We start from the raw sequence: 72,089 nt of genomic DNA on the forward strand, positions 1-72,089 counted from the left end.
ACTTCCTTTTGAGTGCGCCTTAGAGCCTTCAAACACCTTAGGTAGCGTGTTTTCCAAACATGCCTCCTGTTTAATGCGCCTTAGGGCCAACAACCATCTTAGGTAGTGTGTTCTCTAACCCTACCTCCTCTTTTGAGTGGGCTTTCGAGCCCTACTTCCTTTTTAGTGGGTCGTCGAGCCCTCACACCTTAGGTAGTGTGTTTTCCAACCATACCTCCTTTTTAATGTGCTTTCGAGCCTTTACACCTTAGGTAGTGTGTTTTCCAACCTTACCTCCTTTTTAATGTGCTTTCGAGCCTTCACATCTTAGGTAGTGTGTTTTCCAACCATACCTTCTTTTTAATGTGCCTTCGAGCCATCACACCTTAGGTAGCGTGTTTTCCAACCATACCTCCTTTTTAATGTGCTTTCGAGCCTTTACACCTTAGGTAGTGTGTTTTCCAACCCTGCCTCTTCTTTAATGTGCCTTCGAGCCACCACACCTTAGGTAGCGTGTTTTCTAACCATACCTCCTTTTTAATGTGCTTTCGAGCCTTTACACCTTAGGTAGCGTGTTTTCCAACCTGCCTCCTTTTTAATGTGCCTTCGAGCCATCACACCTTAGGTAGTGTGTTTTCCAACCCTGCCTCCTTTTAGTGTGCCTTCGAGCCACCAACCACCTTAGGTAGTGTGTTTTCCAACCCTGTCTCCTTTTGAGTGCGCCTTAGAGCCTTCAAACACCTTAGGTAGCATGTTTTCCAAACCTGCCTCCTTTTTAGTGCCTCTTCGAGCCACCAACCACCTTAGGTAGTGTGTTTTCTAACCATACCTCCTTTTTAGTGCGCCTTAGAGCCTTCAAACACCTTAGGTAGCGTGTTTTCCAAACCTGCCTCCTTTTTAGTGCCTCTTCGAGCCACCAACCACCTTAGGTAGTGTGTTTTCGAACCATACCTCCTTTTGAGTGCGCCTTAGAGCCTTCAACCATCTTAGGTAGTGCGTTTTCCAACTCTACCCCTTTTTAGTGTGCCTTCAAGCCACCAACCACCTTAGGTAGTGTGTTTTCCAACCTTACCTCCTTTTAGTGTGCTTTCGAGCCATCACACCTTAGGTAGCGTGTCTTCCAACCGTACCTCCTTTTTAATGTGCCTTCGAGCCATCACACCTTAGGTAGCGTGTCTTCCAACCGTACCTCCTTTGTAATGTGCCTTCGAGCCATCACACCTTAGGTAGCGTGTCTTCCAACCGTACCTTCTTTTTTATGTGCCTTCGAGCCATCACACCTTAGGTAGCGTGTCTTCCAACCGTACCTCCTTTTTAATGTGCCTTAGAGCCAACAAACACCTTAGGTAGCGTGTTTTCCAACTCTACCTCCCTTTAAGTGCGCCTTAGAGCCATCAACCATCTTAGGTAGTGCGTTGTCCAACCCTGCCTCTTTTTAAGAGCTCCTTCGAGTCCTAACCTTTTAGGTAGTGTGTTTTTCTAACCTTACCTCCTTTCGAGTGCGCTCTCTAACCTTCAAGAGGATTCATCATTCCTCAACAAGATGAGTCAGCCATATCTCATCCTTTTTTTTTTCTTTCTTTACAACGCTTATTATCTAAAGTCTCTTACGAGACTTTCTACCATAAGCATTGTAAAGAGGGGGGCAACTGTCATCACCCAATTTTGGGTGATTCCCCAAAATTCTTTTTTTTTTTTCTTTCAAAATAAAAATAAAAAAAAATAAAATAAAGGCTGACAACGTGGAGAAAGTTGATCAAGAAAAATAGGCAAAATAGGCAGAAATCAATATGCAATTTTCGGAAGAAATTCAAGGCCTTTCGGCGCCCCTTTGTACCCAAAATCGAAAAAATGCAAATTTAAGGTCAAATTAAATGATTATTGGACGAATTTGCATAAAAATTAAGTCCAATAACATAATTAAATTTTTAATAGGCCAATTTGATTTAATCATGGGCCAAATTAAATTTTAATTATGTTTAAAAATTAATTTAGGTCCAAATAAAGGATTTAATTAAGTGCAAGGACTTAATTATACTTTAAATGGGTCAAAATTAATTTTGTTTGGGGCTTAATTGGTGAAAAATTAAGTTTGGGAGCCTAATTTTGGCTTAATTGAGAAGATTGGAATTTTAAGAGACCAAATTTAATTTTTACCAAGTTAATTGATTGAAATCAGGGGTCAAATTGCAAGAAAATTAAAGTTTTGGGGCCAATTAGGGACTTAATTGAAGCAATCCGAGACCAAGGACCAAAATGCAAAACGCGCGCAAGAGGAAGGATTGATGTGAAATCTGGCACTTTGGCGCCAATTTTCATTTAAATGAAACGGCGCGTTTTGGGAAAAACGACGCCGTTTCATGCGTAAAAAAAAAAAAAAAAAAAAGGGCAGGACCAGGCGACGCGTCGCCTGGTCACTGTTCATCTTCTTCCCCACAAAGTTGCCCGAGTAGCAGCTTTCCAGGAGCATTTTCTACCTCGTTTGGCCTCCAAATCCGACAACGCGTGCACCAAAATGTCCACCTAAAACCCCTTTATCCTCGAGAATGGTCCGGTCGGGTCGAAAAACTTTGCAATGGCTCCGTTTATTGGCCCAAAGTGGCCACCTCGTTCAGTCTGCAGTCTTGGATTGCCAAATTTGGCAGTTCGAGGTGCACACTTTGAACCAACGGCGTGGATTCCTCGAGTCGAATCAAGGGCTGAGACTTTTTCCCCGTTGAAGACAAGATTACCCTCTTTCCAGCCCTATAAATAGGATCCAATTTCATGCTCAGAGGATGAGAAAAAACGAGCTCAAAGTTGGCCGAAAACCAGCCTTCTGTATTCATTTTTCCTGCAAACAATCCTTTTTCTGCTTTCTCTCTCCACCGTGGCCTTCAGCCACCACCACCTTCATCACCTGGCTTCTCACCATCATCCCCACCTCCAGTAGCCATAAAACCATCTCACGTGACAGTTGCACCGCTTCTCTCCCTCTCTCCTCTGTAAAAATCTTCTCCTCTGCCACCGTGACTCCAGCAGCGGCGGCGACAGCAGAGCTAGCATCCACCACCTTTCCCAGAAGCTCTCTTCCTTCCCAAAGGCAGCCGGGGTAGCAGTTCTCTCCTCAGCCACACCAACAGCCCCAGCCGTGAGCTTTCCTTCTCCTCTGCAGGACTCGTTTCCTTCTTCTTCCAGCCGTGACCAGTGCACGCCGCCGGCCTCACCACCTCCAGTTGCACCGCGCTCCGCCAGCCAGGCCGCCAACTCCTCCACGCCAGGTAATACTCTCCTCCCCTTCCGCTTCTTCTTCGCCGTCTCTGTTCACTGAGTGAACAGTGGACGTGAATTATAATTCATGTCTACTGTTCACGCATGAACAGTAGACGTGAATTATAATTCATGTCTACTGTTCATGCAGTGTATTATATCCCTTTTTTTTTCCAAAAAAAAATTTCAAAAATTAAAAAAAATCTTAAAAAATCATTTCAAAAATTTGTGATTTTCTTAAATATTTTTCTACCAAGTTTGCTTGATATTGGGTTGTATACTTACATTGTAAGATACAAGTCCGGTATTAAAATACCTGGTTTTCTCCGAAATATTTCAAAAAAAAAAGAAGAAAAATTTCAAAAAAAAATATTTTATTGCATACGGCCAGGTCCTAAATAATTTTCCAAGCATGTTTGTTTTCAAAAAAAAAAATATAAAAATTACATCTTTCTCATGTTTTAAAAATAAAAAAAATGGATATCATAACTAGTTTATGATCATCTGTTAGGGTTTGGCCAAAATGTCAAAAACTTTTATTTCAACTTTTTTTCTAGGATCCAGATGTAGACTTTAATATTTGTGGGGTGTAAAATTACACGATAAAGTACACTCTCGGGTATTAAAGATACAAGGTGTAAATAAAAGCAATTTTAAAATTCAGACTTTAGAATGGTTAGGATTTGACCCAATAAGGTAGAGACTCCCTCATGAAGGGAGATCTGCCTTGAACTTTAGAAAAGACCAACGAATAGAACCTCGACCTAGAAAAATAATCAAACAACAATGCAGCTTACCTTAGGTAGGGTGCACTGGGGGTGATGCGTCTTCCCCTTGCACAACCAGTCCCTTACTCAGAGTCTCGCAGACCATAGGTTCCTAGTGACCATAATACTAGGTGGCGACTCCAAAGAACCAAGCAAAACCAACAATAATAATAATAAAAAAAATCGCCAGCCGACGTCGCGCGGATTTTTTTTGACGTGCGACACCCCTTTTCATTAATATTGGCTAATACATCTCTTGAAAAGAGGGTACAAAATAATAAAAAGAAAAATACATCAATCTTCCTCTTCATTCATATCTCTAGCCACTGGTAGAAAAGCGAGGCCTCGATTCTCAATTTTCTCTAAGAAGGCATCCGTCTCAGCCAAGTTTTGTCGAAAACAAAAGATGTCCCTTCCTACCCTTCGAGCATTGTCTCTAATAATCCACGCGTGAATGGCAGCTTCATCCATTTGCTCATCTACTTTGGCCATCTTCTCTATAAGCAACATGTTGTTACGATTCAAGGTATGGTTGTTGGTGTCGATCTGTTCTTTATGTTTTTCTGAAACCTCCAACTTTTTGGTCAACTGTTTCACCTTTTCTCGTTCTTTGTCAAACTTCACTTTCAGCGTTCTAATTTCAATTTTCTTAGCTGCCAAATCTGCCTTCAAAACCTCCTCTTCATTCCCCTTTCTTTCGAACTCTTGCAATTCAGCTAGGCGACTTTCTATCGTCATATATTTCTTGTTCAACTCATCATACTTCTCAATTCGGTCCAACAACTCTGCTTGAACATGCAAGAATTTGTCCTCGACATTCTCTTGATAGCCGTTGAAGTCGGCTTTCAATGCTTCCAATTCAGAGCTGCTTTGCATCCAATCCAAAATCAGTCTTCCTCTTTCTTTCTCAGATTCTTCTATTACGACCTTTCCTTTGCTCAATTGCAGCTCCAACACCCCTATTTTCGCATCTCTGGATTCGAGCTGTTCGTTTAGAAACACTCTACTTTTATCTCCTTCCATCATCATCCTTTCTAATGTTGCTTTATCTCCCTTACTCTTTCCCAATTCTATTTGGAGCCTTTCTAATTTCTCCATAAGGTCTTCCTCATTACTGACCTTTTTTCTTTTCAATGACCCTTCTTCAATTCGTGAAGGCCCATCTTCAGGACATGGCTTTTTCAGAGCGGCAATCGGGGTCAAATTCCTCCACTTTTCATATCCTTCACTTGAGTTGGGGTCTCTCAAACTTTCTGACTCCTTTTGAATTACAGTTAAATGGCACCAATCTTGTTTGATGGTTTCAAGAACTTCTCTCGCGGATTGATCCTTGAAAAACCCGAAAAATTCAGCAAGTCCCATAGTTCTTGGGATGTGTTGTATGCCACCTAATTGTCTTATCACCATAGCCGGAGCATAGCTGACATAACCTGTGATCCCAATTAAAGGTACCCAGCATTTTTGTCCACAACTTACTATGACATCAACTGATTTAACCCAAGGGGCCTTCCAACTAAAGCTGCTACTAGGTAACTCTTGTAGTTTTTTCATCCAACCCTGATCACCCAGGATTCCCCATTCTTCTTCCTCCACTATCTTCAGGGGTTTTTGGTTAAACCACCAAAAATTATTAAAGATCGGCTTCTTGGTTTCAACATGGCTTACCATCCAGATGTATAATAACTGGGTACAACATCTTACTGCGCCTTTCCCCGTCTTTCTAAAATGGTTGAGGGTCAGCAAAGTCTCAGCTAATATGGCAGTTGTAGGGTTGACATGAGTATTTTCATATTCCACGAATGCAGCAGCAGCTTCTAGACTTATAACCCTTTTTAAGCTTGGAAATAACACGAGACCATAGATCCCCAGAGCGATTAACCTGTCTCTTTCTAGCATTGAGACGTATTGCTCTTTTTTCCTTTCTAATTCAACTTCCAGAAATTTCCACCTTAAACCGCTGCCATTCTTCTCTAAAAATCTGCTCAGATGTGGAATCTTCAATAATTTCGACAACTCAGGAATCACCTTGTCATTTCTCAAAGGAAAATAAACCCGGTGTAGGTGTTTGAAACTCCGTCAACATTCCATACTCCTCTATAGTGGGACACAAATCCACATTTCCAAAGGAAAAGCATCTGTAATCGAGATCCCAAAAATTAATCAAGGCTTTGATTGCTGGGTTCAATACTTCTATCTTTGCAATTTCTAACAATCGCCCATACTTCCCGAAAAATGCTGCCTCATCAATGCCCTGACTATGGCCCAATATTTTGTTCATCTCATATACTACGCAATTCAGGTCTTTGACTACTGGAAGCTTCCTTGCATCATATCTAGAGCAGTTTCCCTCTGATAGTTGTGACAATTCAGAATTCTGCCTATATTCCACAGTAGAAAATTTGGTAATGATGGCCATCTTATCGTTTCAAAAGACCTGAAAACCAAATGCTTTATGGTTTAGGTTGTTTTATGCAAAATGTATTTTGTGGAGCATACACCCTATAGCCGGTTCTAAATCTTTTATGCTTGACGAGGGTAGGTTGGCTATTCAGTTTCTAAAAAGGGTCTCTTGTTGTCCTAGTGATTGCCCTCGTGGAGGCAATATAGGGGCTTGTAGGCAATGAGATGGCACATGTACCAACTATTGTCAATCTAAGCACTCAGCGAAGAGTTGGGGTTTACACAAACTTAAACCTTGACTAACAGTCGTAAGGTAAGCTGTTTGTCCCCCACTTAACTTAAAGTTTGTGCTCTCAAAAATCAAAGCATGTGATGCATGTGACAGTTCTATAAGATGTATGAGACAGTTCTATACAAATGCATGAACAATGTGTAAAAATATTTAAAGCATATAAGCAAATAATAAAAGGAAAGGCATATTAACAATAAACACACGAAAACAAGAACAAATCAGACAAAAAAACAAAGCTTAGTCCACAAGGTCCCCAGTGGAGTCGCCATTCTGTCACGGGTGCGCAACGTCGCGACGATCGTCCACCCTCAAATCGGTATAAGGGGTATATATATCTGGTAAATATAGGAAGACAATGAATTCTTTGTCTCTTAGCAGTGAAAAAATGGAATGGGAGTCGCCACCTAGTATTTTGGTCACTAGGAACCCTAACTGGTCTCAGAGATAGGGCACGGGAACTGGTTGCGTAAAGGGAAGATATTAGCACCCTAAATACGCCCTACCTAAGGTAAGCTGCATTGTTTATTTGTCTGATAAAATTCAAGGTCTCGTTGTGTTTTCTAGTTGTTGGCCCGTCTATGGTTCAAGAAAAGTCCTCCTCAATAAGGAGGTCCTTATCTTATCGGGTAAAACCTAACCGTTCTAACGTCTATGTATGTTGGTTCGTCTATGGTTCAAGAAAAGTCCTCCTCAATAAGGAGGTCCTTATCTTATCGGGTAAAACCTAACCGTTCTAATGTTTATGTATGTTAGTCCGTCTATAGTTCAAGAAAAGTCCTCCTCAATAAGGAGGTCCTTATCTTATCGGGTAAAACCTAACCGTTCTAATATCTAAGTAAAAAAACTATATTTTTAATATCAGGAATACGTTTTATGTATAAATTCGTAATCCCAAATACTAAAAGAAGACAAAAAGATTTTTTTAGAATTTTTGAAATATTGGCCTAGTTCTCATGGCTTGAATAAACTGGTTATTAAAGCCAAAATGCATGCTAATCCATATATCGTTTTGAAATTTCTTTTGTTGTGTGAAAATATGATGTTATAATATTTATATGTATATATTGGAGAGACTAGGCCGTATTTTAAAACAAAACATTTTTCAATTATGTATTTTTTTTTTATGTTTTGACGCAAATCGAGTATTTTAATACTGGGTTGGTATCCTTACGGTATAAAAATACAACCAAATATTAATCCACTTTGATAAAAAATATGCAGAAAAATCAACAATATTTTTAAAGATATTTTTAGAAAATTTTTGAAAGCAAACGACATTTTTTATTTTGAAAATCTTTGATGTTTTGATGAAAACCGGGTATTTTAATACCGGATTTATATCTTTACAGTATAAAAATACAAACCTACATTGATCAAGATACAGTAATAAAATTACATAAAATCACATATTTTTTTGAAGAATTTTTGCAGAATTTTCTTAATTTTTTTCCATATATATATATATATATATATATATAGTATTAAATCGGGTTGGGCCGGGCCGACCCAACTAACTGGGCCGGACTCAGCCCAAAAGTGTTGGGCTGATTTCGGCTCAAAATGGATTGGACCGATCTCGGCCCAAAAAAACTAATATCCCCTTCTGGGCCAGGATCCGCCTGGCCCAGCAACCAAAACGGGCGGGGGGAATTATTTTCTCCCCACCCCTGCATGCAGAACGCTATTCGTTCTGCATGCAGAGAAAGAAAAAATAAAACGCAAGAATGAAGGAGAAGAAGGGTTACCTGGAGGGGGTGGTGCGTCACTGGTCTGTCGGCTTCGCTGGCGGTGCTGCGGTGGAGCCCGGTGGCGGTGTCAAGCGGCGCTGTGGTTCCAACGGCAGCTCCAAGCGGTGCTACTGTCTCCCACGGTACAGCGACGTTCTTCCCGATTCCTTGCTGTGCTTTCATTTTCTACGTTCCCTCGCGGTTTCTAGGTTTCCTTCCTCTCAGTGTTGGGTTTTCGGTGTCTCTCTCCTCTGTTTCGGTTGATTTTCTCTCCTCTTCTCTCTTCGGTTTTTTTTCATTTTTCGGGTTCTCCTCTCTTTCTCTTTCTCCCCCTTTTTCGGGTTCTCCTCTCTTTCTTTTTCTCCCCCCTTGGTGTGTTTTTTGTTCTATATTTATAGGAGCGAAAGGGCGCCTGGGGAGCGGGTTTCGCGGTGGCTAGTCGGCCACCACCCGCGACAGCAATGCGCCGCTCCCTTGCTTTCGGCAGTGTGAGCGGCCGGTCGGCCAATGGCTTCGATCGGTGGTCCAGGGCGTGGGGCTTCGGGTCGGTGAGATGTGTGGTCTAGGGAGAGAGGAAATGCGTTTTTTAAAGAAGAAACAACAAAAGGAAACCATTTTTTCTTTCCTCCCGTGCTGCATGTCCAGGGGAGGAAGAAAGAGGAACAGTGTCGTTCAAAACGACACCGTTCCCTGTTTTTTTTTTTAATTATGAAACGGCGTCGTTTTGGATAAAACGCGCCGTTTCATTTAAAAGTGGCGCCAGAACGCGCCAAGTTTCAAAACAGCCCTTAATCATTTTTTTTCTTCAATTGCATCCCTGTCAATTTCGGTCTCCGCCCCTCTTGTTGGCCGTGTTTTTCACTTTAGTCCTTGGCCTCTGATTTATGCAATTGAGCCCTTAATTGATCAATAAACTTCCAATTTCTTCAATTAGGCCCCTGATTTCTTTAATTGGAGCCCCTATACTTACGCGCCTTTTCCGATTTGGTCCTTGGTTTCGGATTTCTTCAATTAAGTCCCTAATTGGCCCTTAAACTTCAATATTTATGCAATTAAGTCCTGATTTGACCTAATAAATTCCTAAAAAAAATATTTTGGCCCCAGAACTTAAATTTATTCTAATTAAAACCCAAATTGACTTTAAAATCAATTTTTCTTGCAATCAATAAATTCATTTAAAAATCCAATTAAGTCCATAAACATCAAAAATTGGGCTTTTCTCAATAGGGCTCTCCTCCTTCAAGAATATACTGTCAAAAATCCAATCTTTGTATTTTTAACCTCATTGACCAATTTTCCGACCATTTTCTGAGCGCTTCTGCCTCTTGTTATTTTTCTATCCTCCTTTGGCTATATATATATTTTGTGGGGACCCAAAAATGGGTTACAACAAATCATATTTCCCATCTTTATGTCTTCTTGTCTCTTTGATCTTCATGATAAATAAATTTTTAACCTTACTTTTGAAATGCACTTTTAAGGCCTTATTTTTGCTTTTTAGCAAATAGACATAACAATATTTTGTTCAAAATAAGAAAATACCTTTTACCTCATCTAATTTACAAAAACTTTAAGTCACATATATTTGTCTGAATTAATTCTAGATGCTCACTGCTTTTTATCTATGGAATAAAAAGATGCCTTAGTCAATTTAAATTTTACATCGATTTCACACTTGTGGTTTTGACCGATATGAGATTTTGAAAGTGAAACCAAGTTACTAATCATTTTCAATGTTTTATAATTAACATGTCCTAATCTATTATGTTATAAACTCAACCAAATAAACAAAAATATAATCTTTATTAATCTTTTTTTTAGGTGCGATAGTCATAAAATTGAGTTTAAATAGCTCATCACATAACATTTCTTGCCCATAAGCATCCCACTCTTGGAGAAGACAAACTTATCATGGTCAAACCAACATAAACCCATGCTATATAATGAGCTAGAAACTAAATTATTTCAAATATAAAAAGCATTAACTATATTGTTTTGAGTCAAGTCTTTTTCAAAAACCATCCTTAGCACCACCTTTTCATGCCTAGGATCTTGCATGCAAAAGAGTTGCCTAGTCATCTTTCCCAAACCAAGCCTTGTCCTTAACTCTGTGCCTCAAACTTGGTCTAGGTTCGAGTCCGAGGTTCCCAGCAAGGTTGTCAAAATCGCGATTTTGACACGGCACGGAACATGTAAACTCGGATCGTAAAAACGGATCGTAAAATCGTAAGGAATTTTAAAATATATTAAAAAAATTATGTTTCAAATAAAAATTTATGGGTGAATAATAGTTATCCTATACCTTTTAATTTTTGTTACTTTATAAAGTTTAATAGCATAGTTTTTTTGTAAAATTATTATTTTTAATTTTATAAGAAAAAATAAACTATAAAAAAAGTCAAGTTTAATTAAAAAAAAAACACCTCACTAAATTTATAAACAAGAATAACCTGAGTTATTTGACAAACTAGTAAATCACTCTAGCTTAATAGAAAAAAATTATAAATTTAACTTTCCAACCATATTAATATTAAAAAAAAACAAAAATAATTTTTTAAAAAAAGGAAAAATAAAACCTATTTTTCAACTAAAAACAAAAAACTCAACGTGGAAAGTAGCAAATAGCAATTCATGTGAGAAGAAAGAACCACGGTTACCAAGTCAAGAAGAAAGAGCGCAGAAAGTTCATTCAAGGTAAAAAAGAAACTAATACAAAGGACAACAAACCTGGCTTTTCCAGAAATTATTAACTTTTCCATTCAAAGCTAGCCTTTACGTGGCTTTATTCAAGCCTGCCACGCAAGGAAAGTAGGAAAGCATGAAACTTTTACCCTGGTACAGACAAAATGCATTTTCCGTGTAAAATCGTTAAATCGGTAGTGAAATCGTGATTTTATGCGATTTCACCCGATTTTAACGATTTTACCTGATTTTGACCTGATTTTATCCATTTTCGAGTTTTACAAGCGATTTAGCACGTAAAGCCTATATCAACTCGTAAAAACGTACGATTTTACGAGTTGAATCGCGATTTTGACAACCTTGATTCCCAGACTATGTCCCAACCCAAACCCTGACCACCTAGACCAAATCTTGGTCCGAGCCCCAAGCATGATCCACGCATTTTTCAATTTTAGCTATTTAGATCTACTCACATTTGTATCAACGTACTTGATAAAATATAGCGTAATCTCGTCTCCAAAAAGTCGATGCTTGAGTGGAGAAATGCACAAGTTTAAGCATGTAATCAATAGCTACACCAATTGAATTGTTGTATGGCTTGCGCAGGTATTGAGTCCACAGTGGCCATGAGCCTAGATCTGTTTTCCTTACGCAAAGCATAAGCTTCTGGTCCAGTTAATAATTGTAAATTCGTGCAGCTCTTACATCCCGCAAGAAGCCCTGCAAGATCTCAAGTAAAAACATTTGTAATAAATATTGTAAAATTTCCCATCAATTGCCGATCAGCAATTGAAAACAATCTTGCAAGCTTCACTTCAAGTGCTAGTTTTTAGGTTGAAAGGCCATGCTATTTTCTAGGATGGCAAGACGTTCTTGCCTGGTTTGATTTTGCTATTTCTATTTGACTGCTATAGTTTTCAAATGTTCAATATATAGTGCATGCAAAAACTTGGGCACCCATCTATTCAATAAGTAATCTTTCAAGAAATGTTTCCATAAAATTACAAATTAAACGTGTGGTGCCTCACGAGCAGGGTACAATGGCCAGATTTGGTTAATGCCGTTTATGTTCGTTACCTTTTAACTATCTGAGAAAATAGGGAAAATCATTTCGTCATCTAGCCACCATAGTAGCCAAACAAAATTGGATAAATTTCATGCTTCCTTCTACCACTCATTAACCCAACTACATGTGTGAGACAGATTTTGATAAAATGAATGTTACTGTTTTCATGTACCTTCTTCTCAACTACACGAATAAATAAGATACTGGTTCCTTTGTCAAAATTAGCAACCATACACTTGATTAGTACAAATCTGGAGCAGCAACAAATGCAGCAGAGTTTTTGAGTGTCTTCCGTGCACGCCAACAAACAGCATTTGCTGTTTCCGATGTTCCCAACTGTTTAGTGCAAAATGTTAACAGTAAGTAGTATTGAACAATATAAAAAAAATTCATCTAAATCAACAATGAGGTAGCCACACAACAGAATGTGGCTTTTGAAGATAAAGCAGCATGAGGGAATGAGTGAAGTTAGGAGCAATGGCAGAAAGTGGTGCAGTCCCATGTACATTAAGTCAGGCAATAAAAGACAATGAGAATTTGAATTTCCAGTGAAAAATGCAGGAGCTGATTTCCTTTATCAATCCAGCTGCTAGGATATGCTCATAGAGCATTGCCACGTATGCGTTTAATTCAGGAAGTGGGTGGTTTAGAGGAGAATAAAAGAAAGACAAGGTACTTTAAAGAAAGTAAACGTACAACAAGATTACCTTAATCTCCATCGAGTGGTAATTTTGCCACAAGGTCACATCTTGGCCATAAGTTGCGAGTGCAGATTCATATAATTTTCGGGCATTTGCAAGGCAATCCTTATCACCAACAGATGCAAGGTTCACTTCCAACTCGATGCAACATCTGTACAAAGCAAGACCAGGATGGGGTAGTGCGAGAAATCTGCAAATTAAAATCAAGATGCAGGTTTAGCTACTACAAATTAATTAGCAAAGCAGATAGAAAACTAGAGGCAGATTATAGAGTTTGAATCTTTTACCAGAACAATCTTAAACTTACAAATTATTTTGAGAACTGGAAAGGCTTTCTGTATATAGTATGTCACATACTGTTTTCACAGCTTATTGTGACATTGAGCAGGCACTTTACAGACAAGTTTCTTTAACTGTTAATTTAGTAACTTACCGCTTATATGTCTTTCTTGCTTTATGAATTCCATCCTTCTGAAGCATAAAATTTACAATAGCAGAAGAGAGGGAAAATCCATCATCACTACCACCATCTTTGGCTACTGAGATAAGAGACATCTCAACCAGCTTGTCCAGATATTTCTTTTGTTTTGCAAAAAAATTGAGTGCCTGTAGCATGAGATTATATTAAAAATTGGTTTGGACCCTAAAAGAGCTTTATCCTGATAGATTAAAAGGAAGGTTAAAACATTAAAAAGAAAAATAGTAGTTCAACAAAAAGAAACTTAGTTTGAAAACAAAACAATTGCATCATGGCATCAAGAGCTAAGTAGCTTTAATTAACCCATTAGAATATTTGCAGAGACAGTTTTACATGTTATTCAACCAAAAAGAAACAAACCTCAGACACTAAAGGAGGACGACCAGGGGAGGTAGAAAAGAAAATGAAAGGAGAAGTACTGATGTTTTTTCTATACAAGAATATTAATAATTTGTTCTTTTATTTGTAATTTATAAGGCAATAGAGCTCCCCTAATTTTGATCGGGTTTCTGTTTAGGCAAGCATTTTACACAGACAATAACATATTTCTCAACAGACAGCTCTAAATAAAAACTATTAGAAAAGGTAAATCAACTGGGGCTGGAAGCATAAAATTAACATTTTTGAATAATGCCACAAACTTTAATAGCAGGGAATGGGTTAGAGTACAGGAGCATAGAGAGCATACCATTAGCCATAAGTCCTCAGCTTGTGATATTGACACTTTAGTCAATGCACTTCTAAGGAGTCCTAACACATATTGGAAATCATCCTTACTTGGTGCAGAAGTATCATCATTAAAAGATTTTATTTCCATAGAGGCCCTTAAAATCCACAACTTTTCTGAATCTGAGAGTTTTCCGCTGCAAAGCCTGTCTGCAAGTTTTCTGGCTTCATCAAACCTACCAAGTTGCAGGTAAAATGAAACATATTGACAAGCAAGATCCTCAGTCATGTATCCCACCACGTCAGCCTTCTCGTATACCACCAAAAGGTGTGAAATATAATCTTCAGTGGGGCTGGAGACCTTAGAAGGATCATTTTCTCCTCCTTTGGGAGCAATAGCATCCATCAAAAACTTTATATATAAATTAAACATCATTGGAGAAGGCACAAATTGTAAAGCCTCCTCATACACCTACATACAGAAAATCAACCGTGATCATGATAGAGTACTCGGCACATTATCTGAAAAGCAGTCAGATGATATACCTACTTTTCAATTTTTGAAACCAATGACTCGAACACTTGTCAGATATCAAAATTTCACTAGTTCATAAAAATCATACCTGAATTGCCTTTTGAAACTGAGGAAGCGCTAGAGTTACGCTCATCTCTGACATACTCTTAGAATCAGTCATTTCAAGTCTTGCAAGCCAGTCCCAATATTCTGGTTCTCTGGAAAAGTCTCTTTTCATATCACTTAGCATCTCCTTATGCATTTCTTCTGAATGAGTCAAGTCTGTTGCTTCCAGTATCTCTAATAACCTCTTTCTCAAGCCAAAACTAGAAGGTAGAGCTTCAACAGCTCCAGTATAGATTGTCTGAAGAATGAGCAAACCTTTCTCTCGAAACAAATCCACTTTCTTCTCTGACACCTCAGTACCAGCATTTGATCCATCATCATTTCCTCTTTCTTCATCAAGCAACATATCGTAATCACGAACCACATTTTCCTTCTCCTCTCCGAGCGCTACCTTCCGCACCCTTAACTTGTTAAGATATGTCAATTCCATCCGAAGATACTCTACCCAAAGATCCTCTGAATGTGGGCATACCCTCAAACCATTCTGCATAAGAGCACGAGCAGCTGAAACATTCAAGTTATGATCAAATTCCCAAGCTGCAGCATAAATCCAAACTCCAGGCACCTTTGGATGAAACCGAATTAATTGAGCCAAAACCTACAAATGAACAAAGAAAAAAAAGACATGATTTCACTGAAAAAAGAAAAAAATCCATCCCCAATAATGACAATAATTACCAATTAAACGAAATGAACAAATCAAAAACAACAAAACTCCAAAATCATAAACAACTAAGCACCTAAACAAGAGAAAAACCAAGCGGGGATTGTTAATTCTGCAATAGAAGATCCATTAAATGAGACAACGCCTAAAATGATAAGAAAAAAAATCCCTCCTTTATGAATCACAACTAGTGACAGTACCAACCGGCCTCTAAAATCACAAACTTAAAATTTCTAGATAAGAGCAAGATACAACCCAAAATGGTATCTTTATTTCTCCAAAAACAACAACGATAACACACTGAACAACACTAACCAAAGCGTCAAACATACAATTACACATCCAAAGAACCAAAACTCAGATAACCAAACAGAATAAAGCCAAAATGGGGTACCCTTAAATTCACAAAAAAAAAAAAAAAAAACAGTTATTAACACTAAGCAAACCACGACCTCCAAAATAAAAGCTCTCACCTTTTTCATTCTTCCATTCTTTTTATCCTTACAAAACTCCAAATACCTAAACCAAAGATCTAAATCTCCCTTAAACCTCATAACAGCAATTCTATAAATCTCAACAATCCTTGAAATCCCAGCAAAATCAGAAACAGACTTTTTATTTCTCCTCCTCCTCTTATCCCCTTGCTTCTCCAGCTCGCGCGCCACTGATTTCTTTCGTAGTCTACGTAGTGAGTCAAGTTGAGTCTCGTAATCAATATATGCTAAGAAATCTTGCTTTAAAGGACTTGGCCTCTTCAATCTGTACTCAAATTTTCTTCTTTGTTTCACTATCTCTGCTATTTCTTGCCGCGTGAATATGCCTTTACGTTCTAGGTCGTCTAGCTCGTCGACCATCCGTTCGAGCTTGTATTGGACTGTGTCCGCCATGGCTGTTTTCGGGTTTGGTGAGTTCACTACGCGCTGGACAGCGAGAAAAAGGAGGGGTTTTTTGAGAGATTTGTGTTTAGGGTTTAAGAAAGGTAGTTGTCGTAATAAGAGACAACATTTTAAAGTTCAATATGGACTGGGCTGCTAGTTGGGCAAATGATTATAAGGCTGTTTCTAGTTAAGACTTCAAAACCCAATCACATATCTGATCCCGTTTAGGGCCGGGAGATTGTCAAGTCAATCCCTATAATGATAAAAAACTCAAGTCTGTTCTAAAATAATATTGTTTTTTTTTTTAATTAAAAATTATAAAAACAAAGTAATTTATTTTACACAAATTAAAAAATTCATTGGAATTGATAATCAATTGGATTGTAGATTCACTCACTAAGTCACTCATGTTTGGCCGAGTCAACCGAGTTATAATTTAGTCATCGAGCCACCTGAATTTTATCTAGTCAATGTTCAAAATAGTTCAAAAAACATTTGACTTGAAATAGGCTTCAGGTCAATGGATCTCCAAGTTAACTTGCCTAGCCGACTAAAGTTTAATGCTACATTGAAGGTAAGATTCTAAATTAATTTTTAATGTAAAAAAAATATAAGAAACAAAAGCGTTGATGTAATGGATACATTGTTTTATATTTTTTTTTAATTGAGAATTGAAAAGATAGTGTTTACATTTATTAAAATAAATTAAAAAAAATATGAACAAATAAATCAACAAGGATTTGTTAATGCTAATCTTAAATACTCAAGTAGAGAGTTGATCTTCATATTAAAGGCAAAAAATAAATTCACATGCAAATAATTTACTTTAATTATGCCTTTTTATTTTATACTTTTTTGTTTATTTTATCTTAGAGATTAATTCTAGTTTCTAAGAACAAATGGTCTTCATTTTTATAAATCCATCATACAAATATAACTTATATAAAAAATATAAAAGAAAAAAAATAAAAATAAATTACAATAATCTCTTTAAAGTATATAGATTGAAGAAAAATTAAAAACATTAATTACTATTTAAAAAAAATAAAAAATTTAAAAATAACAAAGAGATATTAATTAAAATTAGAAAAAAATATTAAGAAAAAAAGCAAATTACGACTGCATTTAGCCAAGAGTTAAAAAGCCTAGGCACGTATAGGCCTAGATACCCAGGGTTGCGCACCTAGTTTAATCTTTTTTAACAAACGACACATCATTTATTATGGTATATGACTCACTACTAGAAAATTAGAAAACAATAACGGAAACTCTGACATAAAATATTTTGTCTCTATTTATCGATAAAATTCACAACGAAAAATTTTTATCTGTAATTTCTGATGGAAACGACATATTATTGGAAAAATATTGAGAAAAAAAAAAAGCAAGTTGCGACTACATTTAGCCAAGAGTTAAAAAAACCTAGGCACGTATAGGCCTAGATACCCAGGGTTGAGCACCTAGTTTAATTTTTTTTTTAACAAACAACACATCGTTTATTATAGTATATGACTCACTACTAGAAAATTAGAAAACAATAACGGAAACTCTGACATAAAATATTTTGTCTCTATTTATCGATAAAAATCAATGAAAAATTTTTATCAGTAATTTCTGATGGAAACGACGATGGAATAATATATATATATATATATATATATATATATATATATATAGCAATTCTATAGACATGGCTAACATGTCAAATTGCTGATGAAATTTCAATAAATAATTTTAAAATAAATTAAAACCCGACAATTCCTCATCTCTCCTCCCTTTGTTCTTCTTCCTTAAAACAAAAACACATCAGCCCTTCCCATTAACTCTAACAAAATACCTCCCCCACTCATAAATATAGTGTTGAAATCATACCTCTCTTCTACCCATCTCAAGTTTGATTTCTTCTTCTTCGTTTAATAAACTTAGGGTTTTACATTGTTAAATCCTATGTTATGGTTAGGATTTTTAACTGATTTAGGGGTGATTTATTTGCCATTTGGTTTATGTGATTTGGGGTTTTATGGGTTTTGTTGATTTTTGCATGTTGATAAAAAAGAAAGATTTTTTTTTAATTTTAGGTATTGTTTTAAATTATTATTATTTTATTTGGTTTAGTGAAGGTTTTATTTTGTTGATAATTTAAATAGGTTCATGGTGAAAAGACATGAATTAAGTAGAATTTTGAGTTTAATGTGAGGTTGTGAAATGAAATTGAAATGAGAGATTATTGTTTAAATTTTGATTAAAGGTTAAAATGTGAGTTGAAAATTAAACTCAAAACTTTTATTGTAGCAAGCTATGGTTTTATGTTTTTATAAGTGTAAGATCTTTGAGTTTTGTAATGAATGGTGATACATGAATTAATTGTTATTAGTGCTCTCATTTATTGTTGGGATTGTGACTTCTAGGATTATAACTTTTTTATGAATATTCAAAGAAAAAATTATGATGTTTATGAATGTCTAGAAGCATGTGTCTTCTTCTGGTTTAGTATCATTGTGTTAATTATTATTTTTTAGGTATCATGTATTCAAGAAAAAACAAATTCAAGTTCAACAAGAGCGATATTGCTTCATCAAGTAATAGTGTCGATATAATTGTGTTATGAATCTATGTAATGATTATAAAGAGACATAATATATACAAGTTATCGACCAATACGCAACCACTAAAGACAATAGAGCATGCATCATTTTCTTCGATAAAGCATGTTTCAAGCATAATATAAAGGCATGTAATTAATGTTTTGTCACATGATGTTATTTGTTTGTCTTAAGTTATTTTAAGTTTTACATTACATAAAAATAACTTTGATGAATTGAGTTTCAAGGTTACCAATATTAAAGCTGCATGATCGCTCACCTCTATAATGAAGTGGTCGTTCGAATAAACATTGAATGGAGTCAGTTTCATGATCATCCTGAATGAATGTATATAGTAGATGTATAAGGTTAATAATCTCTGATTTGAGTTACAGTCTTTTAGATTTTAAAAACTAATTAATGTATGAAATGAGTTAAAAAAGAATTTTTGTGAGACGAGAGCAACGAGGTGCTTGTCAGGAGAGTGTGGGAAAACCGCGGTGCAACTAGGTAAGTTTAAATCAAATAATGTTATATTATTGTAAATTCATCATCTTTTATTTCCTTATCTTGTTTTTACTTAACAAATTTTTGTATCAGGTTGCGTGATATACGATGCCTGTAAACGAACAATTAGAAAAGTCAACTCTAATGATGTTGAGAAGCGAAAAAGATATAAGTTAAGGCTTGTTATAGAGAGTAATTGAGAATTGTTTTAATAATTTATGGAATAAAAAAGCTTTAAGAAGCGCTTCTGATCCGTTTACATATAACAAAAATAAAGAAATGCATGGTTCAATGAGCAAACACACTAGAGAAGAAAAGAAAGGAGGAAAATTTTTGGATGCGTGCGAACCAACTTTAATGTAGTTATATGAGGACTCATATAAAAAAAGGAGACAAGGGAAAAGAGAAAATAATATAGAAGCAAAAATGTTCATTATAAGTTTTTTTTATAATTAACATTGCCTTAATAATATTTATTTGCATCAATGGTATTATTCAATTTAGGAATTTGATTTATTTATTTTTTTAATTTTATAGGAGCCATTTAACACCAACATGGCTATAAAATTTAGCAAAGCCACTTCCACTCATTCTTTTTATGATCCTCAACTATTGTGAGAGACTATTGCAAGTGATATACTCAATAGGAATTGGGTTTATAGCATGCATATGACATCAATACAAGAAATGAGAAAAGACCAAGTTGTTTTAACTATAGGCATACCATATTCCAGTCCAAAACAATGCATCATAGAACTTTGATAAACTGGTCTAGAATATGGTTCAAGAACAATTGTCTATTGAGATGCAGAATATCAGAGCATAAATGAAAATAGATTTCATGGCAAATCTCAAAGCATAAATGAGAGCATAAATAAAAATAGAACCCTAACAAGAAAATAAGATGTATTGGGCTCAGATGAATGCATACATAGATATACCTTTTCCTCCCTTTCCAGACCTTCTAGTTTAGGACATTTTCCTCCCCCTTCTAGACCTTTTGGTTTAGGATCTTAGGAGTTTTAATGTATTGTTCATATATATATATTTAATTAAAAATTGATTGTGTATGAAATATTATTTATCTTATTTTTGTGAATTATTGAAATGTAATGTGAAATTTGTATAAGTACATTTTATTCTGGTCATACGTTTTTGTTGTGGTTTATTGTGAATTATGGTTGTGGTTTATTGATTTTATAATTGTTGTTGTTGTTTGTTTGATTGATTGATTGTTCAGGTGATAATTATAGGCTAAGGGATTACAACTATAAAAAAAAAAAACACAAATGGAAATAGGAACGAAATTTTTTATCATCAATTTTGATGCCAATGGAGTTTCTGATGGAAAATAGATGGGAAAATTTTATTTTTTGGCATGATTATTTTATAAGCAATTAAAAATACCAATGAAATTTAGCTTAAACGCCAACAGAATATTCTATCAGTATTGTCTAATTTTATGGTAGTGTCTTGTCATCTATAAGACAATTTTCTGGTTACCTATGGTAATTGAAAAATCAAGGTTCAAGTCTTTAAACTTTAAAAATCCATTTTCAACTTGCTTTCATATGAAAATACATTAAAAATCCTAGTAACCTCAATAAACTTATTTTCAACCCAAAACACCTTTTAATCACTCTTAAAAAATAAAAACTAAACAATTTTTTTAAAAAAAATTATGGACCCAAATTTACTTTTTCTATCAAGGTTATAAGGCAACACCATCTCCTTTAAACACTTTTTGTAAAAATAAACTTATTAACATCAGGATTGAATTTTTTTTATAACTAAAATATAATCATTTGAGTAATTTTTCTATCCTCAACTTTTTCCCATAACTTTTCTTACCTTGTTTAATTTTTAGCATGAAAAAAATCGATTTTGATACCGGCAAATTCACAATAAGTTTTTTAGAATTAATTCTTTATAACTAGTTTGCAATCCTGAGAATTGAATTCAATTTAGAAAGGTAATTGAACTCTTGTGTTTAGAACTCTTTTGAGAGTATTGATTTTTCTTATGATTTAGTTTTACATCATTTTTATAAATTGAATTCCAAGGAATTCAATTTATAAGAATTCAATTCATTAAAACAGGTGCAAAACTAAATCCGATGGGAGATCCTCTGGTTTACTAAAGTAATCTCTTCATTTTTCTTAGCCAATTATGAGTGGATGATTGAGTTTTTTGTAACAAAAAGAAATAAACATTATACAAATATTTCTCTATTAAGGACATTTTCAATGCTCAGCAACCTAATTTCAGCTACTCAATCAGATTTATATCAAGCCAAAAACATATATATGAGTGGCCGAATTTTGACATATTTTCAACTTGAAATGGGTCGAAGTCATCCACAAATAAGACTCCATATCCAGGAATTGATGCAATCTAAAGCCAAAGCCAGTCAATATATATATATATATATATATATATATATATATAAAGGAAAAAGAAAAGAGAAGAAAAACAAAGAGAAATCATCTGTGTTTTCTTGCTAATTAAATGACATGATTTTCCCAATCAGCGTCGAGCTTGTACATGCCATGGCAGTTAATTGTTACGATGGGACTAATGAAGGGAGGAAGGAAAGAAACAATATTTTAGATGAAGCCGACAACACTTAGCAGAGGTTGAAACAGCAAAGGTAATCAAAGCAGCTCTCTGAGCAATCATAACAGCAGGAACAGCTGCATCCCCCGTCAAACACAAACACAAACACAAACAATCAATTACATAGATACTCAAAAGAAAATTGGATTTTTTCTTTTGATTCAGAACGGAAAAACAGAAGACAAACCCAATAAAGATAGAGGAAATAATAATAATAATGATACCATTCGTTGACAGCTTTTTCCTGTTCATCATCTTCTCCTGCGTGGTAATCCCTGTCGATGGCCATTGTTGCTGGTGGCTCCATCTCTCTCTCTCTCTAGATTGTTGTTAACTGTTTGCTAACTAAGCAAGGCTCTTTTCTTTTTTGTTCTTTAGAGAAAAGAAGGAATGGGAAGTGAAAGTGAATGACAGGGAAGGGTCGAAGGGATGGGAAAGGAAATAAACAAGTGCCTATGATCACGTGAATGCATTCCTCTCTTTCCATTTCTTTATTTGTTTTAGTGTTTAATAATGAATAAAGATAATTCATCAATAAAAATAAAAGACATTTTTTTTTAATTGTGTCTTTAGTAATAACTCCTTTATTGACTATCCTATCGCTGTGACTTGGATAAAATTAAGTTGAATAAGACAAATAATATTTAAATTGTCAGCATTTTTTTTATAATATTATAAAATTTAATGTAATTGTTCAAACTTGAAAAATCTTAACTTGATTATTTATTTGGTTTAGATTTTAAATTAAATCTTATACAAATTACTTTGATATGATTTTATTTGCTAGGTAGGTTTGAAAAAATAAAACAACTTAATACTAAATAATAAAATTTAAAAAAAAACATGAAATTAAAAAAAAATGAAAAGATAAAAAAGGACAAAAAAACTTTTATTATATAATAAAAATATATATAAACCACAATAAAATTAAATAAAACCTCACCCCTTTAAAAAGTAAAAAACTTATATTAAAAAGATGAAAAGGTGAAAAAAAATAAAAAAAAATTAAAAAAAAGGAACCCAAATAGACAATAACAAAAGCTGTGGATTATAGAAAAAGTCTTTTTATTTTTTAACTTCTTATGCCATTCACCTCTTCTTTTAATTAAAAAAAAAAATATACGTGAATAACATGTTGCTTCAGCTAGCGTTCAAACTCATAATCTCAAACTAACACTCACCACGTGTTAACCACTTAATAAACAGCACAAAACTTGTTATTAAACTACTAAAATAATATATTAACATGGTTAATTATTTATATAAATAGTTGTTTTAGTTGTATTGATGAATACTTAAACCGACATTAATTACTCGTTATAGTTTTATTGATAAAATACATGGCTCAACAGGGATAATAATGTATTGGGCTGGAAATAGTTTTATTATGCACTCGCAATTTAATCAGGGTGAAGGGTTTTTTTTTTTTCAAGTTTTACTAGTCGATCGAATATCCAACTCAATCTGATTTTTTTTCGTTTTTTTATTTTTAATTCTCTCTTTGAAAATTTTTAACCCTTCACAAAATCACATAAGTCAATTTGTGTAAAGAATCTTAATTACAGATAATGTTATTTTTGAAGTCATATTTAAAATATTAATAATAGATACAATTTTAAATGTAAAATTGTATCGTTAAATATCATTGAAGTCGTCAATATTTATAATAACTATATATAAAATTATGCAATTAAATATCATATGTATAAATAATCTATACTAATAGTGATTTTTTGTTATTTATACAGTGAAATGTAGTTAAAAAGTATTAAATATATAAATATATTTTAAAAAAAATTAAAAAGTAAAATATTAGGTAAAGTGCAGATTAGATATCAGAATAATGAATCATACACGACCTAAATGAAAGCAGATGGAGTTTTATGAATTTTTTTTAAGAAAAATAACATAGTTTGGTAAATATTTGAGAGAATAATATAGATTAAAAAAGTAATTAAAAAATAACATAATTTGAATACAAGTACATTTTATATTATTGATTTTTCCAATAATGGTTGTTTAATCATGTTTCAAAAAACATGTCTTTTGTAAATTAATTAATCTTAATAAAAATTAACGCAAAATTTTATGAAGATACAATAATTAAAACATAAGATTCAATGGCAAAAAGAAAGAAAGAAAAAAATAATGTGATGTGATATAAGAGAAAAATAGATAATAAAAAAAAGAGAATTAAAAAGAAAAATAGGTCATCAAAAAAGTCCGAATTAACCTTAAATTAATCCTTTTTTTTCTATGCAATCAAAATCAGGGGGAAAATAATAATATAAAAAATAGACGAGAAGATAAAAATGAAAGAACCAACCGAAAAATAATAATATAAGATACTCATGATTTGCCGGTGATTCTTTCAATCAATCAGCCAATATTTTTTTCTCTTTGTTTAGCAAGCTCATGGATTTGTCATTTACGAATTAATTTGTCGTCAAGAGGGGACGGTTTCTACTGGCATTTTGCCTAAACTATATATATATATATATATATATATATATATATATATATATATATATATACATGGAGAAAGGCACGCCACTCAACTCCTGCTGCTTGTAGATATGCACTCACCTTCGATCCAAACAATTAGACTGAGACACTGTTAGGAATGCCATATTCGGTCATGGATTCCATTCAAGTTGTGCCTTTTATTTTATGACAAAAGACATCTTTTTGTTGGGGATTTAACATTTTATTATTATTATTCAGAAACTCTTGCAGAATGCTCAATTTTAGAAGATTAGTGGAAGCAACATTGATACAGATTCAATAATTGATGAGAGAGGTTTGCTGTTCATTCAAGTGTCACTTTCAACTTAACATGAATTTATTTTATTCTTTGTAGCAAAGATCACCAGACAGGGAGGAAAAAAAAATAAAAAAAGGAGGAGGAATCACGTTCAAGATACCCTGGACTAGGGCATGCTGCTCGAGACGAGCATAATCTTCAATAGACTAAAAGCCTGTAATTAAGTGGTAGGCACATATGCCTAATTCCTAAACATGGTTTATTTTTCAATAATTTGGCATAAAAGCTGCTATACCCAGGGCTAGAGTGATCTTCAGCAAAGTTTTAAGCACAAGTGGGAGGAAGGTGCATAGATCCTGCCAGATGGGTGTCCACTTTAATTCTAAAATAGATAAAAACCCGACGTGAGCAGACAGTGTCATGTAATGGATGGAAGTTGTAAGCCCTTTTCCCTGTACAAAAACGATGCTCTAATGTCATGTTAAGACAGAACTAAACGAGAAAAGGGTGATGTTGCCTGAAAAGTGCTGAACCGGTGGAGGTTTCTGGTGAGATAACAGAGCATCTTTGCCATACAATTGACTACAAAGGATGTCATGCGATGGTAGGTCAATCAGTCAATGTTTGGACCCCTCGGTGTCATGTGAAGGAGGATAGGTAGCTTTAAGTAGGGCCTAGAAAGTCCGCTTTTCTTTATTTGTATGGTGGACCTGAAAAGACGTTAGCCTCTAGTCTTGTAAGAGATAGTAATTTCAAGAGAGAAAGAAAAACGTGTGAGTACAGAAATTAATAAGTTTTGTTAATTTAATAATATGATTATAAAAAAAATTTAAAAGAAAAATAAAAAATGAAATAATCTCATAAAAAAATTTAAAGCTCAATTACTAACAAATTAAATATTAAAAAATCAATTAAAAAAATCAATTTAAAACAAAAAACAAAATACATAATTTGTGTCAACATGTAAAATTTATGGCCTGGTTGTAAGATCCGAATAACTGTATAAAAAAGATGTTGAATAAAACAATGGAGGTCAACTCTTAAGCAAACTAAATGATGAAAGATGAAACTGGAAGAAAAGGGCCAATTAAAAAAATACATCAGAAAAAAAAAATTAAGTCAACTAGGGATAACTCGACTAACTTGCAACCCGGGATATGAGACTAGAATAACCTCATCGAAAAAAAAAGGGAAAAAATCACAAAGTTGAAGACCCAATAATCTAATGTTAAATGATGAAATTGAAAATAAATTAAATAAAAAAAACCTAAAAAAAGGTTCAAAGTCAAATCAGGCTAGTCTATGAAATTCGTGACCCAGGATACTCATTGGAAGACAAACCCAAAAAACAATAACAAAGCAATCTATTAATCTAAAATTTTAAAACAAAACAAACAGCAATCAAAACAATAATGATGAGAATTAAATGAAATAAAACAATGAAAGATAAAATTAAAAAATAAAAAAAATCAAGAAAAGGATAAAAAAAATGAAAATGAAAAGAATGGTACTAAATATGATAAATAAGAAAATTAAAGGAGGTTGAAATTGAAATAAAATTCTAATTTTATAAATTATTTCAAATAAAATAAATAGTAATAAAAATAACAAGGACCAAATCTGAAGGAAAAACAAATTGAAGGGCTGTTTTAAAAAAAATAAAGGGTTAGACACGAAAACCAATGAGAGAAAGAAAAAAAAGATCATTGCCGCTAAATTGAAAGTTTGTTGGCAACACTCGCCTCTTAGGGATGGTGGGTAGTCAAGATGATTTGAATGTCACCCCACAAGCCACCGCTCGTTTAGTAAAGACACCTCGTGTGCCACCTGAATAGGGTGGGCATCTCATTCTTATTGACACATGCAACGCACACGTTAATTATTTTTTAAAATAAAATAATATTTTATATTTATTAAAAATACTTAAACTCCTTTACTTTAACTTAATTATAACAAAAAAAAACTAGGTGAGAAATAAGAAAAAGCCCCTAGATACCAGCATAATAATTTTTTATTTCCAGATAATTAAGCCATTTCAATTTGTTTTTTAAAAAGGAAAAGACTAGGAAGCACCGGTTTAAGTTTTTTGCTTTTAGAGACCATGCTAAGAAAATATAAAAAGATTGATTTATCTCAATTAATCTAATAATAACCAATGAATTATATTGAATAAACAGTATTATTCCTAACATTAAAGCCATTGGTTTTTGTTGAGAAAAAGAAAACAGCTTTATATTGTTTTTAATCATTTTAATGTTAACAATTAACCCAAGTTTACTCATTTTTAATCATTTTGTTTTTCAATTTTAGCCTCCAACATTTTCATGTAGCAAACGGAGATTTCTGTTGTTTACAATGAAGCTGATGACATATGCTTGACAGAAAAGAAGAAATCTGTTCAAGCTGATATCATATTATCATCATTCAGTCCAACAGTTTTCAAGATTCAATACCAAGTTACCAACTACTAAAATATAAAATTTGCAAGAAGATTTTACAGTTGGGGACTGCCCAAGAATCTACTAGGATTATTATGTCTCATGAAATTTCCTTGGAAAATTGACAGGAACACGGTAGATGGATAGTTATAACTTTTCTCTAAAATCTAATGATGTTACATTAAGGCAAGAATAATACCTTAGGAAATATACATACAGTTGAACTTCTGAAATGCTAAAGCTCTAAACTCAATGAATAGTGCACAAAACCTGCTTCTAAAATCCTTGACACAGCCTGTATTTCAGGATGAACAAGCATGTAAAACATCGGGAAGCATTGATGATAACGATAAAGCGAAGAATTTCTACTCAGTAAACTGTGGCCACCGGAAATCTACCAGCATGCACAAGGGACAGCAATAGACCTTTTTCCAATTTAGAGTTTATTGTTAGCTTAGCCTATTAAAAAAAAAAGCAGAGGCTCTTCCAGTTTTGTGTTACCTGAAGCCATGGTTAATTTTAGCGCTACATTTGCTTAAAATGGGCATTGAAGAAGAAGAAGACCTGGCGTGATGTATGATCCAATCCAACTGCAGAGGAACTAGAGTAGGAAGAAACTCAGGAACTGGATGAGGAGAATGATGGAGACCATTTTGCCAGTTAAGTTGGAAGTTTCATGGCGAGGTCGTTGGACAGTCTTGCTGGAGAAAAAGAATAATGCATGTAGCTGGAGCCAGCAGTCATGCAAGAACAGGAAATTACACATTTGAGAATGTATTTAATTCTATGTTCAAGAAATGAAGAGAAGTCTTGCAAGGATATAATGCAGAAACTCAACTATTACCTGTCAGAAGTCGCCTTTCCTTTGGTACCTTTTGAGCTTGGTAATCCTGGTAGATGATCAGACTTGAATTCAGATGCTCTTCGACTTTGGGATATATCCTGCCAATTAATACAATATATAACCCAAATTATTAAATTCTGCTTTGAATCTGAAAATGAAAGGAAAAAATAAAATAAAATTGGGAATGATATTGGTAGCTTACAGTCAATTTTATCCCATTGATTGACTGGATGGTATATGAGACATTGACGTGCTGACAGTTTTTCAACCACCGATGATCTAGTAGCATGGCAGCTGTTGGTCTCTCTGCTGGGTTTCTTCGAAAGCAACAGCGCAAAAAATCCTTGCCCTCAGGTGATAATATTTCAGGTATACCTGGGCTATCCCTCATCACTTTAAACATGGCTGCAGCCTGCATAATAGAAGATAACTTATAATTTTAAATTGACATGAGAAGACTTGAGTCTATTAAGATCACTCAACCATACCCTCAGCGCTCAGTATCAAATCCAGTTAAAAGTTACATAATGTCTGCATCCTTCTTCAGCCATTTCCATGAAATGACTGGAGAAGGTAACCCTAGCATTTCCTCCACCACAATGTCAATGCTCAACCTTCCTTCATCCTATATTATTTTCTTAATTGACATCTATGTTTGGTAAACCAAATTGAAGGTGATTACGACATAAGAAAAAGACATTAAAAAAAATCGTTACTCACCCCCTCATACTCGCTCCAAGGAGGTTTCCCAGTGAACATTTCAATAATAGTACATCCCAAACTCCAAATATCAACAGCAAGAGCAAGGTCGGAGCTAACATCCTTTTGCATTACAGCTTGCATGAGCTGCGAAGAAGGAAATTCTTGTTAGGAAAGGAATCTGACATATCCTATGTATAAACGGCTTACCTTTGTATTATAGGATTGTAGTTAGTAGTAGTTGATATTATAACTGTTAGCAGAATTATAGGAGAAATATACGTATAGGAAAGGGATTCTATGATGACTAGGTATTGTTGTATATATATATGTACACATCAACGATATGTAATTAAGTTCTCCAGTCTGCATTAAAGCAGCGTAATAATCCTTTTTCTCATTGATCCTCTTTACAATTCTGTCAGAATAAAAGATACAAAATAAACGCCATACAGTATTGATGTGCAGGAACATACCTCAGGAGCCATCCAGTAAGGGCTTCCCTTGAGAGAAAGATCAGCTGCTTGTCCAGTAAGCTGAGCAAGAAAGAAGTCCCATTTTTATGAGCCGAGTAAGAGACAGAGCAAATCAAAACTTCAATGGAAATTACAATGATGATTTCACTCTAGCGGGACCCCAGGAGTAGCTATACTAAAGGAATGTTAAACTGTATTCTACTGAAGGTTGCAGAATTTCAAAAACACGAGTGGGAACAAAGTACAGTATGCCAAGAAAATTTATTTGCACAAAAGAAATGAATGTGAACCATCCCCAAATTTTCCCTCCTGCCCCAATTTGGTGGGTACTAATACCCATGACTAAGTGATAACCTTCTACATTTCTAAACACTGCACCAAAGTTTATCGAGGAAAAAGAGGAAAGGAATAAAGAGGGCATGAACGACAGAGAGGAACAAAGTCAACAGTCATATCAGTCTCCACGCTGCTTGCAGGAACAAACTCGTGATAGCATTAAAAGATATCCAAAGATACAATAGTTCAGACACAATGCATACACATTACACAATTTTATGCATGTTTTCATGTGACTAGTATAATTTTGGAGAGAAGAAAAGAAACCAGTACTCACAAGTTTTGCCATTCCAAAGTCCGCAAGCTTCACAACTCCAGATGCATCAACAAGCAAATTAGCCCCTTTTATATCCCTGGATACACGAAGATATGAGATTCTCAGCCACAAACAGACGCAACATAATTCCACAGACCCTTTCCTAAAAGAATTCTTAAAATGTATGCTAACACTTATTTCAAAATATAAAACTGCCCATACTCCTGTACCTGTGTATTGTCTTCATGCTGTGTAAGTAAGCTAGCCCAGAGACGATATGGCGACTAAAATTACTAACAACACTTTCTGTTATGGCTCCACAATGTTCATGTACGTATTTATTGATTGAACCCGGATGAACATACTCCAGATATATATAGAATTTGTCATCAACCTGCACACAAAATTATTTGTTAACTAATTAAGTTCAAAAGGAATTCTATATACAGCATAAAAAACTAAAGAGATACTTATTCTGAATGAAAAAGAAAAAGGAAGAACCTAAAGTAGCCACTGGAATTACTCACTACTTCACTACCATAATACTGCACAATGTTTGGATGCTTCAGCTGGCTAAGAACTTTAATTTCCTGAAACAAATGATAGAAGTAAGAAAAGAAGCTGGGAGCGGAGCGGAATAAAACCTAACATTGTTTATTAGTAATCCTATAAAGCCTAAAAAAAATGTTTCATCTTAATGCATATGAAAAACCAACACAGAAGCATTAGATGTAAAAGTCCTCGTAAGATTAAAAAAAAAAAAAAACCTAGCACAGAATCTTCACAGCATAAAGCTATGGAGATTATGACACATATACTTGAGTGTTTGAGAATGAAGCTACAGGATCAACCTGTTATAGACAAGGTGAATCACCTGTTCTAATTGCTTTATAGACTCGGCAGATTTCGGGTCATCAGGAAACATTTCCACTTCCTTCATTGCACATAATGCCCCAGTTTCCCTGTCAGAAACAAAAGACTGCAATTGGGGTTTACTGCACCAAAATAAGCCAGCACAACAGAGAATAGAATTCATGTACCTATTGCTGGCAACATAAACACTTCCAAATGTACCGCGTCCAATAAGCTTCCCCTTCTGCCACTGACTTTTCATAGATGGGAACTCTGGTTTATGTAGAGCTATAGGCACTGGCACTGATGGCGAAGGGACAGCTGCTCCTGGAGGAAGAGGTAATGGGTGGACCTCAAAATTAGCATTACTTTCACGCCGTGCAGCTGAGCTTTCGATTGATGACCTGGAAGTCAATGGCGATAAAGGTCCAGTTGGGCTTCTGGCTCTCCGGCGGGGACTTATATTTGATGGACTTTGAAGAGGAGAACTGTCATTACTAAAAGCACTGACATCCATGAATGCTGGAGGAGGAAGCCCAGGTGTGTCTAATGTTGCCATCTCTGGTGCAGACCACACTTTGTGTTCTCTAGCAATCATGCGGTAGTAAGGAAACATACCAGCAGTGCTACTCGTTCTTGGTGGGCTATGAACAGGGCTTGCAAATGGACTAGTAGGAGCACTCCTAATAGGAATATTGATCTCGAAGTTGTCTCGAGAACTCTGTGCAGAACTGAAATCTGGACGCACCGTCCTGGATGACCGAGTGTCTAAACGCTCAGCCATTTTCTTCATGTTTCGACCAGCAAAAACACTGTTATAGGACCACATATTAACCAAAAATATTCAATTCAGTGCCTGGAGAACAAATTATCTGCCAAATGAACAATGCATCTCTGATACAGCCATGGCAGAGGTGCATGTAATTGAAGCAGCAAGAATGCCTTGTGCATTAAAAGACTGAAAGTCATCATTCATATATCATCTCCAAAACTGTTGGCAAAATTTCTTTAAATCAAGAAAAACATGCCACATTGTGTACCAGTTTTTCCAGGATGTAGCATCCTACGATCTATGAATAGCATAAAAACATTATTTATCAAAAAAACCCACAATTCATATTCCATTTTGGAGATGAAAAGAACAATCAATTAATCATCGATCAACAAAATACCCTCAAAATACCCTAAAAAAGAAATCCAAATAGCAAAATTACCTAGAAATAGGAGAATTCGAAGGATATAATCCCTCTCCAATCCTATCACCTCTGTCTCTCTCTCTTTCCCTAAAACCATCTCGAATCCTCTCCTTGGGCGAAGGAAACCTCGAATCCCCATCCCCAGAAGGCACCGGCAATGGAAGCGGCAATGGAACAGCAACTGAAGCCGAAGTTGACCTCGAAAGGGCACCTGAATCCACATGATGATCCGGTGGTGCCACCTGTTTTTGATGACCTGGAAGGTCTTGATCGATCAAATGTCCCAGATTCTTTTGCCTTGAAATTCTAGGCCTGTCACGGCAATCATAACCACCACCACCACCTATCCTCAAACCACGAGGATTATTCCAACTAAAACGACTGCCATGACCTCTCCTCGCCGAAGAGAAATTTTCATCCGTGGCCATTGAAGAAGGAGAAGAAAGAAGTTTTATGAAGAGAAAGGGACGGAGATGTTGAGGACGAAGATGTTGAAGACGAAGAAGAAGTGAAGGAAAGGTTATGAATCCAACGCATGGGCCACAATAAATAAATTACTAGTAATACAGCAGAAATAATGTAACAAGAATATTCTGAATCGTCATATTTTTGGTTTTTTTATTGAAGAAGAAGAAGAGGAAATGGTTTTGTTAGAGAGAAAACGAAAGGAGAAGAAATCCAAGGAGGGTGGAGGAGAAGAAGGAACAGGACAGGTCGTTGACACGAAGAAACCATCGCGGTTTAATAATAAATAAATAAATGAATAAATCTGGTTGTGTTTAAACGAAATGGAGGGAATGTGTGAATGCAGTTTGCATTTTAACTGTATTTCCAATTTCTGTTAAATTTCAGGTTAGGTAATTCTGTTGTCTTTTCCCTCCTCAGATTTTGGTGGTAAAATATTAGTTTACTGTTTTACAGCAGTAAAATAAAGGAATTAAATGTTTTCCAACTCATTTTTTTTACATATATTTTTTATGTTAAATTTAGAGTCAGTAAAATTACCAGTAATTATCATAAAAACAAGTTACAGAATTCAAGGTCGAATCCTGATTAGTTCTTGCCATAAAAAAAAAAAATCAATCCTGTTTAGATTTTTATATAACGTTACAGAAAGCAAGTTCTCGTAGCCATCACTTCCTTGATTAAATTCAATTAATTATTTAAGTTTGATTATCTATGAGGATATTTTCAGATTATTCTATGCATTAAATAAAACTAAATTCATTATTTCAATCGGCATTCTATAATATATAGCTTTTAATCGATTTTAAGGGACAAGTTCTATTGAGACCATTAACTATCTAGCTATGTCTAGTATCATATAAATGAAAATGCAGTTCAAAGTTAATAGGATAGCAAAAATATAGACAACAAATCTAATTTAATAAGCTAAAAAGATTATAAATAAGAATTTTATTTTTTATTTTCTGAAAAAATAAATTTACAATAATTATCTTCTCAATAGATTTACAAGACCTTAAACATATCAGGAAAATATCTATCTTTACTAGGAGACAATCTAAAATTCAAAAATATTAAGAAAATTAAATCAGAATCCACAAATAAACAATAAATCAAAAAATATCTGGGAAAAATAACAAAATTGTCTCAGCACAATAATTTATGGGCTTGATTTTAAAAGATCCAACTGTCTAATAAGCAATAAAGTGGTTTTTCACATGAAAATTATCCGTAAAATCACTTAAAAAAATTAAAACCAATTTAACTATCATGTCTTCTATTATTTTTGTTTTAAGGTGTTATTCTAATCTTACACGATTATATCTCTTTTTAAATTAAAATATATTTTATTAATTCATAAAATATTTGTTAAGCTATCAACATAATTTACAATTTCCTATTAAATTTTCATCTACTAATATTAAATCCTCACCCAAACACTCAAAATCTTCGGTTTTTGCAAGGTGCATACCAAATGTCCTTGATGAATTTTGGATGGTTTGTTACTTGTTTGTCCATTAGTGTGTTGTATGTGTAGGCAAATAGAGTTATCCAAAACAAATTTAATTTAGTGAAACCCAGTTGCCAATCTGGAATACCTAGCAGAATCTATAGTGTAGATTTGGATTCGAAGTGCTCAAAGTCAAAACATGGTTGATCTGCCACTTCTCATTGCGTTTTATAGTAATGTTTTAATTCTTCTGAACTAAAGTAGAAAACCACTTATTTTCTGTTCCGACAACCTTATTTTATTACAATATTCAATTGAAGTAAATGCCATGCACGAATCCCAGAGATTCTTTGGGAGGTCAATGGCGGCTACAATTGTCTTAAATAATGTGGAAAGGACGACAGCTAGATAGCAGCCAGTAAAGTATACTGTATTATTATAATTTATTCTACGTTAGGTACGAGATACAAACTGTATTTTAAAAAAAATTTAAATTTTTTTTTTGTTAAAAATTAACTTTTTTTTATATTTTTAATAATTTTGATACTTTGATTTTAAAAATTAATTTTAAAAAATAAAAAATATTATTTTAATACATTTTAGCATAATCACAACCACAATCCCAAACAAACAAACTTTAATATCGGCCTATATACTTGTAATCAATTAAATTCCTATAAAGTTTTATAAATCATGTCCCAAGGGTTTTAAACATTAAATATTTTTTAAATTCTCTTCAAATTGATATTATTTTAGTGCATAAACATGCATATTAAAATCAAATTATTAAAAGAAATTGATTTTATAAACCTGACAGGTTTATGCAACTTCCAAGAACATTTTAAGCTCTCAATTAGGTGCCCAGATTTAATTATTTAATAACGTCGCCCACGATCTTGCAAGACAAAGAAGTTATAATTTATTGTTCTTCTAAATTGTTTCCATTGCTTAAACTCTCTGCAAAGATGGTTTAAGTTAGAAGCATAGCATTACTCGTGGATTAGCGATAATCAAGCCTTTTAACTAGCATTATGCTACGGGTTAAATATTTATTTTATTTATAAAAAATTAAATATGTAGAATTTTTTAAAAAGTGTTTTACATAAAAAGATTTTTTACATATAAATTGAAAAATTTATGCATGCATCTAATTAAATAAATTTAAAACCATTCATGTAAATAAAAAAAAATATTAACAATAAATAAAAACAAAATTAAAAAAAATAAGAGACAAATATAGATCAAGATATTTAATCTTGCAACACGAGTCATTTATCCGGTTGTGTTCAATGGATTTATTTATTGAAATTATTTTTTTATAAATAATAATAGAAATCGACACGCACATAAAATTAATTAAATAAAATATAAGGAAAAAATATTATGTAAGGCCAAACATACTAAAAATATTGTCGAAAAATAAAATTTTTATTTTTTAAAATAAATCTAATCTATATAAAATGAAAAAAAAAGATATATAAAAATCATATTGGCCTATTAAATACACATAATATAATTAAAAAAATAATTGTTACTTAAACAAGGCTAAATGAGCCAAAACAATCACGAAAAAAATATATTAATTAAAATATAAATTTAAAAATTATATATAAAAATATATATAAAAAGTATTAACTAAAAAAAATAAAAAGTCAAAATTAAAACTAAAAACAGGTCAGACGTTATTGGACCTAGTAAATTAGGTCAAACATTTGGACCATAAGAAAAGTGCCCACACACGGACCTACCCTTGCGTGAGCCCTTAATTTTCTTAAAAGTTGATGTAATCCGCATAATATTTTTTGCAAAAAAAATAAAACAGACGACTCATTATCTGAAATTGCTCAGAATATGGCCACTATGATGGCCGAAAAATTATGGTTCTTGGTTTTCTTTGCTTAGAAACCCAATTTTTAATCTATTTTTAACCTAAAACACTTAGAAAAGATTTTAAACAGATAAACCAATAAATATCCATAAAAACCAAAAAAACTACCAAAAAAAACCCGAAACAAAAACTCTTCCCGAGCTTAAATCTGGTTTTTTAGGCAATTCTAAGGCTTAAAAACATCTAAGTGGAACCCCTCTCACTAAATGCAACATTTTATACAAAGTAGATAATTTTGATGGCAGGAATCATTGTAAACACTGATTTTTTCTTTCTAATGTTGGGATCTAGCAAGTCTTTATCTTTCCTCTCTCTAACTAGGGACTAAAATATAAGGAAATGAAGTTTTAGACCACAATTGAATCTTAGATGTTCAAAGGGACCTAAATTATATTATTTGTAAACCTAAGGACCATAATGTATTTTTTGAAAACTTTGTACACATCACACATTTTGGCTGCCTTTTTCATTTAGATCCTTCTTTTTTTTATGTTGTCTTCTTTGCATAAGAAATCATAAAGCAATTAATCTTTAATTTAGGGTCAAATTGCCAACAACAAAAGTTTAAGGACTAAAGTGAAAAAATAAAAATATACAGTAAGTGAACGATAATCTAATCTCTGAGTGTGTGAATAATACAACACAATGTTTTGTCTACAGCAAAAAACCTACAAGGTTTAGTGTTAACAATTATATATATATAAAAGATGAGACTTTTATCCTTTTGTGTTTGCTAATTTTGTTTATTAAAATTATTTTTTTAATCAAACGACAATTTAAATAGACAAACATATTAAATTAATTGAATAAAAAAATATTATATAAGGGTGCACATTTTAGAAATATTATTTGAAAATAAAATTCATCTATACAAAAGATAAAAAAGATTATAGATGAATCAGAATAATCTTTTCAAAAATTAAACACACACAACACCATTAAAAAACACCTATCCAAAAAAAAATAATTAAATATTGGATATTAATTGAAACATAAATTCTAAAAAAAATACATATTAAAAAAAGATATCAATTAAAAAAAATAGCTCTGGTATGATGGTTTAACTCGTCAAACCTGTGATCCAGGTCATGGACTCACCCAAGTTTAATAATTTTCTTCTCTTAAATTTATATATTTTTTAATAGAAAATAAGTCATCTTGATTGCTTATTTTTTTTTTATCTAAACCCTAGTATCTAGGAATCCACTAGACCCCAACTAATATAGTCGAGCCAGGACGACCCACTAAAAGGTAAAGCTTTCCTAGTAATGGTGTATTCCATTTACAAGACTCAAACTTAAAATCTTATTGTACTGAAAAGAAACAAACGTTGAATCACTTGAACCGACCAGCATTTGTATCTTAATTGTTTATGCTTACATCGATATGCTCTTCCCTTCTTGGTCATTATCTCTTTGAAATTCTTAATTAAGGACACGATCATGCACCAAGTAAGATGCATAATCATTTAACTTAGCAACATTAGTAACATTTTATATGATTATCTTCACATTAATCTATCATATATGATGATGTCAATTTCTCATCATCCCTTTGTCAGCTAAGAAGCATCCCTCCGCAACCAAATATGCTAGTTTTTCATCTGTCAAGTGACTATGGAACGTGGCTCCACCCTCCGCACCAAAGGCAACGTCAACGGTCAACTTCCCAAGAGAAAGGCAAGAGGCACGTGGCACGTGGCACGGACCCACATGTTCCACAAATAACTACATGGGGCTTGGAAAATTCCGGGGCCCCTCTCAATTTGCAGATTCGAAATTTAGAGGGTGCGTGCTGAATATAATGATTATTTTTTATTTGAAAATATATTAAAGTAATATTTTAAAATTTATGTTTTTAATATCAGTATATAAAATAATTTAAAATCATAAAAACATATTTTAAAATTAAAAAAATAAAAAAATATTTTTTAAATACAAAACTTAGTATCTAGTAAGAACATGTTTAGGAACGCGGTGCAAACTACGTTCTCAAAAAGTTTTAATTTTTTTTATTAAAATTTAATATGATTTATACGTTTTTGATCGTTTTAATGTGCTGATATCAAAAATGATTTTTTAAAAATAAAAAAAATCATTAACATGTATTTCAACATAAAAAATTATAGAAAAATAACCGCTACCACACTGTCAAGCATAGCCCAGGTAAGGAAGGCTATGCTAGTATACAGTAAGGCTGTTACAATAACAATTTTTTTATTATTATTTATTTATGAGATCTGTCCAGATTAGAAGCATGAATTATAATTATAATTATACGAGTCATGCAACTATGACTTCTCATCTGCTATTGGGAATTAATGGCAACTACGTTTCCCTACAAGGACTATGACGACGACGTCCATCAGTTCATTAATATTAGGTTTGACTTGATTAATTTTAATTAAAATACCCTCTCTGACCTAATCTTTAATATCTTAATCTAATACTTATTAGTTAATTTTAATTAAGTTACCCTCTCAAATAGTAACGGAGTTATAATTTTTTAAATAAAAAGATAAATTATTAATAAATATTATATATTATATATTATATATTATATAGATATGTGTTATACAAAGAAATTAATTTGAAGTATATTTACCAACTCAAGTCAAGCAAAATTAATTTAAGAATTTTTTAAATAAAAAAACTTACATTATAATTGTTCTCTTCAAGAATTTATATTTTAAAATTGCTTTATAATAATTTTATTTTTAATCTTATTAAAAATATCTTTCTTAATATATTCAACAAACTTTTATTTATCTCTTTCTAAATCTTCCAAAGACTACAAAAGGATTGTCACAAATTAATGTTGTTCTTACTGACTTGTTGTTTTATACAAGTGGATTAAACATAAATATTAAATATTTTCTTTTTAATTTATCTATTATGTTCCTAATTTTTTTAGTTGTTATGTACTTCACTTTTAATCACTAGTAAATTCATCACCATCATTTTTCATATAAAATTCATAGCAAAATACTTATCAATTCATCAAAACTCATTTCAATTCATATCCATTAGCATATAATATTACTCATTCATATATTAATTCAACAAACTCATAAATTATTATAAACTCTAATATTTTCAATAAAGTAATTAATATAGAAAAAAGAAGCTAACAATTAGTAGCTAACAAAGAAAATCAATCATGTAAAGCTATTATATTAATATTTTAATATAAAAATATTTTGAAAAAAAATTAAGGGGGCAATTGCCCCCTCTTGCACTAACGTCTTAGGCTTGTTTGGAAGTGTGGTTGCGGTTACTTTTCAAAGTGTTTTTTTATGTTAAAATGCATCAAAATGATATTTTTTTATTTTAAAAAAATTATTTTTAAGATCAACATATCAAAATAATCTAAAACATATAAAAAAATTGAATTTTTTAAAAACACGGGTTGGCCCGTATTTCCAAACGGGCCCTTAATCTTTAATATCCGAATGTAATACTTATTAGTTCCTATAATAATAACAATACTTAGGTTGGCATAATATATATATATATATATATATATATATATATATATATATATATATATATATATATATATATACACATATATAATACAACATAATTTGGTAATGAAATTTTATTTATTGTTATTGATTTGAGAAAAAAAGAAGGAAGAGAATTGTTAATTTCCAATGACAGAAAGAAAAAAATATTCATTAATATTGATTTCTACCACAAAATAATAATTGATTTTAATGCTATTCAATGAAAAAAATTTCACTTGGATGTTCTCTCAGTTTCAAATTACTCAAGAGAATAGATTTAATTTAAGAAAATTTTGGATTTCAAATTTATTTTTTATTTTTAGATTATTTTTTAGGTTATTTGAAAATATAAATGAGTTTATTTTGATCTCTTATATGTTTTTAGATTAGAAAAAATGATTAGATAATAAATTTTTAGTCTCTATAATTTTTTATATGTTTTTAGATATTTTTAATAGCTTAAATCTGAACACACAGCAAGTGACATCCTTTCTCTCAAAAGGTTAACAATTCACCTGCTGGCCATGGAATTGTGGCCGGCAGGGCTGTTTGAAATTGCAGTAACAATAACATTTTAAAATGTTTTTATTTAAAAATATATTAAAATAAAAAGTTTTTATCTTTTAAAAAATAATTTTCATATCCAATCTGAAAACATAAAAAAAAAATTATTTTAAACAAAAACAAAAAAAATCAAATATTTTGAAATGCACTCCCGAAAGGTGACAGAATAAATGAAGAACAGAAACTGTCTGAAAATAACAACTAACGGGAAGAAACCAATTTCCAGATCAAAATAAAATGTAACTACTGACTACCAAAATTTTACAATCTGAATTTTCAAGTTTTTGATATAATTATCCATTGAGAAAGAAAAAAAACAAGAACATAGTCATAAGCCATCTCAGTTTTTCATGTTTGATACATTCATGCATCATTTAGCAGCAACTAATGCAACCTACCAACAAAGTAAGTAAGATGCTAAAAGCATAAATATAACATGCCTAAGAATCTATCCATGAATGTCTTCCTTAGTTTGAGAATCCCAAAACACCAACGCAAGCCATAATCTAGACAAAACAACAAAGTATTATTCCAAACTTCTAACATTGGGGTTGCTAATCTTTTCTGCTGAGGTGATTCACAGGCACTCCACTGGCTGTTTCTCTGCAGGTTCTGGGCTTTCTAAATTCAATGCCGCGGGTTCTGAGGTATCCAAATTTGTTGCCACAATCTTACATACAGGCAAGTTCTCATTCTTACTCAAAAGCTTCAACGATGAATGAACCTCGATATCACGCATGAATAATCCATCTTCAATATCTAGATTGCTTATATCCACCTCAATTTTTTGAGGAATGTGTTCAGCTGGGCAGAGATATTTTAGAGTACTTCTCATCATCTTCAAATGGCCTCCTGTTACAGCATTGGAGTAAAGTGAGAGATGCAAAAACACCATCAGATATCTTTAAATTTTTGGAAGAATTTTTCAGCAAGGAAATATGATGATTTTGACAAACAAATTTACAGGTAAGGTGGTTCTGATTATTTTTTTCAAATGTTCTGTCTGAAATTTATTTCCACAAACAAACATATTTCTTTACCTAGCAAAGAAACATTATTTCTCAAACATGTGGTAAATTCAACGGGCAAAAGCATACCATTCTAATCAATGCCAGTGGTTGTTACTCTAGTGTTGTTTATGAAGATGGCATCACAAGCTTGGGGAGAAAACTAAGCCAAATGCAAATCAGTATAAAGTGGCATGGTTAAATAGCACCGATAACAAAATTCATGGGAGGTGTGCATTGATTTGTTCCATGGAACCATTCATTTCTATTACATACCTTGCTAAGACATCCATGGATATTTGACAAGGATGTGGAACAATTTCTTTCAAGTTAATGACCTTGTGATTAATCATAATAAACCAATGACTTAGGACAAATCTCCAGAGAACCATAGGTTTGTTTCTCTTAGAACACATTGTGGAGAAGAAATTCTAGGATGAGCTCCTAACACAATGGAGTTGAGTAATTTTTGGAAGAGAGTTAATACCACATCTATTGCAAACATGGTTAACAGATTCAATTTCAGAAACCAACAGTCAGAGCATTATCCATATCATAATGAACAAGGCATTTTGATCAAAGGAAAGGTGTTCTTTGTAGTTGTATGGGCTCTAGTTTGCAGTTCATCTAGTCAAATTTACATCTTGATACTCTATTATGTCAAGAATGTATTTATAACTTTTGCTGGAATGAATCTTACGTTATGCTTGAAAAATGATTGTCTTACCCATCAGAATCAGGACTTGTTACATTAACAGCTGAAAAAAAGATCAGGAAAAGGATCGCAAAATAAAAGACTAAGCTGTCCTACACCGAGGATAATTTACATATCAGAGAGGGTGAAAAAAAGAAGTGCTTTGGCTGATGATGGAGCACTGCTGTCACAATATTTCAGCAGGCAAATTCTCCAATTCCAGCAAACAAAACCACCATTTTTCCTAGAAGCTCAACTGAGACACAAACTTTCAACCCCCCTCTTTAATTTTGAACCCTCCACATTCCTACCTGCTCAGCTAAAAGTTACATAGCCAGTTTTTTCCTGCATCAGACATCTTTATATATGCCTCATAAAGATAAAGGATTCGGATTGGGACTAAAGGCAAGACTCAAACAATGGTGAGTTGTCAAATAATTGTAATTTTCAACTTGCTTAGGTTTATTAGAATTGTCTTCAAGACATCTCATCTTCCATATGCTACCAAACCTAACTTTAGAAAGATATCCAATCAATGATTCTCATGACATTTATCATTCACTAGGACAAAAATTATTCACAAGAACCATGATCATGCACAGCATACCTAAATCCTTAAAGTTTTGAAGAAAGTTAGCATACTAAATAACCTACAAGTGCCACCTTGGAAAAAAAAAACCCAAATCCAATGATTCTTACAGAACTCTCTTCATACACTAGGAAAGACGACCCACAATCACACATAACTTATCTACAAATTTATAGAAAGTCTCATAATGTACTAATAATCTACAAACATCTTATCTACCCTAACATTTACCCCCATGAGAACTTATGAGAAAACAGAGTCACATCCCCACAAACAATATCATGTTACGAAGCCTCATTGATGGGCCATGCTAGCACCAGCCCCGAAAGTTCTTTAGAGGGCATTCCGAGAATAATCCCAATGCTCAAGCATTGATTTGGCACATGGCTAAGACAGAAAACATGGTTGGGAACCTGAGTAGTTTGGTAATTTTCAGATCTGCTGGAAAATCTGGAAATTACAGAATTTTATTTCTGTTTTAGCATTTTATTTTCTAGTCCTAAAGTTATTAGGTTTTCCTATTCTAAATAGGAATAATTATGTTGGAGGTTTAGGAATCTATGTACTTGTAGGATTTGGACTGCTACAACTCTATAAATAACTATGTTGTCTTTCAATATTTTCAATGCAATAATATTAAATAATTCCCAGCAATTTGCTTTGATTATGTTGCTCAATCTCCTCTCAGGTGTGACTCTTAAGAAAACCAGGTGTGAATCCTAGAAATCTACCCACACATTTAATCATAATCCACAGGAAATCTACGGCAACTCAGCCCTGGACAGCTTTTGAAACTCAGATTCAGAACAGCCCCTAAGCTGTCCTGCGCATCGCTCATAGTTATAAAATTTCCATCACTTTAACAATCTGGAAAGCCTCACAAAATAAAGGAATAAATAAATAGTAATGAATTAGACAAGAGTAAAACGTACCTTTCTTAAGACCGGGACAATTTTCTTCTCCTTTGATAACAACCGGCACGTCAACTTTCATCTCAGTTCCTTCATCAGCCCAAGCAAACACCAAATTCAATATCTTCCCTGTCTTTTCATCCCTATGTATCTACAAAACAATCCGAAAAAACATAAAAAAACCACACAAACTTCAAATTATTAAACCCACTTAAGATTGAGAATGAACTAAAACAGTGTGACTTACCTTAATGGGCAATACAGTTCCGGATTCAAGCAAAACCGATGACCCGGTCCCAGCTCGGATCTGAAGAGGGAAAGTAGTGGAGCAAAAGAAAGGGAGTTCTACGGACTTAAGAATGGCTTGAATCTGCTTTTTCTCAGTAGTCAATAATCTCTTCCTAGATGCATACCGATTTGATGGGTTTATATCAAGGAGACTCTGAGAGAAAACCACAGCAGGGATTCTACCTTGCTCTCTTTCTCTAGCTGAAACTCTGCTGCCTACAACCTCTCGAGGTATTGCTTGGATTGTGTGGTAACGTGAAGATTGAAATAGTTGCGGTGGTGATAATGGCTGTTGTGGGGATTGGATTGCCGTCCTCAGGCTTCGCCACCACTTGGCCATAGTGTTATTTTTAGGTGTTTTGAGTTGCAGATTTTAGGGGTTTAAGGTGCGGGTGGGGTGTTGGGGCTTTAAAATTTGAGTGTATATTTTTATTAATTTTGTATGTTGCAAAGGATATCTTAATGAAATATGTACGAAAAGATTAAAATAAAAAAAGAAAAACTGATAATTTTTAAGATTATGACGTTTGTATTTAAATACGTGGAAAAGTTCATATGAAAAAATGATACATCAATATATTTTTTAGTTTATTTTTATTATAATTTCATCAAAAAAAATATTTTCATCGATATGTACTGATAAATACTGCGAGGGCATATTCAATTAGAAAAATTACCATTTTCTAATAAAATATTTTATTTTTTTTGTACAAGATGACGACACGTGTGACTCATAATGTAATATTTCTTATTGTTATGATATTTTATTTAGTGTTTAGATAGGAGCCATAATAATATAAAAAGAAATGAAATATATAAAAGTCACAGCAAAGCTATCAATATAATAATCATATTGGTTTTTAATGTACAATGACATATTCTTGTAGTTCCATATGAAATATAGACCTAACAAACCAATGTTGTCTTACTGGTGTCTATTGTATAAAAAGACATCACATGTATTAATGCATATTTCAAAATAAAGGAATTGTAAAACATAATTATAGATAATTAATTTTAAATATAATTTTATTATAAAATATAAAAAATAAAGAAATTAAATAAAGAAAAAAAAAGTGAAGTGAGAAAAAAAAGTCAAGCCTGGGCACACCTGTTGTTTTTTTTATAAAACAACTCAAGTTTTTTTTTTTTTTCAATGAACAAGCAAGACATGATCAACTAAGATATTTTTTATGGCTGAAAAATAAGTATTTTGAATAATTTGGATTTCAAAACCCAAATTTCAACATATTATTGCTTAATATCACACAAAAAAAAAAAAGACATAGAAATCTAAACAAATCTATTTTCAACTATCATCTAAACCCTAAAACACCTTCTAACTAGTCTCAAAACTTAAAATTAAAACAAATTGAAACAAACTTTGAGAATTATTATTTTAATTTTTTAGAATAACTAAAAGTCTAAATCACTTCAATTTAATTCTTATCTTCAAGATAAATTCATTAGTATAAAAAAAAATATTTTTTTTTATTGTAGATCAAAAATTTTCTCTCTCCTCTATCTTTCCAATAGCTTTCTCTCTCGTTTTCTAACATTTAAGGACTAAAACATAAAAAAAATATTATATGACTAAAATGTAAATAAGTAAAACTATACGTACCAAATAAATATGAAAAATGAAAATCACAGAGACCAAACGGTACTTTTCCACATCTCCATGAACAATAATAAAAACACTATGGATATACAGTGCAATCCGTAATAATATTTTATCTTTAGTTGAACAGAAGGGTGGAAACTTTATTTTATCAGTATGAGTAATGGTTGGAAATTGCATTCCAAGCCTCCAAATGCAAACCTAGGCTTAGAATGGCCTCATCAGCCAGGGCCCAAGAGTAACACAGAGAAACAGCCCAAATCCATACAGAAAATTTACCAATTGATTTCCAGAAAATTTCATTTGGTGAAACCATTTTTGCACCTTATTTCCCACCAGAGAAGTCTCAAGAATTCTCACTTATTCAACAAGTATATAGTGAAAAGGAGGTGGCGAAACTTTCAAGAAGCATGAGGACCCCAACACCCGTGGAGACATTGAAATCTCTTTTTTATGAGGCCAGGGCTCGTCTTGAACATCCTCTTTATGGCTCTGCTGGTTATGTCTATTCCCTTCAACGACAAATTGTCAAAGTTAATGGACACCTTTTTAATGCCAAGAAGGAACTTGCAAGTTATATTGGTGAAGAACACGCAGGGCTTCCTTCATGTATTCAACCGATCAGACTGCAAAAGCAGTTGAATCCTTCTTCTTCGTTTCCAAGTCCACCAATCCTGAAATCTGCTCCTCATGCAGCAGTGAAATGGGATCTTTCTAAAATTGATCGGAAGGAAATTGACTTTTTTACCGCTGCGGCTACATTACATCATCAGGGTATTCCTACTGTGATACCATTAAGGAATAATGGTCCAACTCCGGACCGACGATAACAGAAGCAGCAAAATTTTGTAGGTGAAGCAGACCTGACTTTGGATCATGAATTGGATAAAATGGATTACAGCTCCTCAGATTGATCAATCACCAGCGGATCATTGCCTCAATATCAACTCCAGTCACAGAAGGGACAGCACCAAACGCAATCGAGAGGACATTTTGGTGTAAGTTGGACCTTTCTTGGTTCTTGTTAGTTCCCTGAAGTTATTTTCCTTTCACGTTTACTTTCTTCGAATCATGTTTGTAGTTTGTGGTTTCTTTTTGTTCATTTGTCATTGACAGCATTTAAGTTTATTCTTCATAGCATAATTTTGATAGTTGATGCATCTTTTTTTATCATGTGTACTCACTCGTATAGCTAGATTGGTTTTTCATAGTTACCTAGTTCAGTTACTTGCATATAATCACTAATCATTATTCCATCTTTGATATTTCCAGTTTGTCCTTGTTCATGGAAAAACTGTTTGCTGATATATCCTGCTGAATGCCAACAAGCCAAAGTTAATATAAGTAGGATCTCTGTATGAAAATGCAAATATACATCTGACCTCTCACAGCTAAATGAATTTACAATCAGATTGACATCTCCTCATTACATTTTCTCTCTTTCCTCCTTTACGCAGCTCAGACACGCCTGCCAAGCCACCAATGAACACCACAGAGAGACTTACGTCTGATACATGAGGATCCAGCAATATTGTTTTTAGAAGACTTTTGGGATACTAATGAAGGATGTAAATTTGATTTTTCAGTAGAGATTTGTTTCTCTTTTGCTGTCGTGGAGTTAATCACTTTCATGCAGGTGTGGAATATGCAAATGATTAGATGTTAAATGGTTTCAAAAGCTTTAGTGATTGTACAAACACCAGATGACGGATGGAGTTTGTGGCCTGGAATTTCTTCTACAAAACCATGGTGGGTTTTCTGAAACAATGCCCTTTGGCGTGCTTGGCGCATCGAAAAACACACATGGCCACAAATTTGCAAGCAGATTTGGAGTTTTCAGAAACTGTACATCTCTTTTGAAATTGTCTTTTATGACATAAACTCAATCCAACGTTGTAGTGTTCATTAGATTCATATTATTTTGTTTAATTTCATGATATTATTATGTTGTACTGAGGAAAAAGTGATTTTCTTAAGAGCCCCTTTTGAATGAAAACTGTAATCAAATTCAAAACATTATATGATTTACATAATATCACAATTCACAATTACTTACCAGTTTTCATAATTAATCCAAGTTGATGACAATCTAAGGGAAGAGATCCGAGGTTGCCTGAAACACAACGGTTAATGGTTCATCACTGTTCGAGTTTAAGTTAGGAGGGGTAACATGAAAGGTAAATCCAAATCACTGGTTTTGAAATTAATGGTTTGAATTTTATTTTTTTTTAGAAAAAATAATTACCAATTTCAAATAGACTCTAACCACCCAATTATGTTTTTTTTGTATTTTAAAAATATTTTTGAAAAAAAAAATTATTTTAAATTAATATTTTTTATATTTTCAAATTGTTTTGATATGTTAATATTAAAAATAATATGTTATTTTGATATATTTCTGAATAAAAAAATATTTTTAAAAATAACCATTACCACACTCCCCGGCATCCAATATTAATTTTTAAAATTAATGGACTCAATATACCTAACATGGAGATCATGTTGTCCCGAACATGAAGAGAGCCAAATTAATGCAATTTCTGTGTCTTTTGAGCTTGTTTCATGCCCCATCACAGAAAAAAAAATGTTTTAGTAGCCAGAACAAGAACAAGTAAACTGACATGACACCCTTAGTTGATAAAGAGGCTGTAAGGCAATGCATTTATTAGGCTTTTTTAATTATTATTGAAAAGTGAATTTTATGAAAATATTTTAAAAAAATAATAGTAATTAAAGTAATTTTATTTTTACCAAATCTTATTTTTAAAAGAGTTAACAAATTTTTTACTCATGTTTTTTCTTGAGTTGGCTTGGTTTTTTGATCTAGTCAATCTTTCCTATATTTCTTTTAAAACTATATCAATTTAGACTTCAAATCAACCGACCAGGTTAGTGTTGGTTCAATAACCAAAATTATCATAATATTATTAATTTCAACCTTCAATATAAATTAAAGTGTAAATTTTTTTAAAATAGATAAGTTTGACTACAATACATATTAAAGGTAAAATAAATTTTATATATATATTTTTTTGTCCACCATAATCAAACATGATACAAAGACAGTTACTTTATCTTGTATATCATTATCAAACATAATTTTATCTCGGTATTTTTTTGTTTTTAATCTTTATTGTCTCTGTTTTTTCTATCTTAGAACAGTAATGAAACATTATCTTAACTTCTTCTTCTTCTTTTTATATATATATATATATATATATATATATATATATATAAAGAATGAGTGGATATATTAATAATAAGATAGCAAAGCCAGAAAAACATAAAGAAGCCATAAATATACATGGAAGAGCATATAAAGCACCCAATATATATTCTATCAGTTAAAGAAAATTCAACTAACTCAACCAGTGGCGGAGCCACATAGGAGCAAAAGGGGGCAATTGCCCCCTCCCACTCCCAATTAGCAACCATTGCCGCTCTTGATCCTTCCGTGGTATAAAGTTGTGTTATTTTTTTAAGTGATTCATATAAATTTATTGTAGATAAATTAATATCCAAATTAAATAAAATATAGAGATTTAACAGCTAAATCAAACATAATATAATAGAAAAGGAGTTGATCAAAACTAATATAAAGTTGTTTTACTTTTCTATTTGTTTCATTATATAATTTTAGTTTTATTTCTTTATAATTAGTTATTGAAAATGTTAGGGTTTATAGTAATTTATGGGTTTGTTGAATTAATATGTGTATGGGTACTATTATATGCTAATAGATATGAATTTCATATGAAAAATGATGATAATGAATTTACTAATGATTAAAAATGAATTACAGGACAACTAAAAAAATTAAAGACATAATAAATAAATTAAAAAAACATTTAATATTTATGTTTAATCCACTTGTACAAAACAACAAGCTAACAAGAACAACATCAATTTTGAACAATCCTTTTAAGCTATGATTTTAGATGTTATGTACCATATATCAGTATAGAATTGTTGTCAAGAATTTTCCTAATCCTTGAAAAATTTAGAAATAGATAAATGAAAATTTGTTGTATATATTGAGAAAGATATTTTTAATGAGATTAAAAATAAAATCATTATGAAACAGTTGTAAAATATAAAATCTCGAAATTAACATTTATAATGTAAGTTTTTTCATTTTAAAAATATTCTTAAATTAATTTTACTTAACTTTATTTGGTATATATATTTCAAATTAATTTCTATACATAACACATATATGTATAACATATAATATTAAATATTTGTTAATAATTTATCCCCACATTTAAAATTTTTTGGCTCCGCCACTGAACTCAACTATCATCAGGGGAAAAAAAAACCTCTTCCTTGCAAATAAAATCGCCACTCTCGAGACGACAGCTGATTTAAAGGCAATAGCTAATTTAAGGTTCATGATAAGAAGCCATGGCTATTAAGACTTCTTCTCATGGATAAAATATTTTCCTCTGTAAATCTATATATAACTCCTCCAATATAACCCAAAGCTTATTAGCAAAGCACTAGCTAGTTTAATAACTTTTGAACATAAAATAATAGCATCTAGATATTGAAAAGTTTCTGCTATTGTAATTAAATTCGATATAATAGTTACGACTTAAAGAATCCCGACCTAATTTTTATTTTTTTTAGCATGAGTTTTGAATTAAATTGTGGAGAAATTGTTTCGACGTGATCTTGTTGTCTGGATAAGTTTAAAGAAAAAAATAGGTTAAGTTCACCCTGTTCAACCCGTAAAATCTACGACTCGAGTTATAAATTCAAACAATTAAATTAATTTTTATTATTATATGATAAAAAATATAAAACTGATTAACAATCAACCATATATTAAATTATACAATTAACTAAAAACTCAAGAAAAAAAAAGAGCAAAAAATATAAAACTGATCCCGGTAAGTGCATCTAATAGAGCCCCAATATTTATTTATTTATTTTTAGAAAGGGCAAACCACTCCTTTTCTTTTTGAAAAAGAATCACATAGACGACATGTCGCTCCCCATCATTGTTCGTGCACGCAACCTCACACCAATACACTTCAACCAAGTAGTAAATAGCAACATGAATTTGCTATAAAACGTGAGCTCATCTTTTTATTCTTGAAAAAAAACATTACATAGACGACAGGTGTATATATTGTCACATTAAACATAACATTTTGCTCCCATTATTGTCCGAACACGCGACCCCCACCTCACACCACACGTTTTAATTAATCAAGCTACAACATGAACTTATTATAAAACGATTACAACCTCATTTATTGTGATTTATTGTTTATATATATATATATATATATATATATATATATATATATAATTTCGTAGTTGTAATGCCATAAAGTAGGGCTATAAAATGTGTAAATTAACTTAGATATCCATATTAATAAAAAAAGTATTCATTAATTAAAAATAAAAATAAAAATAATTCATATGATGATAAAATTATATCCCTGTTGTTAGAAATTGCCGAAGCTCGCTCTTGGAAGAAACCTTTGAGGGTCAGCTGAGTTATACCTAACTATTATATATCAAATTCGTGTATTTTTTCCACAATTACTGCATCGGGTAGCCTATCGAGGACAAGCACAAGATCCACGACCTCTCTAGCATCCTGTTCATACTTCATTCTAGAGCCAAATTAAAACTATTGACGAGCCTCGTCAAGATTAATTCACAATTTTTCTTGTGATGTGATGGATTTGATTACTATAAAATATTTATTTATCGTTTTTATTTTCAAATAACAGAAACTTATTCTATAATTATTATAAAAAAAATTTATTTTTATATTCCTGTCTCTAATTTTTTAACTAATTGTTTTTTATAGTATTTTTTATTTAGAAATACATTAAAATAATATTTTATTTTTAACATCATCACATTAAAATAATTAAAAAATAATAATTTAAAATATAAAAAATCAAATTTTCATTAAAAACAGAATTTCAATGTTGCCTTACAGAGACTCTAAATTAAGAGAGAGAAAAGTGATAAAGATGGCAAAGCAATAATGAGTGGAAAAAGAACTAAGGAAAAGTAGTTTGGTATTTTAGCATTCCACGTCAAATCCATGCACGTGATGAACTGTATAGCTCATGCCAACTCATCAAGAGCCAGTCAACAGTAGAAAAGGAATCGGAAGGAGAATTAAAATACCAATTAAATAAAGTTGAAAGAGACAAAATGGTGATTTGCAGGCGGTAGCTCAACTCGTGATGATCATCAGGTTATGATATTCGCCTTTTTTTCAAGTTAACAATTCAGTTACTATTGGGTGTGTTTGGAAGACTATTCGTTGTTTTTTTTAATATATTTTTTATTTTAAAAAAATTATTTTTGATATAGAATATTAAACATTAAAAAAATATAATTTTTTTTTATTGAGCTAAGCTTGGTGGGCCACCAAAAATATGTTATCTTTCCTTTTCTTTTTATTTTTTTCCCTCTTTGGTCTCATTTTATGTTAATTAAAATAGATTGGTGAAATATACATGTGGCATGCCCTACAGGATATTCGATTTTAATTAAAATGAAGATGTTAATATTTTTATAATAAAATATTATTCAGTTTTTACATTGTTTTTTAATAAGATTAGAACATTTTTATTATATTAGCATATGTTATTTTTGTGCAGCTCTATATAGTTTTTCTTTCCCTTGAATTTTATTAAATCACATCATCTTTAAATTAAATAAATAATTTATATTAAAAAAATAAAATTATTAAACTTAGTCAGGTTCCTAATATAAAATTATATATTTTAATATATATCTATCTCTTTTTTTTTTAATTTAGATTTTAGTTAAGATTAACAAATTTTTGTCAAAAAATACAATTAAAATGCATGTACATTCATTTTTTACTACACGAGTATCCAAGTCGATCAAAGATGATAATATCAGCATTGGATTGGGTCATAAAAGAGTATGTTCTAACAAAACTAAGTTTTTTTTTGTTTTGTAATTAATTAAAAATTAAAAATTAAAAGCAAAGGAGATTTTACTATTCCCTCTCCTCAAATAATACTGAATATTTTTTTTTTAATTTTAACTATATCTTTCAACATTAGAATTATTATGGATTGAACTATATAATTTTTTATAGTATATTTTTTATTAGGCTATCACAATCTCATGATCTAAACTGCGAGTTTGATAGATTAACTAAAGTTTTTTTCTTTTTTTCTTTTATTTTTTCTCAAATTCATTATTCAATATTAAGTTATTGAAAATTAAGATTTGTAATTTGTTTCAGCTTGCTTTCTGTGAGGTTATATGCGTCCAATTCACGAGTTTGGTTAGTACCCTAGCCAAGTCAAGTCATTTTTTATGTTCTTTTTTAATTGAATTTTTTTTTAATTTCATACTATTCACTGGAAAAAAAAATTTCCTCCTTTAGGTTTTTTTTCAATCTGTGTTTTTTTTTCTAATTTCAATTACATCCTTCAACATTAGATTTATTGAAAATTGAACTTCATTAACAAAAAAACCTAAAAGAAGAGGAGATTTTATTATACCCCTCCTTATAAAACACTATTCACTATAATAAGTCAACCCGTTAAACTCGTGGTTTAGGTCATGAGACTAGGATAAACTCATAAAAAGTAAATTGATAAAAAAAATTCAATCCCCAATAAAACTTAATGTTAAAAGATATAATTGAAATTGAAAACAAAAGATAGATTGAAAAAAAAACCAAAGGAGGAAAAAACACTATAAAAACAAAGTTGGCTCGAGTTTTTTCCCTTATTTTCTCATTAATTTTTTTTTCTCAAATTCATTCTTCAACATTGAGTTAATTGAGAATTAGGCTTCGTGATTTTTTCCGGTCTACTTTCTATTAGATTGTTCTCGCTTCATGACTTAGGTCATGAGTTTGGTTAGTTAACCTGAGTTGACTTGAGTTATTTTTTAATCATTTTTTCTAACCGAATTTTTTTTTAATTTTATTTTTTAATATTGGGTTGATTGAGAATACAGTTTCATAATTTGTTTTAATTTGTTTTCTATTAAGTTATCTTAGTCTCATGATCTAGGTTGTAGGTTTGGCAAATTAACATGAGTTGACTTGATTATTTTTTTATTGATTTTTTTTCAATTTCATTCTTTAATATATGGTATATTGAAAATTAAGCTTCATAATTTGTTATGATTTAATTTCTATTGGATTATTATGGTCTCATGAACTGCCATGTAGATTAACAAGTTAACTGAGGTTAATCCGAATTGATCAGATATGTTTTTATCTTAATATTTATAAAAAAATCTCATCTTTAATATTTATTTTGAATTAAACTATATTTTTACCGATCATCCACATCCAGGTTGCTTTTAAACCCACAAAGTTAAATGGGTTACATCAAATCAATCATCACACGGTTTAATTTTTTTTTTGCAACTGGAAAAAACATTAGCACAACCTGTTTTGGAAAGAATTTTGGTTATCAAAAACAATCATCCTAAAAACCTTTGTTGTAAAACCCAAAACAGGGTAAATCTCTATTTAAAAAAGAAATCAAAACAATATCATTTTGATAATGTTTTTTATTTTTTTTTAGATCAGCAAGTCAACTTAATTTTTTTACTGGATCAATTGGATTTTTTTTTCTTTTTATATTTTTCTTCAACCCGAATCGTCCAAGCTCTTAGTTAGCTGGGTCCCGAATCGACCCACCTAGCCGATATGAGTATTATAATAGTACCTAAAACCACTATTCCATGAATACGCTCACCATACCTAGTAATCCACCCTCTTTAAGCCTCCTATCATTTGATTAAAAAGGTTGTTTGAGAGTGTGGTAGCAATTGTTTTTTATAGAGCTTTTTGGTCATAAATATATCAAAATAATATTTTTTTTATTTTTAAAATTTATCAACACATCAAAACAATTCAAAAATATAAAAAAATAATTTTAAACAAAAAAAATATTTTTCTAAATTTATGCGACTCTCCATTTCGACCGCACTTCCAATTTCTAAACATGAGTTAATATGGAAAGCTTTGTGGTTTGTAAGATTTTTTTTTTAATTCAGAAATTAAACGAATTGAAATTTCACAAAAGAAAAAAGAAAATGAAAGTTATTTAAAAATTCATAATTTTGAATTTCTAAGCATTTTTTTTTAAATCTGAATTGTTTTTAAAAAATAATTTTTAAATTTTTTTATCAAAATTCAAAAGCTTTTGAAATAAATTTTTTCTCTTTTTTCAAGATTTCAATTATATTGACTTTTCAATTTTCGTCTAATTTCAATTTTTTTGACTGGTGTCGACTTTACGTGACATGTTAGGCGATGTGGCGAAATGTAATGATAAATTGGACAGGAACTTGATGGACGGGTCATATCAAAAAGTTTTCTTGAGTGTCTTAAAAAAGCTGTAGAGAGCTGTCGCATTTGTTTTTATATTTTAAAAAAGTTTAATTTTTTTATTTTAAATTAATATTTTTTTATTGATTTTAGATTATTTTAATATACTAATATTAAAAATAATTTTTAAAAAATAAAAATAATTATTTCAATACATTTCTAAATAAATAATAATGTAATATTTTAAAAAACATTTATAATCAAATTTACAAACAGGTCCCCCTTCTTTCTTTCTTTTTCGCCAGCAGCCAGGTTTATGGGTACCATTTTAATTGATGTCTTGTCGAGCTGACTATCTGCCTGTCTGGACTTCGTCCGCCTGCACCTAAAAAGTGTGGATCGGAATTCCTTCCTCGAAAACAAAGAATATTTACCATTTTTATCGTACTGAAATCCTATTCATTTATCATGTTTGAAATAGTTTGAATTTTTTATTTAAAATTAATTTTTAATATTTTTAAATTATTTTAATATACTGATTTTAAAAAATTAAAAAATATTATCTTAATATATTCCCTTATCATGCTACTAAATATACCCTAAATTTAGTAGCTATCTAAATAAGCTAGCCAAAATCCGCTTCCAATTAAATTAATTATTTATAATTTTCAGTACTTCAACTTCAATATCTAAAGTCAAATCAAGAACCTCGAAATCGCCACTGGTTAAATAAATTTACACAATATTCTAACTTTATTGTAGAATGCTACAATATGAGAAGGTGTTGACCGTACCAAACAAAGAATCGACGCAAAAAAGCTAGAGGGAACCGATTGTCGCAATATTACCACGTCCGCTCTCCATTTCGCATGGCATCTGAAAGGGTGTCTGAGAATTTCATAAAGATTATTTTTTTTTTGAAGTATTTTTTATTTGAAAAAAATATTAAAAAAATATATTTTTTATTAATTTGCTAGCTAGCCCTTAATTTACTTATGTGAAGTAAGCAAAAGATAGTTTTTTGTTTTGTTTGAGAGTAAACAAGGACGTCTACGTTGGTTCGGTTGGATTAGCTAGTAATTAAAATAACCTGAGATTTATGAAAGCAAAGACCATCATCGAGGAAGACAAAGGGAGGAGAAGGTCACAAGCACAAGCCAACAATCTGCATGTTATAAGAATTTGTCCCGCACAGGAGCAAGAGACAAAGAAGGGGTAAATTTAATGGAATGAAGCTCTGTGCACGCAAATGCTCACCAACACACTGCAAAACCCTCTACGTTGGCTGATCAGCAGTCAGCGCAGGCAGTATAGTGGCAGCGCGCAGAGCATGGGTGGTCTCACCACAGAACAAGGAGGCACGATCGATCCATGCCAAGAATTCCTGCATGCAACCACGTCTCCAAACATTTTATATCCTTAAATCACACAGCCTTTTTGTCCCCTCAGGTTCTGGGCCTTCAAGAGTTCTGTGGGTCCTTCTGTCGTTTACCCTAAAGCCATCTTCGCTTACTCTTGACATTCTGTCCCCTCCTCTGTCTATATTCACACTCACTCGGCATCAGCACCGATCTCTCTATCCCTCCTAGCTCCATCGCTTCCCGTTGAAGATAAGCAATGCCCGCTGTATTACTGCCCTTTACACCTGTGTTACTTGCAAACCTGGCCTCGTACGTAACAATCTGTACACTTTTTTTCTTCTTATTTTACTGATATAGTTGCCTTGATGGTGTTTTTTTATTGAACTAGTTTATAAGACGTTACATAACTTGAGTTTCCATTAAGTTACCAAAAGAATCAATCACCTATTCTTGCTTACAGTGGTCATTTAAAAAGGCAAGAAACCCCTTTTAGTGAGAGGGGGACAAAGCCTATTCTAATAATGCACGCTTACATCTTACTTACTATAGTAATAATGAAATTGAGAGGAAGTCAAATGGATAATAAGGTCATCTTCGGGACAGCCAAATGAAAAGCGAAAAGAAAAAAAAACTAATTTCTATATTCTTTTTTTTTCTCTAATTTTGCAACTCTAAAATGGTTCTTTCTGTCAAAGATAAATCATTCCCGCCTCTATATAAAGAACTAAAAATATTAAAATAGATTATTTTTTATTAACATGAGTGTACAGAACAGTTTGTGTGTACTTCGATTAATTCTACGGGTTCTAAAATTAACAACAATGTAAGCCTTCAACGACTCTGAGGTTTGTGAGACTCGAACTAATAATTTTTAAAAAGCAAATCTATAATCTGACCAATTAAACTATATCCTATCAAAATTAAATAAATTATTTAATAATTCTTTATTTTATCTCTGTAACTTTTCTTGATGCTTTTCTTTAAAAAAGCCAAAAATGTTAATATTAATATTAAATGTATTAAAATACAAATGCAAACTTTAAAATTCAAATTCAAAAATACTAAATATCAAAAAATATTTTTTTTAAATTACCAAATCAATCCTTCCTTCCTGTGTTTGTTAAAAACCACACAGATAAATATAGAGAGTATTAGAGAGAATGGTAAACACTGTTTTTCAAATATTTTTATATTAAAATAATAATTTTTTAAATTTATTTTGAAAATTAACAATTTTAAATAATTTTAAAAAATAAAAATTTATAAAACCACAGTTAAACCGTACAGTTACAGCCTGATAGTCGGCAGGGGACCCAGTGAAGGAAGGAGGAGTACATGTTAAAATTAAAATTTTCTCTAAGCATGAAAAAGCAAGTGAAGTCAAAAACAGCTGCGGAGGAACACCACAAAATAGCCTGCACATGGCATCGTGTCGTGCTCCGAAGAAATCCTTTCCTGGCTATATATACAATTTCAGCGTCGGCCACATCTCACATGCTGACTTGTTTGAAGTCCAAGTTTTAGGTATGGTGGTATTGACAGTGGTTGTGTTCTAATTTTTTTTGTTTTTAAATATATTTTTTTATTATTAAAAAATTAATTTTATATTAATATATCAAAATAATATAAAAAATAAAAAAAATATTTTTTTTAAATTCTTGTATCACAAAAAAAAAATACTAAAAACATGCTGTCAGGTATAATTATAGATGTTGGTCATGTTTGTTTTTACGTTTTAAAAATAAATTTGAAAAATTTAAAATTTTTTTATTTAAAATTAATATTTTTTTTATGTTTTAGATTATTTTAATACATGAAAAATGTGATCATTCACAGAATTAATTATTTTTATTAGGGACATCCTTGTATATAAAACTAAATTTATATCTATTTTAAACAGATTATTGAAATATCATCAGTACATTCAAGTGTAGGGAAGGACCCATGGACACCTACTTACCTACCAAACTATTAAGGAGAGTGGTGGATTAATTGGGTGAAATAATGTGGATTAGACCCAGAAATGAAAGGATTAATAATGACCGTTGTTGATTGATGGACTGCTTGATTGACGTACCAGTATAATCCTTAATAATTCTCTTGCATCATTCCTCAAGGATAAATTATGCCTTTACCATGTAAATTATAAATAAATAGCGAAATCATATCCACGCAAAATTTTTTGGGTAAAATAATATATTTTTAGATGCTGCCGTTGGAAATTATGATAAATTTTTAATTGTTATTATGGGTTATAAACATGATATTTATTTAAAATTAGGATTAATTAATCGACCTGTTTATAAAAAAAATAATAAAAAAATAGCCTTGATCCAGATTTTTGAAATCTAAAAAAAATAATCTCTAGAAAATCCTATAAAAATTTGAGCGTGGTCCAACAATTAGATAAAAAATTATAGCTTTTTTATGCTATTAATTTGATTTAACGCGACCAAACCTCATTTTTAGATCTATTCTGTTGATCTATAAATATATCTACTAAGTCATTCATGGAATCTATTTGGGATACATTTTTATTTAATTATGACAAATCCACATCTGATTGCTCAGAATCACCAATTATTGTAAGTCCGACTATATCATTGATATTTAAAAATAGAAGATAATTATTGTGTGAATAATAACTTTTTAATATTTTAATAGAATTTATTTTCGGGTCTATAAGTTCGATGAAAATATATATTTTAACTTATGAAATATATTTGAAAGAAACAATTTATAAAATTATGATTTTTGTGTGAACCGATCGACTAATTCATGCAGCTAGATCAACAAGTTGACCGATTGAATCAGATGATTTAAGTTTTACCTGAGATATTTACTAAATGTTATTACTTTTAAACATAACAATATTATTATTTTATATCAAAATAATAATATTTAATAAATATAACACATGTAAAGAACGAAAAGATAAAAGTATGCTATTTTGTTAACTCTTTCGCAATTGATATTATTATGCAAAAAAGTGCTAATTTTTTAAAAATATCCATTCATCAATCCTTTATTAAGGATTAGTCACTTTAATGATTGAATTAGAGAAAAACAGTCGGTCAAGGAAAGGATGGATTTTGCGTATGTGACAAGAGCACATGGATCGCTATCAGGAGAATAGCATTATGGCTACCATGATCTAGTCAAATTTAATTCATTTTCTATAACAAATTTACAAAATTATTTACTTATTTTTTTGAGAAAAATTAAATCACTTGAAGTCATTACAATGTTATAAGACTTGGACAATATTTGAAAATGCTATTGAAATTACGTTTCTTAAAAATATATTTTTTTTTAGTTTAAAATTATTTTTTTATATTTTCAAGATATTCTAATATCAAAAATAATTTTTTTTATAAAAAATTATTTTGATGCATTTCCGAGTAAAAAACACTTTAAATAACAACCCATCACAAATCTCAAATTTGCATGAGAAATGTTTTTTTGTGCACCACTTTTCTTTTTTTACTTTTACGGTCTTATAGTTTTTGAAAGTTTTATTTTGATTCAAAAATTTATTTTATTTATTTTTTAATCTATGAGTTTGAAAGAGGGGATGGAAACTTGTTAGATGATGATGAAGGAGAGAGAAAGTCATCAGTTAGCTATATTTTAAAAATAAAAAATACTAATATTAGTGTTAATGAGTTTCATTTGAAAGAAAAGTTTCATGAAAGTGTTTTTAGACCCTCAAATTTTATGAAAAAACTAGATCTGGGTTGAGAGAGAAATATTTTATGTTTGATTTTGTAATTTTGAACTAATTTATAGGTATTTTTAGTTTAAAGATTAATTTTACAAGGAGCTAAGGATGTTTAATAGAATTTTGAGTTAAAATATGCTAAAAAAAAAATTTTTTTTACACGAAAACCCAACCATAATTTTTTTACCATCTTTATGGTGGGTAGAACCTGGGCATTATTTTTTCAAAAAAGATAGAATGGATTATATATTGCCATCTCTTAGAAAAAAGGAGGCCAACCATGTAGGCCTGGCCTCGCAGGTAGGTCTATTGGGTTAGGCACCTAGCCCCGCCTTTTTGTATTGATTTTTTTTTTTGAATTTAGATTTAAATTCATTGTAAAAACAATTAACATTATATCTCAATTATTATTCATTTTTTCATATTTATCAAATAATATTATAGGTTTCCATAAGAATGTTAATATTTTTTTCAATTATTTTGTGCCTAATATGAATGAAAAACCATGAATATTTTATTAACATAAATTTATGTTTTTTTTTCTTAATTTTTAATATAATTTCATCACATTTATCATTTTTTTTACTTCAATTATATATAAAATACCAAGACTTTGTGTTAATGTTTTATTAAATTTGCTTTTAAGATCGGAATGGATTTTTGTATAGAAAACAATGCTTGCAATTTCCAAAATATCCTGATCTTAGATTTGTCCTTAATTTTATAAATATCTATTTTTATTATATTATTAAATAAAAAGATAGTTTTAAAAAATATCGAGTTATTAGTCTCACTTGAGTCCATGACCAAGTTGTTTATTTAGAGAGTTAACCAGAGTTATTGAACCTAGTAGAATTCATGACTGGGGGCCATGAGTCTCGTGGGTTAACCTGAATTCATTGTTTTTAAATTGATTTTTTTTTAATTTCATCCCTCAACATTAGATTAATTGGAAATTAGTCTTCATAATTTATTTTGATTTATTTTCTATATAGTTATCACAGTTACAAACAAACATCCTCATATTAGATTGACTCTAGATTTTGTGTGTGTCTATTTTCTTATCATATAATTAAATAAAAAATAGTTTCACAAAAAAATAAAGTTATTAAACTCAATGAAACATATGACCTGAGTCACAAATTTAACGGGTTAATCTACAGATGAAAATTAATCAAAACTGGATGGATACCGACTCGACCTGAATGGATAGATTTTTTTGGATAATTACTGTATCTGATGGGTACTGGATATTATCAAATCCAGCTCAAACCTAACCCTATATATATATATATATATATATATATATATATATATATATAAAACTTGACCTATGTATATTCTTTGTCATCTCTAGGTTAAGTCAAGTTAATCTAAGTCGATTCAATTTATCTTCATCTTAAAGTTTTAGAAAAAATATCATCTTAGTTTTTTTTTAAAAAATTCAAAATATATTTTTACTTTTTATTCTGTTTGTTTTTAGATTCATTAAGTCTACTAGATTATATTAGGGTAACTTCCACACCAATTAATTTGAAGTCAGTGATAAAAAAAGAAGTCAAATTATAAGGTTTCAAAGTCAACTCATTAGATTGAGTTTAATGATAACATTAAAGAGTTCCTGCGATTTTAACTCTTTTTCTTTTTACATTAAAAAAATTAAGTTCAATCTACAACGTGGCACAATCAAGTTATCTAATTTTTCAATTAATCTAACAATGATTTGGGCTTCTCTTTGAAATGTTTTTTTTTATATACATATAAATTAAGGATATAAAGCATTGTTTTTTTTATCTTTCAAAATGATTTAGTTGGTGTTTATTATGTTAAATTAAAAAAATACCATTACTTTCACTCTATTTTCATATAATCCAAATAAAAGGAGGGAGAATGATTATGTTCACCTAATTTCTTTTTAATCAATTGATCAATGGTGTGGAGTACTTTTTAATTTAAAAAAATAGAAAAAGAATAATACTCATCTTTGGTATCTATTAAAAAGCTCTGTGATATATTTTTAACATTTACTATAAGTAAAAATTATTTACCACTCTTAAAAATTATAATAAGTTACACTTTCAACTTTAAAGGTTATAAGATCATCAATCGAGTGCAACAAATCTCAGAATCAATGAAGACTTATATGATCATTAATTTCAGGGTTTTGAAGGATTAGTTTAGATACGCGTAAGTTGGCTCGGACACCCACGATTAACAAAAAAAAAAAAAAAGAAGTTATCCTTTCATCTCTCTCTCTCTCTCTCTCTCTCTCTATATATATATATATATATATATATATATATATATATATATATATATATATAAAAGACTAGCAACAGATCGATTATACATATCAACTTGTAAAATTTAAAACAAGACGTGCTTATCTTCCCACGTAATTTGAAGGAAGGGAAGGAGAAAGAGTATACATATTAATGTGCGAATCGAGAAAAGATGTACTATAAATTTAGAATAAAATAAAATGACATATTGCCGTTTTGCCACTTGGCCATATATTAATTAAAAAGAAAAAAGTACATGAAAGAGATTAGGGGTGTGGTGGCACTTCCCATGTTGGTACAGGAAGGACGTGCTCCTACAAAAAAGGACACTTGTTATCGAGGCAATTACAAAAATAGCCCCTTCTTTATATTTGGAGTCGTGATATAAATAAAAATGTTTGCATAATGTTTTCAAATTGTTTCATAGAAACAAATTTTCTATTTTTTTTTTGGTTATCAAACAAGTATTGGGTGTTGTATTAATAATAATAAAAAAGGAGCTAAGTGTATTTTTGCTAACATACACAAAAGACGAATTGAACTTACTATTTATTATGAATTCATGATGTATTAATACTTGTGAATGTCAATTTAAATTAGTATGTAGCTAGATTGTTGTCGCATGTTATGTTAAGTTTTTCTCATTGTTAAAAAAAAAATATCAAGACGATATTAACATTTTTTAAAAAATAAAAAAAATCTAAAACTTGAGTTATTGACTTGACTTGGCTTAATAAATACAGTTCATCTAACAATACCATTAATAAAAATAAACAATGATAATAAATAAATTAAATTAAAAAAAAGCTACGATCAACTTAAAAAATAAATGTTTCGTAATATTATAGGAAGATATCCTTTTAATATTTGATAACCAAGCAAAAATAAAATGAGAATATGATAATCTCACAAAAATCAAAATGAGAAAAATCCAAAGCTCAATTAATAACAAATCAAATACTGAATAATAAAATTAAAAAAATAAAATATGATAAAATAAATTACCCTAGTCCACTCTAGTTGCCCTGCCAAATAATTGATATGGTGGTAAGATTAGAATAACTTTATAGAAAACAAATTGAATAAAACAATAAAACTCAAATCTAAAACAACCTAATATTGAAAGGCAAAACTAAAAAAAATCCAATTAAAAAAACAATGAAAAAAATCCAAGTCAATGGACCATACTAAGCCTGTCATCCAAAACATCAGATCAGGATATTTTTATTTTTTTGCAAGCAATAAAACTATATTTTTATTTTTAAAATCGAGTATGATCCAATATGAAGATATTTTTTAATACTGTAATATTATTATAAAAAATAAATTAAAAAAAATTATTAAATTAAAAAAACAATTTCGATGACCGCAGCAGAAAAACTTCAAGGAGCACAGAAGAAAAGGAAGAAACAGACACTGCCCTAATAAACGATGACGCATGAGATGAGCTATAGTATTGTTGACTTTTTTTAGATTTTTTTTTTTAATTTGTATTCTAATTATAATTATGCGCTCCCAAGAAATTCTTCATGGTTGTTGCCAAGTGGTTAATCCTTTTTTCTTTCTTTCTTTTTTCATAATAAAAAAACACAAACTCTGTTCTGTTTACATTTTCTCTGGAATTCATATTTCAACAAATCTCTTCGATCTTTGTGCATTCATATATCTCATGGTAGCTATTTCCAAATTTCATTGTATACCATAAATTGGATTCTCGGTACTGAAAGTGTTTTTGGCTTATTGATTATATTTAGTTTACTCTAAATTAAAGAGGGTGGATAATTTTTATAGAGAATGTTTGAGAAGGTGATTACAGTTGTTTTTTAAAGTATTTTTCACTAAAAAATATATCAAAATAATATTTTTTATTTTTTAAAAATTATTTTTGATATCAGTGCATTAAAATGATCTAAAAACACTAAAAAAATTATTAATTTGAAGTAAATAAAAAATAATTTTTTTTAAATTTTTTTCAAAAGAACTTTTGAAACACAAAAACAAACAAAGTTAAACTAGTAAATTCCAAGTAATTATTGTCCTTCATTAGATGTTATATTATGATCCCCAATGTTGTATCACGCTTTTAATTAAGCCATGCTTGATGCCTCATGCACTTAATTATTTCTAGTATTACAATCAACTTACATGATTTTTTCATTTAATTTTAACCTTACTTGTTTAGAATTTTATAATTTTGAACAATAAACTAATAACAATATAACAAATTTGGCATATAACGAGTAATCATGGTATACATTTAAATAAAAGCTAATCAAATTAATTAACACAATGTTAGTGTTTTTTTTAAAAACTTGATTGGATATAATTCATGTAAATAAAAGCTAATCAAATTAATTAACAAAAATAAATTATAATCAACCTTGAAGGGTATAGCTTATCTGGTTAAGTTTTAGATTTGCTTCCTATAGGTAACCAGTTCGAGTCTCACAAACCTTAGGGCTACTAGAGGTTTATATAGTCGTTAATTTCAGAGTTCGTGGGATTATTCGAGGTACATGCAAGCTGATTCGAACACCCACATTAATAATAATAATAAAACTATAATCAATAAATTGGTATTTGGAATGTGTGAATATAATCTAATGCTATATATAAATGTAAATGGCAATAGAATCCATTCAAATCAACATTTTTAGATATGATTGACTAGATCTAAATTTTACAATTTCTTAAATGTTTAACAACCCTTTTTAATTTTACCAAGAATATAAGATCCACTCTAATGGTGATTAATTAGGTAACCTCTCAAAGTCTCAAATCTTGACACTAAAGGCATTGATTCAAAAAAAGAAAACAAATATGAAACTCCATTCTCTAAAAATAATAATAATAAAAAAAAAAGAGGGCGGGGGGATTTTGGACTATAGGGACGAAGGGGTAAATATTAAATTCTCGATCGGGTCAGCATAAGGAGTGCTTATCGATTTTTTTAAATATATTAAAATATATATTTTATATTTTATAAATTTATTTTTGATATTAGTAAATTCAAAACTATAAAAAAACAGTTCAAAGGCGAAGAGACGCAAACATTAAATTCTTGGGTCAGCAGTGTTTATTGATTATTTTTTAAATATATTAAAAAAATATTTTTAGTTTTTAAAATTTATTTTAAATATTAATACATCATTCAACAACACTAAAATATTAATTTACAATTAAAAAATAATTAATTTTTTTTATTTTAAAAAAAAAGACTGAACGGGCAGTGACAAAATGGGTAACTACCTCTCCTCCACCTCGCCGTCAGACGCACACAAAACCACCATATGATCAGACAGCTAATATTCAACCTCTTCAACCATTCTAAAATCCCAATGGCAGACATTTCACCTCATGTGAAAAGGACCCTTTCCATACTCTAACATTACCTCTCTTCTCTCCTTTGTATCATTTCTGTTGTTTTCTCTCTTCGCAACCTCTCTCTTTTTATATAGAAAAAGGTTGCATTTTTATTTTAGCATGCATTCTTCTCTTTCTTGTTTGTTGGGATTTTGAAACTCAAAGATCGGATCGATAGTCATCTCATTTCGGCGACCCTACACATGATATCTCTCCCTTTCTCTTTGTTTTTCTAAATGGTCTCTCGTCTCTCTTTCTCTCTCTCACTCTCTCTCTCTCTCCCCGCCATTGTTAATACAGTTATGTTACAAACAGTCTGTTGTTCTTCTGTACCCTTATAAGTCAGTGTTTTCATTGCAGGTTTAACATGGACCTTTTGAAGACACACAGGGAGAGTGACTGATCTCTGAAAACACATAGCTTTCTTAGCAAAATCAAAGGTAAACTTAGGTGGTCTTTTGTTCCTTTTCAAAGGTGTTTCTTCGAGTGTTTTATTAAAGTTTGCGATTTTGGTTGACCAAAAGATGTCAATATCTCTTTGGATATGGAGATTAAAGGATTTCTTTGATTTGGTTGTGAGAGAAAACAAGAACAAGAAAATTTTCCTTTTTTTACTTTCTTTTTCAGAGAGAGAGAAAAATTGAGATCTTGAAGCATCCTTCCACCTCATGCTTCCTTGCATTTCAAGGTGTCAATGAAGTAGGAGAGGCACTCACATTCAAAACTTATAGAAACAAATCAGTTTTCAAGAGATAAAGAGCAAGAGCTTGTAGGAGATTCATTGGCTATATCTCTATCTTCTTCTTCTTCTTCTTCTTCCTCCTTTTATATATATATACTGGTAAATAAATTACACCAAGTAGTTATTAGATAAATATTGTTTTCTGTTTCACTCTCCCTCTCTCTCTAGCGAGGCTTGAAGAAATATTATTAGCCCATCAGTTAACAGATGATTCAGTTTCCCTTTAATATCTTCATTATTACAGTTTCTTTTTCTTTCATTACAAGTTACTGTTTGATTGTCTATATCGTTTTTGACTCATCATGTATTATTATTTATTTCCTTTTATTGGTAAATGAAGCTTCTCTGAATCTCTTCACCTTTATCTTCGTGAATCCCAGATTTCCATGCCTTAATAAAACCTTTCCTTTATTACCTAGTGATTTGAACTTGTTTTCTTTAATGGGTTTTGATTAATTGTAGTTGTTGGAAGGAAGGGTAAATGTCTTCTTCCAACTCTCCATGTGCGGCATGCAAGTTCTTAAGGAGAAAATGCACGCAAGAATGTGTTTTCGCACCTTATTTTCCACCGGACCAGCCTCAAAAATTTGCAAGTGTCCATAAGGTATTTGGTGCTAGTAATGTTGCTAAACTTTTGAATGAGCTCAATGCTGCACAACGTGAAGATGCTGTTAATTCACTTGCCTATGAAGCTGAAGAACGGCTCCGTGATCCTGTTTATGGCTGTGTTGGGCTAATTTCAATTCTTCAACATAGACTGAAGCAACTCCAGAATGATCTTTATTGTGCGAAGAAAGAACTAGCTAATTATATAGGGCCTCAAGCAATGCTACCTATGGTGATGCAGCCACAACATATGGGTAATCCTTCTTCTTCAACTGTGATGCAACATAGTGTGATGCCAATGATGGGTATTCCTTCTGTTGGACAAATGGGGATGCGTGCAGAGGCTCATCAACATCAAAACCATCATGTCCATCCTCAGCAACTCTACGAGGCTCAACAGTTGGCTGCTGTGGTGGCTGCAAGAGAGCAGGAGATATTAAGGGCTTATGAGCAACAGCAACAACAGCACCATCAGCAAGAAATTGTGAGATTTAATGGTGGACTTGAGCCAGCTAATTCAGTTTCTGATACTGGGTATAATCAGATCAATCCCTCTGCTGCTGCTGCTGCTATGCCATCCTCTTTGGCTCTAGGAACTTTTGACAACACTTTTCAGATTCAACCACAAGGAGAGCCCCATCCCAATCAGCTTCAGGCACAGGTTTTGCTTCAGCCACAACAAATCCAACAGCATCCAAAATCTGAAAGCGAGGAAGGTAGGAGGAGTGTTGGTCCTTCTTGTTGATGTTTTTGCGACACTGTGTACCTTTCTTGCTAGTTTCTTATGGCGATTTTCCAATCTAGCTAGGTATGGTTTCTTCACTTCGTCTATGTATTTAGTTCGTTGTTTGCTGTTTAGGCCTGCACGTGTTTGTCTGAAAAAATAATCTTTGCATTTATGGATGGGTTCTCTAGTAAGTAATCTGGGTTGGTATCCTTTCACAAATAGGGTAATGTTGTTTGTTGGCAGTAGAAAGCCAATGTTACTGTTGTTTCGTGGAGTGCAAAAGGGCTAGCTCGTTGAAAGAACTAATTGTCTTTTCATAGGCAGGGACATATCACCTTCATGGAATATAAGAAGCACGCACGCACGCACGCACGCATACATATTGTCTTTTCATAGGCAGTGACGTATCCTTTCACATATATAATTGATTTTTTTCAACGAATAATAACAAAATTAAACAAATTAGTTTTTGATTAAATATTAAATTATAAGTTATAGAAGTATTATTCCTTAACACAAACTTCTACAACAAGGTTAATTAAACTTTAATATGAATATAATTCTCTTATAATTATGAATTGATCACTATGTATGTGCTTATTAGTCACATTTCCTTAAATATATTTCTTTTGAGAATTCATATCCAATAACTTTTAAATTCATTTTTTTATGAGAATTTTGTTGCAATATTATGCACTAACTGAAAATGGGCTCAGGTCTACAAGGTCAGCAGGATAATGTTAATCAATTATTAATGATGAATCCAAGGCATGTTTAAGTTTGTCATTTTCTTTTGGAAGGATTATGAAATGATTTTTGTAGTAATCATGCAAGGAAATTTAGTCCTCTTTTTTTTTTATTTATTTATTAGTAAGAGACGTAAAAGTGGTAGACAGAAAGATTTTATGGAAATTTGGTGTGCTAATTCCATCAATGATCTTGACTTTTGTTTTGTAATTTTTCTTCAAAGACATCAGTTCCCTTGTTAATGGTTTTCTCATTAATTTCTAATGAGTGGAAGACTACATTTGCTTTAGGAGAAACTTCAATTTAGTCTCAAAATGTTGATGAACATTACAGAAAGACAATAATCTTTAAGGAAACACTCAGGATCAAATTGTTATAGTTTATTGGTCTTAGACTCAATTAAGAATGAGTACATAGGTTTCGGACTAAAATTAGGTTGTTCTTTTGTTTTATCCTGAAATCATGTTCCTTTTACCGGTTGACTAAGGTGCATTAATGTTTTCAAACAGTCTAGGTTACTCTACTCTGCATCTAGCTTATTAACCAAACCATTCATGATGTGTACTCCCTAATTAAGTTGCGATCAACGTGACAGTTTTATTTTCATCCTTTGTTTTTTTGGCACAGACAGCAACATCAAGTCATTGGTTTTATTTTCTATATGCTTTTTTATGTTTTTTTCTCTCTTGCGTGTGTGAATATATATATATGACTATATTTTATAATGATTTTTTTGCTTTCCTTCCTCTTATTTTCCTCCTGTCCATGGCAGCTCTTATATAAATGCCGGACACAAGTGGATAGAAAGAAATACATAGAGAGAGGGAGGGGGGAGGTTTACATCTGAAATCTCAAGGCAGTATTTTTTTTTATAAAATTTTTGGCCCCTGGAGAAGAAGACTTTCTGGAGAGACGCAACATGAAATGAAGGATCTGTCTTGGTTTTCGAGTACAGCTTTCTTTTATCTGGCGTTTGGACTTAAATTAATGCAGAGAACGTTTATGTAAATCTGAAGCATGGGAAGCCTTCTTTGAAGCTTTTATTGCCCGCCCTTTATATTTTTATTTTCGCTACCCCTGTCGTTTTAATTGTTAGAATCTCATGTTTCGAGTTCTCCTTTAGCATGCCCAATATTAGATCTTTATAGGTTGTATCTAGCCATGTTATAAAAACTTAGTAAAATGTATTTTCTCAATGCTCTATTTTGGCTTTTTTTTTTTTTTAAATCAAGATAGATTGCGCACCGTTTGTATATTGTAACCATAATCAAATGATATAATTTAGAATATACAGTTTGGCATATTCAAATAGACTCAATTTGTTGGGAAATTAGAACCAAAATTCAACATACATCATCATTATGAACAACCCAATTCAATGAAAAAAAAAATTCAAATAAGAATTCAAGATTTAATATGGTCAAGTTAAACAATACTAATTAAATCAATATGTTCATGAATATGATTGTAATTTTTATACTTAAAAACCGAGAGATCCTTGTAAACCCACTTCCACACTTAAATAAATCCTCTAAACTCTTGTGTTTTTTACACTTTAACCATTCATCTTCTAATCTATTTATAATGGCCGGCTAAAAACACTTGGTGGGCGATGAAGGAACAAACTTGGTGACTAAACTAGGAGGCTACTCCACATTTCTTTATCTTCACCCTTTTTACTTGACCATTTCTTTAAGAAAAAATAAGTCATATCACCAACAAATCTCCATTTTGATGAATTTTAAGCCTTTTAGAAGATTTAATGACTTTACATGCTTGTGAATATCACAAAATTAAAAATAAAAGTATCTGTTGATCTTTAGATTTACTAGCTACACATAACTTAAATCAACAAACAATTTTTAGCTTTAAAAACTAGAAGTAATCGTTGATCTTAAAATTTAATAGTTACATATGACCTAAATTAACATACAACCCTCAACACCACTTGATTTAAAAAACATGACCAATGTCCATCAACAATTATCTCTGGTCAGCTTTACCCGTTAACTTTAGAACATGACCTTTATCTATCTTTGTTTTTAGAATGATCTTTTCCCCACACTTATCTGAAATCTAAAAATGTATGACTCCTTTCTTTTTACCAATCACTGAAAAAACTCATTTTAAGTAGCTGTCATCTCGTGTGCTTCATTCTAAACCACTATTTGAGGTCAATATCTTTCTAATCAAATAATATAAACCATCATACTTTTCTCTTTCCATTAAGATTATGCTACCATATGGGACTTTCAAGACTCCACTTACAAGAGATTAATTATATCTTTGGAGTCAAGCTGGCTCAACGATATCAAATTCCTACACATCTTTGAGACACAGGCCACATCACCCAAAGTATAGGCCATTACATCAAACATTTTGATTTTTACCATTCCGATAACTATAACATCACAATATGGCATACCATCAATAGGCACAGTGACAAACTTTCCTCCTTGAAACTCATCAAAATATTCCCTTTTGGAACACATATGTACAATCTAATATCCAATTATCATGAAACAAAGTGTTAATACCTTCAAAGACTATGAGAGCATCTTTATAATATTGTACCACTATCAAAGAATTTTCATCATCATCATCATTAAATTTATTCATCTTTTTTTTTCTTAGGACAATCTCACTTGATGTAACATTGAATGTCCTTTTTAGCAGATGTAGACTCAAACTTACCACTTTTGACATCATTTTTTAGTCGATTATTCATTCTAATTCTCTTATCTAATCACCAATACAAACTTATATTTCTTTTTTTAATTTGACTATCTTTATATCTCATGAGATAAATGTGTAGCTTTTAATTAGTCTAAACTCATTATATCCTTATCATACAACATCGTTGTCACTAGATTTTTAAATGAACCAATAATAGATGTGAGAAGTAAACGAGCTGTATATTATTCCTTAATTTTGACATCAACTTTTCTCAATTGATCTAATACGCTAATAAACACATCTAAGTGCTCCATGATATTCTCATATTCCTTTATTTTTTAACTTGTAAAATTGCCACTTAAGATGTAACTTTTTGGTCAAACTTTTACCAAAAATTGTTTAACTTTTCCTTTATTGCAAGTGCCAAATCCTTCTCCATAACATTATTAATATTGTTTGTTATAGTGTTGAATCATGCACACACATATTAGTTCTAATTCCTCCTACTCTTCCTCTTTCATTTTCACTGATTTCTCATCCTTTCTTTTCAATGAAGCCAAGCTTTATTGAACAAGGATGTCTTTGACTATTTATTACAATAGAGTAAGACTTCCATTCCTATCAAATTGTTTTAAGGTAAATTGTGGCTTGCCATTGTAGATATTATTTAAGATAAAAAACTAAATTTTCTAAAATCAAAGCTCTTATACTACTTTATTAGGAAATTAGGATTGAGATTCAACATATACCACCACAAACAATCGAACTCAATGGTAAGATTAGGGATAACGATGGGTATATATAAACGAGTTAGGTTTTTGTATATCCATACCCTACCTATTATCTATTACTTTGCCATTACTCAAAGGAAAAAATGGGTTTAATAGGTGTTTGATTTACTGATGTACTATTTACATTTTAGTTACAAGGAAATAAATCTCGTAATAAGTCTTATAAATTAATTTTTTTTCTTGACTACCCATATAGAAGATATACATTTTCTATATTATTTTTTAAAACATTTCACATATGTTATTGCAGAGTTTATTGGATTTTGTTCTGAGTTTTTTTAAGAAAAAAAATAAAACACTAATTAAGAGCATTATTCTTGTATTATGTATTGTCAATTTAGATATGATAAAGAAACATTATTTTTTGTATGTAATTTAAAGTAGAGATAAAAATTAACTAAATGAATAATCCATAATTTAGTTTTTAACTTGATACAATTTTATTTAAAATTCAATATATTTATTTAATGTATTATTTTCAGAATTATTATTACTAATCATGATTAAGATCCTAATGTGTTTCTTTGTTTTAACAAACCCTCGGTATTCCTAAACTATTAGGGTAATATCAATTTTGTACCCTAACTATTTTGTTTTATATATTTATCCTTAAATTATTTTGATTTCTCAATTAAGAGTATTTTGTTAAATACACTTAAAGAAAAATATTAACTTTCCTATAAAATGGCATTGCTTCTTAAAAATAAAATAAGAATACAATTTGGATGGAGATATTGACAAAAATACTTAAAAATGGATGAAAATCCTTATTTGAGATGTTTTGAAAATATGAAGATAAAATTGATATAAAGAATTATTTTGTACACATATTAAGACTACTAATATTATTATAGTTAAGAGTATATTTGTCAATTCCTTTTATGTTATTCTCTAGTCTTGTGGGATAAACACCAATTGAACCGAACCTTTTAAAATACAAACATCACTCTCTCTTTAAACTCATTTTGTGCATGTATCTTCGCCTCGATTCTAACAATCTACTTTTGATAGAAGTCTTTGTAGAGT

General features: G+C 31.4%; 4 protein-coding genes and 1 long non-coding RNA gene across 10 annotated transcripts; 1 reads left to right on the forward strand and 4 right to left on the reverse strand.

Moving 5' to 3' along the window:
- Positions 1–12,240: 12,240 nt before the first annotated feature.
- On the reverse strand, positions 12,241–16,297 carry LOC133672453 (uncharacterized). Its single transcript, XM_062092876.1, has 6 exons — positions 15,785–16,297; positions 14,631–15,245; positions 14,030–14,479; positions 13,297–13,469; positions 12,870–13,053; positions 12,241–12,498 (listed from the first exon to the last, which is right to left on the reverse strand). Exons 1-6 carry the CDS (start codon positions 16,196–16,198, stop codon positions 12,403–12,405), a joined length of 1,932 nt encoding a protein of 643 aa, XP_061948860.1. The 5' UTR covers positions 16,199–16,297; the 3' UTR covers positions 12,241–12,402.
- Positions 16,298–21,753: 5,456 nt separating this feature from the next.
- LOC133673515 (uncharacterized) lies at positions 21,754–22,368 on the reverse strand. Its single transcript, XR_009835001.1, has 2 exons — positions 22,119–22,368; positions 21,754–21,971 (listed from the first exon to the last, which is right to left on the reverse strand). It is a non-coding gene; the product is annotated as an uncharacterized LOC133673515 (long non-coding RNA).
- A 2,435-nt stretch (positions 22,369–24,803) lies between these two features.
- LOC133672681 (mitogen-activated protein kinase kinase kinase 5-like) lies at positions 24,804–32,505 on the reverse strand. 4 transcript variants are annotated; one of them, XR_009834887.1, is made up of 13 exons: positions 31,774–32,505; positions 30,748–31,371; positions 30,582–30,669; positions 30,235–30,297; positions 29,938–30,101; positions 29,729–29,804; positions 29,116–29,175; positions 28,661–28,786; positions 28,143–28,352; positions 27,941–28,038; positions 27,598–27,823; positions 27,296–27,391; positions 24,804–26,508 (listed from the first exon to the last, which is right to left on the reverse strand). XR_009834887.1 is itself a non-coding variant. In XM_062093168.1 (11 exons), the coding sequence occupies exons 1-11, from the start codon at positions 32,181–32,183 to the stop codon at positions 27,757–27,759; spliced, it is 1,986 nt and encodes a 661-aa protein (XP_061949152.1). In that variant the 5' UTR covers positions 32,184–32,505; the 3' UTR covers positions 27,104–27,756. The 4 variants fall into 4 exon arrangements, 1 of the variants encoding a protein (XP_061949152.1); XR_009834886.1 differs by lacking the exon at positions 24,804–26,508 and having other exon boundaries at positions 27,104–27,391; XR_009834885.1 differs by lacking the exon at positions 24,804–26,508 and having other exon boundaries at positions 27,104–27,521.
- A 7,384-nt stretch (positions 32,506–39,889) lies between these two features.
- Positions 39,890–43,543, reverse strand: LOC133672622 (uncharacterized). The gene is made up of 3 exons (XM_062093088.1): positions 43,079–43,543; positions 42,853–42,982; positions 39,890–40,482 (listed from the first exon to the last, which is right to left on the reverse strand). The coding sequence occupies exons 1-3, from the start codon at positions 43,457–43,459 to the stop codon at positions 40,208–40,210; spliced, it is 786 nt and encodes a 261-aa protein (XP_061949072.1). The 5' UTR covers positions 43,460–43,543; the 3' UTR covers positions 39,890–40,207.
- A 21,156-nt stretch (positions 43,544–64,699) lies between these two features.
- LOC133672799 (LOB domain-containing protein 36-like) lies at positions 64,700–68,792 on the forward strand. 3 transcript variants are annotated; one of them, XM_062093330.1, is made up of 4 exons: positions 64,700–65,013; positions 65,135–65,214; positions 65,979–66,838; positions 68,369–68,792. In XM_062093330.1, exons 3-4 carry the CDS (start codon positions 65,998–66,000, stop codon positions 68,377–68,379), a joined length of 852 nt encoding a protein of 283 aa, XP_061949314.1. In that variant the 5' UTR covers positions 64,700–65,013; positions 65,135–65,214; positions 65,979–65,997; the 3' UTR covers positions 68,380–68,792. The 3 variants fall into 3 exon arrangements, 1 of the variants encoding a protein (XP_061949314.1); XR_009834901.1 differs by having other exon boundaries at positions 64,701–65,013; positions 65,993–66,930; XR_009834900.1 differs by having other exon boundaries at positions 64,702–65,013; positions 65,979–66,930.
- Positions 68,793–72,089: the final 3,297 nt, after the last annotated feature.

Source organism: Populus nigra, chromosome 14, assembly GCF_951802175.1.
Source record: "Populus nigra chromosome 14, ddPopNigr1.1, whole genome shotgun sequence".
NCBI lineage: Eukaryota > Viridiplantae > Streptophyta > Magnoliopsida > Malpighiales > Salicaceae > Populus > Populus nigra.

Bases quoted from the DNA above. Each gene is read 5' to 3' on its own strand.
- LOC133672453 (XM_062092876.1), bottom strand. From the start codon at position 16,198: ATGGCGGACACAGTCCAATACAAGCTCGAACGGATGGTCGACGAGCTA. The intron at 13,054-13,296 runs GTAAGTTACTAA...TTTAATTTGCAG, and splicing joins GCAAGAAAGACATATAAGCG to ATTTCTCGCACTACCCCATC. The intron at 12,499-12,869 runs GTAATCTTGTTG...TGCACTAAACAG, and splicing joins ACCACTCGATGGAGATTAAG to TTGGGAACATCGGAAACAGC.
- LOC133672799 (XM_062093330.1), top strand. From the start codon at position 65,998: ATGTCTTCTTCCAACTCTCCATGTGCGGCATGCAAGTTCTTAAGGAGA.
- LOC133672622 (XM_062093088.1), bottom strand. From the start codon at position 43,459: ATGGCCAAGTGGTGGCGAAGCCTGAGGACGGCAATCCAATCCCCACAA. The intron at 42,983-43,078 runs GTAAGTCACACT...ATTGTTTTGTAG, and splicing joins GAACTGTATTGCCCATTAAG to ATACATAGGGATGAAAAGAC. The intron at 40,483-42,852 runs GTACGTTTTACT...ATGCTGTAACAG, and splicing joins TTGTCCCGGTCTTAAGAAAG to GAGGCCATTTGAAGATGATG.
- LOC133672681 (XM_062093168.1), bottom strand. From the start codon at position 32,183: ATGGCCACGGATGAAAATTTCTCTTCGGCGAGGAGAGGTCATGGCAGT. The intron at 30,102-30,234 runs GTGAGTAATTCC...TTTTGTGTGCAG, and splicing joins AGTATTATGGTAGTGAAGTA to GTTGATGACAAATTCTATAT. The intron at 28,039-28,142 runs GTAAGCTACCAA...ATTAATTGGCAG, and splicing joins TCAATGGGATAAAATTGACT to GATATATCCCAAAGTCGAAG.